We start from the raw sequence: 72089 nt of genomic DNA, 5'->3' as shown, positions 1-72089 counted from the left end.
GTTTTGATTCGTTTCGATATATGGCCATGGATATTAAAGGTTTGGTTGTAAGAGAATCTTGACTTATTGTTAGAATAGAAATGATAATGTTTATGATTGATATTTTATGAATGTAAGGGGTTGTTTTGGATAAGCTGACCGATTAGGAGTAATGTTCATTTTAGAACCTAATTTGATGGGTAGCTATGTTAAACGGTTGGATTCTTTGCAACGGATCATTTGGGATATTCTATTTAAGTTTTGATTCTTTGGCTTAACTTAATTATGTAGAATTTGATAATGCCGGGCTTAGGTGTTCACTAGGAGCCTTGGGATAAGTTAAGCTAAGCATGGGTTAGACCTAGAGCCTAAGTGTAATGCTTAGCTTTGAGGACGATGTATAAGCTTTAGTAAACGAATGTATATTCAATATGTGATTATAACCTAATTTAATAAGAGTTATTAAATTAATATGTTGAACAAGATTAATGCTCTATAATCTAAACTACTTAGATGATTAACATAGATAGTGAGAAGCAACAATAATAAGTAAGCTAAATAAAATAGTAAATACATCATTGTATTAATAAACAAAGATTATATGAACCTAGACATAAATGTTAACCTAATAATAGTTTAGGCACTTAACTAGTTTTAGAAGTGGATAAAGCGACGTGTGAGAGCGCGGGTAGTTTAGGCGTCATAAAGTAAGGAGTTCATAGTGTAGCCTAACGATACCAATGTTTACAGGATAAGGTTCAGATTGGAGACTTCAAGGGGTTCTCCAATGTTGAGTTCGAGTCAAGAGTCCAATGCAGTCAAGGTGGGTATTCCACTCACTGAGAAAATATATATTTTTATATGTATTGGATTGATAAAAATATATATATTGTTTATGAAACCGAACCGACCATATGATGAAATGTATATGCTTTGAGATGATTTGATTAGTTTCGATTATGTTTAAACTATAGCAATGATGTTTAAGAGGTAGTGCAAGAGTGAAAAGTATTGAATAGATTTAAAGTGTTAAGTTCTGCAGTTGAGATATAAATTATGCAAATTGTTTGAGAACATGACATGTTGAAACTGTTTAAATTTTATAAAGAAACTAAGTTTTGAACGATTTCAAAGTGTTGGATAAAATGCTGGATTTGTTTAGTTTTGAGAGGACGTGATTTAACAACTGCATGATACTGGTCAAGCACGGAACATTGAGCATGTAGTATAGAGCATACATACCAGCAGTATCAGTATATCAGCAGCATAACAGTATTAGCAGCATATCAGTATCAGCAACATAACAGTATCAGCAGCATAACAGTATCAGCAGCATATCAGTATCAGCAGCATATCAGTATCAATAGCATTATTAGCCCCAGTTCATGCATAGCATATATAGCATTGTTTTGTGAGAGATGTTTTTATGCTATGAGTAGTTTTACTAGACGTATTGGTATGCATAAGAGTCTTCATGAAAAAGATCTTATGTATATTTCTATCGAATAGTCATGTGTTAAGATCATACATTAAACTTGAAAGTACATGGATACATGATTGCCCGGGTGCGAGTAATGGCATGTCTATGAGTAGAAAGGTTGACTGTTCTTGTTCTTCAGGAAAGACGTGTTAGTATGATTGAGTTTAGCTCTAGTGCTCTCATGATCTACTGACGTTCAAGGCACGAAGCTGAAATACGATCAAAGATGGTGTTGCGAGTGTTTTGTTGACGGATGTTGTCCTAGTATGGAAGAGTAAGATGCCATGTTCCTTGCTTATGACCTATGTGTATGCGTGATATCTGTGATGGAGTGATCGTATGCACATATGTCTTAGCGACCGATGAAAAGTATTATTATAGAGGGGTCTGTATATGGAAACTTCCAAGGAGGGATGACTGGAACTTCTATATATTTTCCCAGCTATTTAGTATGTTTTAAATGTCTTCTAAATAGTCGGTGTTTGCTGCATTAGCTATAGGTAAATTGTGGCTAATATAGTGCTCGCACGACTAAAAATAAAATAAAGGTTGGTTCTTTGTGAAAACTCAGTTAGTCTTATACCACTGAGGTCTTAGTGTGTTTCATGCTAAGGCAGTGAACTCATTCTTTCACCTATGCGGATGTGGACACCACCACAACCGTGTAAATGATATTTCTTTGGCTGCAGCTACTTCGGTATAGTTGATGGGTTGGTAGCAGTGTACTTGGGATATTATGACTGAAGCTCGCCGCGATAGTTGTAATTGTCAGACCACGGGTTGTCCACTATTTTATAGGTTTGGTATGACTTGTGACGTTTGTGTCACTTATTCTTTGTTAAGCCATTATTGTTATGTAAATATTGTGTTAATAAGACTTAAACAGATAGATGTTAAATGGCTCAATGTTGTAATTAATTTGTGATAGATGTATAAGTTGTAATTTCCGCTATTCAGATTTATGTTTTCCGCTGCATAGATAGATATATGTTATACTCTGATTATCAGGTACATGTTATGGGGCATGTGCCATATGTTGGCTGAGCGACACATAGTCGTGCCACTGCGATGACTCGTTTTACGTTTTGTATAAAAAAAAAAAATAAATAAATAAATAAAAAATAAAAAAATAAATAATAAAAAAAAAACGGGTCGTCACACTCAGCCTCCACCAGTTCCCCTACCAGCAGCTGCATCATCATCACAGGATGTGCCTCCTTCATTTGATATAGAAGCTGCATTTACTCAACTTATGTCATCCATGGGAGCTCTCCAACGTGAAGTTAATCTTATTAGAGAGCGTGTTGAACAGTGTCAGATTGACATTAGGGAGTGCCTGCAGTATCATCACCCCAAGCCTGATGATAAGGACTAATTTTTTTTTTTTTCTATTACTTATTATTATTTTTAGAACAATTTTAATTTGTGATGACATTTTGTGTATTTCTTAAACACTTATGTTTTTATTAATACTCTGTTTACCCTTTGTCATTGTGTGACAAAAAGGGGGAGTATTTTTTGGTTTTAGACCAGAAATGTATTTCCAAACCGGTCAAGTGTTTTTGTCCCAGAATGGCCAAAGGGGGAGTTTATTAGTATTTTATGTTGCCTACATTCTGGAGAACAAAAAAACACTTTATGTAATAGTTGCAAATTAACAAGATGGTCGGTTTTTATTCAGAATCTTCATTTATTCGAACAGTGCTCACGTGACTGATCACAAGCTTCTAGAAGATGTCCATGAAGAGTCCTTGCATATTCTAAGCCAAATCAATCATTTCTTGTGCAACCGTCCCGAAGAGCCTTTGAACGCGTCCGGACACCCCGCAGTGTCTAGCAGATTACGTTGAAGACGTCCGGACGACAGAGCAACACCGTCCGGATGACGTAGCAACACGTCCGGACGCTGCCTGCATTTCAGAATATTCCAGTGTTCCGTTTGAACGCAGAAATGAGTTATAGCGAAGACCGTCCGAACGCTCGGCCAAGCCGTCCGGACGTGGACCTGATAAGGATAGAATTGCACTATTTCTGAAAGGCAATCACAGAAGACCGTTCGGACGTGGGTAACTTCCATCCGGACGCTCAACAGCCAGAATCCGAATCTCACAGATTTAGGTTTTCTGTAAGCCTATAAATAGAAGGCCCTAGGCTTGTCAATTGTATAGAATTCGGTATTGAATTCTCTTAGCTTTGAGAGGGTGTTTAGGGAGAATCGAAGATCCGCTAGCTCTCAAGCCATTGCCAGTGTGTGCTCAACAGTTCGTGTGAAGTCTATCTTAGGGGTTGGCCCTAAGGTAAAGGAATCCATCAAAAACCCCTTTAGGTAGGAGATCTGGTTGTGAAGCATTCACGATAGGCTTCGTGTCAAAGTTAAAGGTATGACTACTGCATAAAGGTATGTGAGTACGAGTGTCTTGTAACTAGCTTTGTTTTTGGATAGTGGAGTTCCTGGGTTTGGCTGCCCCGGAGTGATTTTTCTCTTCACAGAGTTTCCAATTTGTAACAAATATCTTATCTTATTTAAATTTCGCATTTAAAATATTTTGTTGCACACAAACACACACACTTGGTTAAATTAGAAGTCAATATTTATTTTCATATGGGTTAATCTAGGATGATTGCAGAAGACCCATTTTCAACTGCCCTCTTAAGTTTTATTGGCTAGGGGCCATTGTAAGTACTAGGAGCCAAAACAATCCAAACCTGTTGAAACTACCTTAGTAGAAAAATATAAAATTACAAACCAGGGGGCCATGGCCATGCTTGGCCCCCTTGCATCCGTCCCTGATTGTCTGAATTCTCAGTAGATGATGTTTGGTAAGAAAACTAAAAAAGTCGTGGAGTCGTTTCCTGAATTGTCAGTAGGTTCACTCTAAATAATCGTATTTTTTGTTGTCGTTTCCATTGCCTATAATTTGCAATCTCTATTCGCAAGGTCAAGAAAAAGAGGGTTTTAATGCCCCTTTACTCAGATTACCCCATGGTGGATCTGTATTTATCCATCCCCATATGTGTGTCAGCATCATTTTATAGATGACATTTCATTTTTCTTAAAACTTCATGGTTTCTGTCGAGGATGTGATGCTTGGTTCAATTTTCTTATATACTGCACATACGGTACAATTTATGAAGTACGTGTCTAGAATTACTGAGAAAAAAATAACAAAAATTTGCTTGTAAAACAGTAAAAAGTACATCCAAGATGCAACCAACTGGTGGTGGTTTAGGGAAGCTTTTTTTTTTCAGCTAGAATTGTTAGATTTGGTTGTCTAATAGAATGAGTTTCTTTGCACAAAACCATTGTTAAAAACATTTAGATCCTTGTTTAATGTAAATAGAGCATGTCAAAAAATCTTGTAAAAGTTCATGGTTATTAATAATTTGATTCCAGGTTGAAGTTTCTTAATTAGCTTGGTTATTTCTTTTTCTTCTTTTTTGCTGAGTGCACTTGTGAGGTGTTCCGCATTGCTAAGATGTAAGAAGAGTGAGTAGTTTATAATATTTGTTAGGCCCAAACCCATAAATTTAAGCTTTTAGGTTGTGTGGTGTCTCAACATACTATATAATGAGCTCACTAAAAAGACTCCCTAACGTGCCTATCTCCCAACATTCCCTTCCCCAACTAAAACTAGTTGATTCTTTTAATGGAAAGATTGGATTGATAGTATAAACTGGCTTCCTTTCCTCTGGAGTCATGCTTCATATCAAACTCCGATCCTTTCCTTGCATGTTGTCTGGATATGCCAACTAAACTCTTTAATGTAGGGTTAACATAATAAATATTTTTTCTCCTTTTTTTCACCCAGAATTGAATTGTAAACCTAAGACAAACCAATCTCGCAGCTTAATTATGGTGTAAGGTCAGTTCTCAAATGATCTAACTACCGTATTGGAAACCTCATATCAATGTGGGAAGTTTCTGGGCTGCTAGCTTAGTGGTGTCAATGTCATGCAGCTCGAGTTTCCATTTTGGTACTGTTACTATTTGGAACCTTATTTTTCTTCAACGTAATCCTCAATGGATGAGCTGAGCATGATGTTTTTCTTTTCCAACATTTACCAGTTGCGATTTTTTGAACATATATGTTCAAGCTGGAAAGAGTAGAATGACAGGAACTGAAATGTCTTGCTAAACTCTTTATTAGTATGTTAAGACGAACTAGTTTGAGGGAATTTTCTCCAACTCAGACAAAAAAACTGCCTTGTGTTTTCACATGCTAATTAAAGAACATTAAGGGCCTTGTTTTTGTTTTCTTTTTTCTATGCTAATTAAAAGTGTGGTTCAATACTGTACCATAATATTGTCACTGTTCACTGCAGCACGGACAGTACTTTCTGCGTGCTCGACTGACGAACCGTAAGGTATGAAGCTTGTTCAATCTTTACCTCTTCTGCAGTTTCCTATATTCATGCTGTAACATATTTTAGGAAATTGTCCTACATTTGTTCTAAACCCTTTCTTAAATAGATGTCATTTTTCACAACCCCACGAAAGTCCCCAAGAAAACACCCATCACCAACCCCGTCCTCTTTTGGGGTAAATTCTAACCCCCCCAAAGCGGTATGGACCCCCGACACAGAGTTGGCTTTGGTGTACTCTCTCGTGGAACTAACCCAAAAAGGGATTTGGCCGTCTTAACCAAAGCATTTGGCCACCATCACTGAGCATTTTAACAACGCTATTCAAATGGAAGGGTTCCATTACACAGAGAAGCAAGTTGGCAAGAAGATAGATAAATTCAAGGTCGACTGGAAGGACTTCAGTGAACTCCTCAACGGTAGTATAGTCACTGAAGGGGGTTGGGACGATGTGAAGAATACGGTGTCATTAGAGGAACATCAATGGGAACAACTGAAATCGGTAAATCTCTCAATTTCCTATATATAATTACCATTAATTGAGATATTGAAATCTGAAAATATATCAATTTCGTATATATACTTACCATCATTTGAGAAACTGAAATCTGAATATTACTTATCAATTTCGCGATTATACTTACCATTATTTGACAACCTCAGTTACCATGTTTTGCAGCAATACAGGGTACACAAATATTTAAGATTCAAGAAGGGTGGACCCCTGAACTACGCCAAATTGAATCTCCTCTTCACGGGGACACGAGCTATGGGGCAGTTTAGTCATGCTAGCACTATGGACCCGCCGGACGATGGCAATGTCGTTGTGTTTGACGTCAATAATATCTCACCAACAGTAATTGACCTCAATAATATCTCACCAACAGTAATTGACCTCATAGAGCTGCAACGTCCTCCACTGCGCATTCACAGGAACAAAGGTAAGAAGGTAGCGTCCTCGACAAGCAATTCGCCAAGGTCGAGCAAGCGGGGGTCCAAAGGTGAAGAGATAATGGTGGGTCTAACCAATACTTTCTATGAGATCAAGGACCAACTGTAGAGTATGATGGTCAAAAGCTCGACATCCAGTTCTGTGGGGAACGTTTGTCCCAACACCGGCCGTCCTCGAGATTGGGTCATCGAGGCAATGAACATAATAAACACACTGGATGTTCAGATGGCTTTGCCTACACATGCACAACGTAATGCGTGTACAACCTTGAAGGGGATTCATGAGGCGAATGTGTTCGTCCACATGACCGATGCAATTCAAAGAGACTGGCTGATGGGTTTCCTTTCTCCTGACAATAATTGATATAGTTGACTGTGTTTATGTGGGGAAGGCACCAGACTTCGGATATTTAAGTTTATATTTATGCACGGACTTATGAATGTTTGCGTAAAGGATATTTAAATTATGAATTTGCAGTGTAATGATGAATAGGTTCATCATAATCAGTTTTTAGAACTCTAATGCAGATGATATAATTCAACATAATTGTACTCAATATGGATGGCGGTGGAACGTCTGGCATGAACTCAAACTATGAAAACTGGGGTGATACACCTGACGACCCCCAATATTGTGCGAGTGAGGTACCCGACAATGAGGATGATGAGGAAACGAACACAGACCCGGACTATGCTGAGATCTTGAATCTTCTCGATAGCCTGTTCAAAGTGATTGAAGAACTTCACTTTAACATACAACAAGCTTATCGAGTTATGTGTATTCCGCAACGCACATCAATTTTGACGGGCCATATGTGGGTCCATTGGGTCCTAACGAACCCCAACCCTAATACATGCTACGAGCGCTTCCGAATGTTTCCCTGCACCTTCATAAAACTATGTAGCACATTAAAAAATAATAGCTATCTAGGGGATAGTCGATATGTTAAGATCACAGAGAAAGTAGCAGCCTTTCTCTTAGTTGTTTGCCAGGCGCACTCACAGAGGAGTGTGGCCGACAGGCTGCAAAGATCGACTCACACCATAAGCACATACATTGGGCAAGTATGCAAAGCCCTATGTAGATTGGGCAATACGCTCATACAACTGTGTGCCACAGAGATGCCTCACCCATACGTCCCCCGTGACAGGCGATATTACCCCTGGTTTAAGGTGCGCAACCTTCTTAATACTCTTGTTAAGTATATATATACATTTTATTTGCTCCAATTGATGGCACACAAATAATGGCATGCGTAACCAATCACAATGCGATGCCATTTATCAGTCGCAAAAAAAAACCCAACACAGAATGTTGTGTGTGACAGACTTTGACCTTTGCTTCACGTTCATTTGTAGTGGGTGGGAGGGCAGTGCGCACGATTCATGAATTCTCACATCCACTATAAACGATCATGTGATGCGCTTCCCAACACCGGCCGAAGGTACAATTAAATCATCCTAAGTTGTTCGTCCAAATTCAATTCTAGTGTACTCTTTATAGAACGGAATACTTAGATACAACGCCTAACTTTGCAGGCTTTTATTATTTGGTAGATTCTGGATATGCTTGCTCCAAGGGGTTCTTGCCCTCATACCGCAACGAACGATACCACCTGCAAAACTTTCATGGCAGTGGAGCCCAACTTCGGAGGAAGAAAGAGTTGTTTAACCATAGACACTCTTCACTGCGATTGGTGGTGGAACGAACTTTCGGGATTTGGAAGAATCAGTTTCCAATTTTAGAAAATATGCCACCATACGAAATCTCGGCACAACGTTTAATTGTGATTGCATGTTGCACAGTCCACAACTTTATCCGCAAGGATTATGCAGACATTGATCCATTATTTAGATCCACTTTGCAGGAGATGTACAATGAATCTTGGATCGATGTATCGCAACAGGCTCTTATGCCAGGAGTATCATATGTACCACCTGGACAACGACTTGATCAATCAGAGGCTAGCACAAGGTTCATGGGGATGTACCGGAATTCAATGTGTTATGACCTATGGCGCGTAGTTAATGGCGAGTAAACCTTAGAAAGTTTTTGTTCGTATTGGACAATGTGAGCTACTACTTTTTATATTTGTAAGGGACTGGTTTAATGGAAATGATGGCTATTGAGACTTTCAGAGTTGGTAATTTTCAGTGGTATGTTTGGTGTGTGCTTGTGTATGACCTTTTGTTAAATGTTCGTTAAATATATGATTGTGTATCACATTAATGTAATTACAATTCCCAAATAAGATATTATTAATTACGATTCACATATATTAGAATAGGTAGGAGTTGAGTGTCTAGGAACAAAAATGATGGGTTTGCTTTTTGACCAAGAAATTGGCCTCACTTCCTTGGAGATGTATGAGCGGATGTTAATTATAGTGTGTTTGATAGCTTTTTTAATTAGGTATTTCGGTTGAAAGCAATTTTGGAATTTTTTTCGTTCTTTTTTTTTTTTTTTTGAAATGAATGAGAAAAAAAGAGAGAAATTGTTGTAAGATGCACACACCCGTAAATTGTAGTATGATGGGAACAAGACAGCTCAACCCACTTTGTATGTTTATATGTTTGTTTAACATTTTGGAAGTTACTTGCACAGGAAAAACAAAAAAAAAAAGTATAAGAAATTTAGAAGGAAATCGATTTGACCAAGAAAAATCTCCAAGGATAACTAAAAGAGCCAATTTACATATTCTGAAACCAATTCTAATTAAGAATTTTCATTTTGGCAGCAATATCAAGTACTTACTCAAGTCCAATTTATTTAAAATTATAATTTTATAAAATGTAAGTCATAGAATAAAAGACTATATATACATTTTATTGCAATTATATTGCAATTAAGTCATTGTTATGCAATTTTTCCAAAAATACTCATATTTTTTTAAAAAAAACTAAAATAAAAAATCAAGATTTTCATGTAAAGAATATAATGGTGCTCCCTTTTTCCTTTTATACCATTAATACAGCAAAGAGAGCATCATGCATTCCTCTTATGTCACAAACTTACAATTCTCATGCCCATAATCACAATCAAGGTGAAACAAAGTCCAATATCTACATCCAAAGTAGACAAGCACATAAAAGAAACCACCACATGCCAAAAAAGTCCCAAGTACACGGTACAATAATCTGTTCCCATAAGCTCATTCTAACATCAAGGATGAGGGACCTCTAGATCCACTATAACCAATACAGTAGAAGACTAACAACAAAATGAGTAGTAGTGCTGTAGCCCGGAAAGGAGTAATGTTTTTTCGACCCAACCCTAACTCCCGCCGTATGACGTCATAATGGGACTTGCATTTTCTTTCAACTAGTTCATCAACTCCATTATTAAAAACATTCATTCTCTTCTCCAGTTCCTCGAGACGTTCCATTAAGATCTTTTCGGTAGCGGACATATTATCAGCCCACGCAAAATAATCACATTCACCGAATTTCTGCATGCAAGCATAATATGTAAAGGGGTCCTACAACACTTACAACGAATTATATACTACAATGTCATAGGAAATTACCTTGTAATGTATACATCCATACCACTTTCTACCGAGGTTTTTCGACGTCTTGGAGTTCCTCAGTTGTGCTGGAACTCCACAATGACACAGGGGCGGACCACTTGACATGTCACTAGCCGTAGACATTTACTATAGATACATTGTATATGACATGAACAATTTAGGAATACGAATATGTAACATTTATATATTTGGGTGGACTGACAATAGGAATATCAATCTCTAATGTAATTTACTCCTCACAATACGCTTTTTACATTTTATTTTAAAATCATGCTTTATCCCCAACAAAATGACTCTCCCAAACAAACTTTAAAATACGTCATGCAATTTGGAAATAGCAAGTAGGAATCATCAATAGGAATACACAAAGGCCCCTGAAAATTAAATGGACTTCTAATTTTAACAAGTGTGTGTGAACAGTGTGCAACAAAATATTAACTGCGGAAATTAAAGGAGACAAATATTTTATTGACGAAGTGGAAACTCAATTAAGAAAAAAACCACTCTAGGGCAGCCAAACCCAGGATATCCACTATTCAGAGGACAAAGCTAGTTACAAAGTAGTAGCACTCACATACCCCTGATGCAATGGTCGTACTTTGAACTCTAACGTGTAACCCAACACGAACGCCTCATAACCAGGTCTCCTACCTGAAGGGTTCTTCAATAGAATCATTTACCTTAGGGCCAACCCTAAGATAGACTTCAGTTTAAGCGCAGTAACAGCACACACAGCAACGGCTTCAGAGAGATCAACTCAGCTCAATAGACACACAATATAGCTCTTTAAGCACTAGTGGAATTCAATACCGAATTCTTGTTGTTCTCAAGCCTAGGGGCCTCTATTTATAGGCTGACAGTTCAAATGAGCGTTTGGCTTGATAAAACTGGGAGCCGTCCGGATGGTAGTCATAGGCCGTTCGAACGGACAACTATGCGACTGAAATTCTGAAAATTTTGCTGAAAATCTTTCCTGTTTGAGAGTCGCGTTCGGACGATGATGCCCTGTCGTCCGAACGGTCGCACGTTCGCTGCAAGTAATTTTCATATAGAGGCTTCGCGCGTCCGGACTGAGAGGATGGTCGTCCGAACAGCTGATCTGATCCACGCAATTTCCATATCTGATGCTCGCACGTCCGGACCATGCTGATTGGCGTCTGGACGTCTGGATTTGAATTGCGATACTTGCCTTATGGATGAGCGCGTCCGGAGGGAAATCCACGTCTTCCGGATGGTTGCAGCAATCTTCCCATATCTGTGTTTTGGAAAGAAATCTTGAGGCTTGATCGAACACTGAGGATCGTCCGGACGGGTTGCTGAATTGTCTGGACGGATGCAAGCTGGAGCAGTTCAAAGCTTCTCGACACAGATGAAGGTCCGAACGGGAATCCACGTCGTCCAGACGGATGATGCTTTAGTCTGATGTGCGTCCGAAAGGTTTGACACGTCATCTGGATGGTTGATGCATTGGACAGCTGGGCGTCTAGACGGTATGACACGTCGTCTAAACGGCTGGCAGAGAACCGAATTTTCTGATTTGCAAACTGTGCAGAATCTTCTGGAAACACTTCTGAATAGCAGAATCCTTGTTAAAAAGCATCATTACAATGAAGTGATTTTGTCCAACAGAATGCAGCCAATTACAAACTAACAAACTCCCATTTTGGCCATTCTGAGACAAAAATCACTTGACCAGTTAAAAATACAATCCCGGTCCAAAAATAAAAATACTCCCCCTTTTTTGTCACAAAGGGACAAAGGGTAAAACGGAGTAATAAAAATCAACCACAACAAAAATTACTCTCCCTAAAGGTCTCAGAAGGACCAGGGTAAACAGAATAATAAAGTCCACAAGTTTAAAACAAAAAGGACCGAATAAGAAAACATCAAGCTGAACTGTGGAAAGAAGAGCAGCATGGTTAGGTCCTTCAAAAAAGTATAATAGCACACGCATGTATCCCAATTTGAGAAATTAGTCAAAGAGCACGTCAAAATTATGCAAACATATAGTCGATAGACAAGGATAAGATAGGCAAAGATTCCCCTGCAATGAAATAGCTTTCTCAACTCATGCAATGTGTGGGTGTGTGAAGGCTTTTTCAAAGGTATGACTTTGATTGAGATGATACACAGCATCCATATTTTCTAGACAAGAGAGAAAATCATTGAGAGATTAGTCAAAAGTCAAACCTGATAAATTACTAAGGCCTAGCCACCCTTATCTGATACACTCCCCCTAAGATGCAAAACCCAATTGTTTTACTTGTACCATGAAGGACAAGGAAAATTTTACTTGCACCATGAAGGGCAAGGCATATAGCAAACATAAGCAGTGAATATACAATTTAAAGTGCAGAACTCACATGATTTACTGCTTGATTCTTTTGATGCTGCAACCTAGAGAGTGCCAAAGTTTTTAGGTTCAAGGTTCAACTAGCATCTTGGTCAATTTGACCATCTTGTCAAAAACCTCTCTCTTGTATAGAGTACCCAGAATCAAAAAGTTAGAGAGAAAAATACACACCTTTGAGGAGCCTTGGATAGTGCATGAAGTCATCTCATGAGAGAAGCAGCTATCAACCATAACAAGTGAGCAGGAAAACTTTTCATATGTCAGACTTATGTTCTCAACCATATGGAAGAATAATTCACCAATGCACAATGAACTAATAACCAAAAAAAAAAAAAAATACATGAGATAGCTGACATACCTTTGAAGGAACCATCCTACTACAAAACTCCCAATTTTTTTTTCTTTTTTTCTTTTTTTTTTTAAAAAAAATGCAATATGGAAATAACATCATATGCAAGGCAAGATCAAAACCTGTGTAAGCTCGATGATGCCAATACAGAAAAAACAGTCGCTCGACCTGTTTTTTTTGTCTTCCCTAACAAGTACCTGCAATGTTCTCTCAAGAGAAAATAGGGGCAAAAACCAAACTGGTTCCTAGATTGCATACAAAATATAACAAGTCAAAGTCAAGCAATCAAAACTGATGCCTTAGGATTAGGAACCAAATCCTAGGCATGAACACCTTCTCCTGCTAGGTGCGTCCATTCCCCCTCATTGGGTGAATGTTATTCTTCTTCTTGACCCAAGCCTGCCTTTCAGTGGGTGGTTGCTAGCAGGACTTCATCTGTTGGCCCATCCACTCCATCATGCTTTGCATCCAAATAGGTGGCTCTTTGTAGTATTGATCATCTTCCACCTTCTGAGACCTTTTCAAGTGCTTGGATTTGATCTTGGATTTGCCACTGTGACTGGCAGGTACAAATCGTTGCTGAGATGCCTGGTGCCAAGGTGCATGAGACCAAGGAGCTTGATATTGAGGAGCTTGATGCGTTGGTGCTTGCCTCTATGGAGCTTGGTAAGGTGCCTGATACCATGGAGTTTGATGCTGAGTCAGAGGTCTAGTGCCATGATTAGCTTGTCTAGGCACTTCTTTCTTGGCCTTTGTCTTTTGTGCTTTAAGGAGGGAGCACTGGGGTCGAACATGCCCACTCAGACCGCAGTGATGGCATATAGGAGATCTTTTGATGGAATGAGACTTCTGAGTGCCTGGAACATCATCATTAATCATGTCCTTCCCTTTATCTTCAGCAATGGGGGGAGGCTCTGGGACTGCAGGTTTGACAAATACAGTCTTGGAAGTAGAGAGAGTGTCAGTGGTAGGAGCTACATACCCGAGACCAGTCTTGTCGGTTGGGCTCTTCTGAATGGACAGCATGCGAGTCAGTTTTTCATCAGTGACTCTTTCTAATTGGAGTTGCATCTCTAGTAGCTTTTCCTCGAGCTCTTGTATTTTGAGCAGCAATGAACTCTTCTTAGTCTGCAAACTGTTCAGATCATGAGGTGCTGCTTACGTTCTTCCCTCAGCTTTTCGTACTCTACATAGAGAGTTTTGTACGCCTCCTTGAGTTCATCCCCATTATCACTATGCTCTGAGTAATAAGAGTCCTCTTCTTCAACAAGTGGAGCCACAAAGGGTAGAAATTTTTCAGGCTCAGAAGCTTCTTCTTTTGACTCATCACTGAGAGTCACATTGTAAACCTTCCTCTTGCCCTTCTTGAGGCTCCCACAATCAACCCGTATGTGCCCAAATCCTGAGCATTCAACACATCTTGGACCTCTGGGATCCTTCTTTTCTTCTTCCTTGGGTTCAGCTTCTCTGGGAGCTTTCTTCATATTTTTCAGAAAACTTCTTCTTGAATCAGTCATCTCTCATTAGTCTTCTGAAATTTTTGACCAGCATAGCCACAGCTTTTTCTTCCTCCTCAGAGTCATCTCCAGATGAGGCTTCTACCCTTTTCTTGGAAGCCTTCAGGGCAATGGTCTTCAGCTTCTTGACCGAGGGCAAGGACAGCTCATAAGTTTGAAGAGATCCCACCAACTCTTCAATCTTCATTTCTTCAAGATCTTTGCTATCTTCAATAGTAGTCACCTTGATCCTGAAATGCTCAGGCAAAGATCTTAGAATCTTTCGGATGAGTTTTACATCCGAGACAGGCTTCCCAAGATTTACCATGGAGTTTCTCAGGTCACTCATCTTGGAGTAAAACTCTCCAATTGTCTCTTCTTCCAACATCTTAATTTCTTCAAATCTGGAAATCAACATTTGACGTTTGGCAGATTTTACAAGTTTAGTGCCTTCATATGTTGTTTCCAAGATTTGTCACGCTTCTTGAGCAGATTCATAGTTTGAAATTTTTGCAAATTCAGTCGGTGAAAGTGCTTGACATAGAGCATGGAGGGCTTTATCATTTGAAAGTCGTGCGTTCTTCTTAGGGACTAGTTCGAGTGCTGTATCCGCTAGTTTAGTCCAACCAGTTTCAACAATACTCCAACAGTCAATAGATTTTAAAAAGAACCGCATACGTGCCTTCCAATAGCCGTAGTTCGTACCGTCAGAGGCAGGAACAGTATTAAGAGTTTGAGACATGTTAACAGATAGAAGTAAAAAAATAACACTCAAGAATTGAATCTTAACAGAGTGTACCAAGCTCTGATACCAATTGAAAAATGAAAATTGACTTCTAATATAAAGCAAGTGTGTGTGAACAGTGTGCAACAAAATATTAAATACAAAAATTAAAGGAGACAAATATTTTGTTGATGAAGTGGAAACTCAATTAAGAGAAAAACCACTCCGAGACAGCCAAACCCAGGATATCCACTATTCAGAAGACAAAGTTAGTTACAAAGTAGTAGTACTCACATACCCCTAATGTAGTGGTCGTACCTTGAACTCTAACGTGTAGCCTAACACGAATTCCTCCCAACCAGGTCTCCTACCTGAAGGGGTCTTCAATGGAATCCTTTACCTTAGGGCCAACCCCTAAGATAGATTTCAGTTTAAGCGCAGTAACATCACACACAGCTACGGCTCAGAGAGATCAACTCAGCTCAATAGACAGACAATATAGCTCTCTAAGCACTAGTGGAATTCAATACCGAATTCTTGTTGTTTTTAAGCCTAGGGGCCTCTATTTATAGGTTGATAGTTCAAATGAGAGTCTAGCTTGATAAAACTGGGCGCCGTCCGAACGGTGGTCATAGGCTGTCCGTCCGGACAACTGTGCGATCGAAATTCTGAAAATTTCACTGAAAATCTTTCCTGTTTGAGAGCTGCGTCTAGACGGTGATGCTCTGTCGTCCGAATGGTCGCATGTTTGCTGCAAGTAATTTCCATATAGAGGCTTCGTGCGTCCGGACCGGGAGGATGGTTGTTCAAACGGCTGATATGATGCACGCAATTTCCATATCTGATGCTCGCGCTCCGAACCATGCTGACTTGCGTCCGGACGTCTGGATTTGAATTGAGATACTTGTCTTATGGATGAGCGCATCCGGACTGGAATCCACGTCATCCGGACGAATGCAGCAATCTTCCTATATCTGTGTTTTGGAAAGAAATCTTGAGGCTTGATCGAACACTGAGGATCGTCCAGACAGGCTGCTGAATCATCCGGATGGATGCAAGCTGGAGCAGTTCGAAGCTTTTCGACAAAGAGGTCCGAACGGGAATCCACGTCGTCCGGACGGATGATGCTTTAGTCTGATGTGCGTCCGGACGGTTTGACACGTCGTCCGGATGGCTGATGCATTGGACAGCTGGGCGTCCGGATGGTATGACACGTCGTCTGGACGGCTGGCAGGGAACCGAATTTTTTGATTCGCAAATGTGCAGAATCTTCTGGAAACACTTCTGAATAGCGGAATCCCTGTTAAAAAGCATCATTACAATGAAGTGATTTTGTCCAACAAAATGCGGCCAATTACAAACTAACCGCCCCAACTAAACCAATGTGCATTTTAATCATGAAATCAACTCATAACAAGTTATGACCATTCTCGAATACAACGATATCAAATGAACCAAAAAATAAATGAGAATTCATTCTATGACAAAAAAAAAAAAAAAAAAAAATCCATAAATAATGTTTGAAAGTGGAAGCTTTTACCTTATGAGAAATCCCACAAGAAAGCTCATTCAGAAGTTTAAAATTGCACCTTTAGACCTTACGTTCCACCCCAACCTAAAAAAACACCTACAAAGCACAAGCTAATAGAAGCATCAAACACAACTTATCAATACGAGCGAATTTTTTTATTTTTAAAAAAAAAAATCATAAAACAGAGATAAGGAAATGAAATAGATCAAACACAACTATTGGAACATACCAAAAATGTAGCCCTATAAATTATGCAAAGAAAGTAGAGAACATCGGCAAAGTCAACCCCAGAAATAAGATGAAGGACACGAGAACATCGTCCTGGAGTTCCTCATCGGCAAACATCCCCATTATCAGACTCCATCGGTGACGATAAGACTGCCATGTTGTAGAATGGTTCGAATGCCGTCTGATTCGGGGACATGAGATAATCAGAGGACGATGATTAATGGTTGTGGGTCATATCATGGCTCGGAATGATCTCTTCCTTGTGCTTGTACTTGTGCTTGATTGGTTGGAAGGATGAGAGAAAGGGGTGGTTCTGTTTGTTTGTGAATGAATTGTCGAAACTTAGAACAAAGGGAGAGTCACCGGTAGGGTGGTTCTGCTAGTGTGATGGCCCATATATTAGCTCAGTTTTATAGATGAGCTTAAGGAGGAAAAAAGAGAGGAGATTGACACGAAGGAAAACGAAAATGGAAAAGGGAAGCGTAGTTTCTAAGTGAAGCTTAGTTTCAGAAAGCTTGAAAATGGAAGAGGAAAGACGAAGGAGATCCATACGAATTTTAGGGATATTGTAGGGATACAGGGGGACACACGATATATACATGTATACATGTGTATATATGTGTATATATATATATATATGGAAGGGGGAAGCTTAGCAATCTCTGGCCGTTGCAGAGGAAAGCTTGAACATTGAAAATGAAAATGGAAGAGGAAAGACGAAGGACACCAGGGAATGGAAGAGGAAAGCATTTGGAGTGAGGACAATATAGTCTTTTAACAATTTCTGGTCGTTGTAGCTATTCTCAAAAAGTGATGGCGTGGTCACGTGGCATTTTCAAGAAGCCTGCCGTTTCATGATTTGAAGGAACAGACGTGAGGGCAAAAATGAGAAAAAAAAATGGAAAAGCTTGCTGAGTGGGCCCCTCGGGTGGGAGGAAAATTGGGGGAGGGGGGAAATTGATTTTCAAACAGAGCCTATGCCAAATTTCTACTTTAGTTGGTCCACCCTCGTCTTTTTCATTGATAATGGAAACACCATTGAAAAATGGGCTGAAATACCAAATTGAAAAGTAGAAATCAGCCATGTCAAATTGAATCGTAGAATTTAGAAATTGAACGAAATACCAAAATGCCCAAAAAAGAAAAAAGAAAAGGATACTGAACATGAAGACCCATTAAGTTGATGAAATGGGCCTAGGGTGGTGAGGTTGGGCCCGAGAACCGACGGATTTTGGGATGTATATATAAAAGCGAAGAAGTGGCAGTTGATAAAGTGGTATTAGGGTTTGGTGGAGGCGTCACAGCAAGAGGAAGAAGTGCGAGAGAATGAAGACATCCCGGCGACGATCTTCGGCGACGATGGACATCCCGGAACGGGTGAAGATAAAGGTGAACGCCCTGAGCCATGTGGCGAACCTCATCACCGGCGTCACCAAGGGCTAGCGCTACAAGATGCGCTTCGTCTACGCCCCACTTCCCCATCAACGCCTCCATCACCAACTCCAACCGTTCCATTGAGTTTCGTAACTTTCTCGGCGAGAAGAGGGTATCTTTCGCTTTCGCTTTCTCTCTCTCTCTCTCTCTCTCTCTCTCTCTCTCTCTCTCTCTTAAAAAAAAAACTTTTTATTAATCCTGTAGGATAGCATCAAATCAGAGTTCTTTCTATTCGCTCTCATTTATGTGGTTTTGGGTAAAGTTGGATGGTTTTTTATTCATTAAGCTTTAATTTCAAGAACCCACATTTAAGATCTTTAGAATCTTATGTCTTTTCTCTAAAAGACTTTGGGGAAGTTTGTATGAGACGTATATTTCTCAATTTTGTTGTGGTGTTAGTTTTGACTTTTGAGTGTTAAGTCTGGAGACTCGCCGGGCTGTAGATGTTTGCTTGGTATAGTGAAACTGATTTTGACTTGTGCTGATATCAGGTCAGGAAACTGGATGTGCTCGACGGTGTGTCAATTCTGAGATCTGAGAAGGTCAAGGATGAACTCGTTTTGGATGGCAATCTGCGATCTGATAGCTTTTGGAAAAGGTATCAGAAACTTCGGGTCGACGCCCGCCACCCGGTATCAAGCATGGTACATGTTAGTTAAATGGGCTGTAGTTTTGGAGATGGAGCATGTTGGGCATTTGATGTGAAAAATGAAACAAAAAAAGCTCATCACCCCCAACGTATTAATTTCACGGGTCGTTGAGTGCCAATCCATTTGCAATCTTCCTACTATAAATACATACACACCAACCAGCGCCCCATCCCTCTGGCTGGCGGAGCTGGAGATGAGGGAGGGGGAGATGACGACTAGATGCAATCGACCACGCCGGAGGTCAACCACCCCCATCCGCTGGACAGACCTTCTGGTTCGACAGCCCTTCTGTCGAGTTCAAGGGGTAGCTCTGTTAGGCAGATCTATGCCTTCGTTGCCGGGGAAGACTTCTGGAGGTGAAGTCTCTTTTTTTTTTTCAATATTATTTTGTTTTTTTTTTCTTCTGGGTTGTCTTTGTTTGAGTGCTGAGAGACTGAAAGATTTGCCCAAAACTGAAATTTTTTTGGTAATTTTTTTGCTAAAAGAAATAAGGAAAAAGGCAGCTCCTCTGCTTAGAGATAGGGTGGTTTTTGAACTAACCGAACATATGTGGATCTGTGATTTTACTTGTGCTTGTGGTTGCTGAGATGTCAGGAGGACTCAGAATTTTCATGAAATTTTATTGCTTAGGATAGAGGGTGGTTTACTTTATAATTTGTTGAGTTGAAGCAGTGTGTTTATTTGGATTCATAGCTTACTTTTAGGAACAATTAGAGCATTCTGGATTGTTGAGTTGAGTTTGTTATTTGGTAGAGAAATTTGGGTGGGTTTTCTAGGGATAGTTGGATAGTGCATGGAAAACCCTGATTTTACTTATTATGCCTTCACAGTTCCTTGAGAATCTGTCATCGTTAGTGTCTGATTAGGTGGCATCGGAGTGGTCAATAATTGCAATGGGTTCCATTGCGATATTTAAAGCCAAACTTTAGCAAAGGTCCCAGAAATTTTCTGGATTAAAATTTGTGTTTGATGGTAAAAGATTTGGGATGGCTTGATGAATATCAGAATTTAGTGTATCATAAACGAGGAAATATCTAGCAACTCCACACAGCTACCAAACATACAAGGGGGTTCTGTATGAAGGGCATATGGTAACAAGGTGTTATAGATTATTCTGATTTTGGACTTTTATGAAATGTAATGGAAATTGAATGTAATAGATACAGGTTGTTTGGTATGTGATTAGGGTACAATATTGGTTTCATAATCTTTTCATAGTGTTCATTGTAATTTGTATGGTGTCATTTTTATGTTAGTTGCCATTTTACGTTATAGTTGGTTGGACTTCAGTTTTTGGTCCCCGAAATTTTTTCTTTCATTCCCCAACAATTTAAAGGGGAGTAATATCATCCCTTTTTGTCCATAGTTGTTCGTGATGGTGCATGTCATCTCAAATCCTAATAGTTCCACATTTACCTTCTATTTTTCACCCGTGCAGTTCAATAAACAAGTGATGGTTGTAAGGATGATATTGCTTTTTTTTTCTTCTTCATATTTTTAATCTGATACACAATTGGAATTCAAACCCATGCCAAACTTTAGGGAGCACAAGTGTATTTCAACTTTTATAGTTTAGATAATTTACTAAATAATTATGAGATTTGCTTTTGAAAATGTGGTTTTTTTTGGGTCTTTTTTTTATTATTATTTTTTTATGGTTATTTGCAATGCCAATTGGATGATTGGAACAAGAGGAGGGGGAGCTTCAATAGATCCTTGAGACGCTGTAATGGTATTATCAACCCAGATATCTCAGATGAAGGATTGTTAGTTTTAGGAATCCAAACAGCATTTTGGTGATGGTCATATGGGGGCAAATTGCTTGCATGCCTTGGGAAGGATTTCTGTTTATCCTAGCTCCCTTTTTTTTTTTTTTTTTTTCTTTCTTTCTCTATTCCTATTACAAAATTTGTATATATTATAGTTCTAGGTTTATGAACTTGATCACTGTTTAAAAGAATTGTATATTCAAAAGAACCAGCGTGTGGATGTCCACATACAACTGATTTTGGTCAAAAGAACTGTATATTTATGCTATGTCATGTTTGCAGGAACCTGGCTCATATGAAAACAAAATTTCATCTAACATCTTACAAACAGCACTAGAATGTATGTTTAATGTTTCATCATACCTTCTGAGTCTTTTCTCCCTCAAATGTTTTTGTCTGATGTTAGAATTTATTGTGTTACTTTTCTGCTGAAAAATCTTTTGTCGTGCTCAACACCTGAAAATTGGCATTGTTTAATTCTTGCAGTTTCTCATTTTGGGTGCAAGTGAAGCCATGGTATTTAAGAAGTTCTCAGTCAAACACTCCTCGAAACGACTAGAAGCCACTTGTGGTATGCGATCATAAGGGCCAATTCTATGACCAGTGTGTCTGATGATGGAAAGAAGCTAGATTTGGAGTACGTAAAAGAAAAATCCTCTATGCCAAGGTCTCGCAAGCGTGAGGCTCCGAAGTTGATGGAGTACCAAAGGGTGAAGAGGCAAAGGATTGATCATAGTTTGTCTTCGCAGTCACTCCACCATTTTGAAACTACCGACGACTTATCCAGCTAGTTGGGTTTACAACCAACTTATGTTAGTATCCCAAATGAACAATTCAGATCCAGATTATGATGGTGAGTGACTATTTCTATTTTACCATAAATATGTCATATTTTCTAGTATCTCTCCATGATCTAATTATTGGCTTGCTGTTGGTGATGATGTGTAGGGGCTGCAAGTAGTTTGGACAATGAAAACTCATGCCTTAGTTTGTGCACCTCTCTGCATAGAGGAGCACAACATTAGATACAAGTTTAACTCAATGTAAAAAATTATATTTGATATGCTAAAAATGTGAACAAATATTAGATAGAAGAAGTAACCTTTCGAACTGTAGCTCGAAAGGCTTCTCTTTCTATTTCTCGTCGTTGCTTCAATTTAGCTTTTACCTCATCAACTTCAGCCTCTTTCATTTGGGCTTTAATCTTAGTTATTTCTACATGTAAACATTCAATTCTGTCAATGAAATAGAACTGGTAGATAGATGTCAACAATATTGACAGGATTGAATGTTTACATGTAGAGATGACTAAGATTAAAGCTCAAATGAAAGAGGTTGAAGTTGATGAGGTAAAAGCTAAATTGAAGCAACGACGAGGAACAGAAAGAGAAGCCTTTCGAGCTACAGTTTGAAATGTTACCTTCTTCTATCTAATATTTGTTCACATTTTTAGCATATCAAATATAATTTTTTACATTGGGTTGAACTTGTATTTGATATTGTGCAGCTCTCTGCAGATGACAAAAACAGTTGATTTTGAAGACAATATGTGGGCTCAAAAAGAATTCGACATGTTAACGGGGTCTTCTTGTTCTTATTATTGGTCTCATACTGCACATTAAACATACATTCTAGTGATGATTGTAAGATGTTAGATGAAATTTTGTTCTCAAATGTAAAATTTATTTGCAAATAGTACTATTGTTGTAAATAGTGAAGTTAGCTATTTGTAAACAGAGAGAAATCAATAATTTTATCTTAATTGTTGAGCCAGGTTCTTGGAAACATGACATTGCATAAATATACAGTTCTTGGAGCAAGGATAAATGGAAATCCTTCTCAAGGAATGCAAGCATTATAGCGTCTCGAGGATCTATTGAAGCTACCCCCTCTTGTTCTAATCATCCAATTGGCATTACAAATAAATAAATAAACCAGAAAATCATATTTTCAAAAGCAAATCTCATAATTATTTAGTAAATTATCTATACTATAGAAGTTGAAATGCATCTGTGCTCCCTAAAGTTTGGATTAAAAATATGAAGGATTAAATAAAATAAAATAAAAATATCCCCTTACATCCATCACTTGTTTATTGAATTGCACCGATGAAAAATAGAAGGTAAATGTGGAACAATTAGGATTTGAGATATGCTCCACCACGAACAACTATGGATAAAAAAAGATGATATTACTCCCCTTTAAATTGTTGGGGGATGAAAGAAAGAAATTGAGGGACCAAAAATTGAAGCCCAACCATTTTTTAAAGTATGATAGCAATTAACATAAAAATGGCACAATACAAATTACAATGAACGCTATGAAAAGATTATGAAACCAATATTGTACCCTAATCATATATATTTATTACATTCAATTTCCATTTACATTTCATAAAAGTTCAAAATCAGAAAAATCTATTAGACCTTGTTACCATATGTCCTCCATACAAAACCCCGTTGTATGTTTGGTAGCTGTGTGAACTTGTATCTGATGTTGTGCACCTCTCTGCCGATGACAATGTTATATTGTATGCAAGTCCAAACCCATATGGGAATTCTCAAATTTGTTTTCTTCATCTAGAATAGATATTTGAAAGACAAGAAAATGCAATATGGGCTTCTTTACGGGCTCTTTGTTTAGGAAGTGAACTGATAATGCCCAGTTAAGATTTGGTAGGCCAGTGGAGCTAGACGATAAATTGATTGGACCCCAGTAAGTAGCCCATAATAAGCCCACATAAGACCAATTATAGGCACATACCGTCTAAAATCCATATGTGGATAAACTTGCCAATAAGATTATGAATTCACAGCAACCTCAACAAATTTACTTGTCAAAATAATTTTTTTTAAAAAAAATTATATTTCACTATTTTAGATATCTATTTTTTTCAAAGCCTATACTTTAGGCTTAGGATTTTAGTTTATGCAGTTTTACTATTTGAGTTAAAAAGATGTGATACATTGACACCTCAAGACACAACTTTTGATCACCCCTGTCACGCGTCAAAATATATATATTTATGGACCTTGTGGCTATTTTATTTCAACTCTGTATGTGAACTCGTGTCTCACTGCACTACTATGTCCTTTTAATTTATTTTCCAAATTTTGTAACTTTGCTACTTCAAGTATATTTTGATGCATAACTTGGGCAAATTTGACCACTTGTTGCAAAATTTAAATGATATATGCATGCCTTATCCCTTCAATTTTGGGTAATCATGACGTTCATTTTTGCAGATATACTGTCATGCAAAGCATACTATTGCGAGGAAAAACTATTATTGTCATGCAATGGTGTTTTTTAGCCTAGAGATTTTAGGTTCAAATCCCTATGTAATTTATGTCCAATGTGAACTTCAGTTTCTAGGCTTGTATTCATATTTGTAATTGAATGTAAATTATATTTTATTCAAATACAGTGTGAAAACACTTGTATGATGTAGGAGCTTAATGGCAAGTTTGGCATATATATTTTTTTAAAAAACTGAATGGTATTAGTTGCGACATATTAGTCGCCGCTATTGGTTAAGCAATAGCAGTTACTAATATGTCGCCACTATTGACCAACTAATTAGTGGCGACATATTGGTCACTGCTATTGCTTGACCAATAGCGACGGCTCAATAAATTGCTACTATTGACCGACTAAATAGCGACGACATATTGGTTGCCGCTATTGATAAGCCAATAGCGACAACAAATGAGATTGGTTAAAACTCAATTAGTGGTGACAAAGAAAGCTTTTAGTGGCGACAACTAATACTCATTTTTGTAGTTCGAAGAGGATGAATCTTTTTCAATACAATGAGAAAAAGAATTAGATAAAGGAGAAATGATGAGAATACAGCCATAAAACATTTTGATTGTGGCCCAAATTGCCACATGATAGAAATAAAAGTTTGTACTTTGGTTAACCTTACGAGCTGTCTAGCTAGTAGAGGATGGAATAATGGAGTGAATAACAGAAATAGTGGAAACAATTCTCCAGTCTTGAGTAATAGAGGGCAATTAAAGAATTAGAGTAATTATAAGCGAATCACCTTCCAAAATAAAGTTGAATAAGCCCAAAGAGATTGCCGGCCCACATATACTTACAACCGATTTGAGATTGTATTAATAAGTTTAAAAAATACTTTTAATACATAAAAAATTGTGCAAAGTAAAAATAAGTCAGATTGGTAAAAAAAAAAAAAAAAAAATTACTTTTTTGACTTTACAATTTTAGTAAAGAACTTGAAAATAAAGCTTTTTCTCAATTTTTTTTTTTTTAAACTTTAAAAACTTTATTTTTTAACACAATACCAAACATGCTCTTAGTAAAATTTTCTCACTTCATCAAGAACCACGTGGTCTATTTATGATCACCATCTTTGTGCATGGCCGTGTCATTTTCAGTGTCTTAAATACTCTGCAAGTTTGCATTGTTGGCAGCTGAGGCCCAAATTATTCTTTGCTCATCTTGTTCATGCTGGCCATGCTTCTTTAATTAGCTCTGTTTTACTTTTTCTCTTTTTTTTTTTTTTTTTCTTTTTTTCCCTGGGATTCATTTCAGCCTTTCAGGCCTACTAAATTATGGATTATGCAACAAAATATAATTCTCCTCTATTTCTTAAATCTTTATCTCTTTTTGAAAGGAGAATTTGATCTCCAATCTCTAATATGACACTAACAATCTTTATAAGTTGATTTCTTTTGTTGTGCAAGTCCCTTTTCCTTTTGTTTTTTTTTTTAAGTAATGTTATATATCATACAAACATCTCACAAAGTTGATATAGTAAGGTTTAGTAGTCAGTGAATTTTCTTTTAACAAAATCGTTGATCTAATGACTATTAGTGGGATATTAGTGGGATATTTGTGTAATATATAACATTACTACTTTTTTTTAAGAAAAAATAAAAAAGCTATGTGCAATTGGATTCGGATTTCTTGTTCAAATAAGAATAATAATAAGGGGTTGTGAGCAGGGAGCCTGTCCAATTAGGGCTCGCCTGCCCAATGAGTTCCTTCTTAAGAAAGGTTCTCATACTCGAGCAAGAGAGTCTCTGCCCAAAAAAAAAAAAAAAAAACATGAATAATAATAAAAATCCTTGATTGCATGAAACCCCTGTCCAGAGCAATTTGAATCTATCATTTATTAGAGCATTCACAACAACCTAGCTAAAATAGCTTTTTAGATATTTTGGCCTGCTAAAATGCAAAAAAGACTCTAAATGCCTCTTCATCAACCTCATTAAATTACTGAAAAAACTACTCATTGTGAGTAGTGCACTAGTGCTCAACACATTTTGTGAACACTCTTCACTCACCAAATAAAAAAGAAATAAAGAAAGAAGGAAAAAAAGCATTAAAATATTCTCTCTCCTCTATTTTTTTTTATTTATTTATTTCGTTTCCCACTCTCCTCTTGGTATACCAACCTGAATATCTGAGCCGTTCATTTTTTTTTTTTTATTTCATTTTGTTTTTCTCTTCACACTCGTCATTTTTTTTTCTTTTTTTATTTATTTATTTTTTCATTTGGATACCAACCTGAATATTTGGGGCTGGAGTAAGACAATGAATTTGAAAAATTAAAAAAAAAAATGATCGTTAATAAAATATAAATTTTATGAAACATGACCAGTAAGAAAAATATCATATTTTTAAAAATATGGCGGTTAGGAAAAAAACAAATCTTTAAAGATATGATTGTTGGATGGAAAAACAATAATGAAATCTTTAAAAAATCATATTTAACTCGAATAGTAAAACTGCATAAACTAAAATGCTGAGCCTAATGTATAGGCTTTGAAAAAAATAGATATCTAAAATAATGAAATATATATATATATATAAACTATTTCGACAACTAATTTTGTTGAGGCCGTTGTGAATTCATAATCTTATTAGCAAGATTATCCACGTATGGGTTTTAGACATTATGTGCCTATAGACTATAGTTGGTCTTATGTGGGCTTATTATGAGTTACTTAATGCGGCCCAATCAATTCATCGTCTAGCTCCAATGGCCTACCAAATCTTACTAGGTATATCAATTCACTTCCCAAACGAAGGGCCCATAAAGAAGCCTATATTGCCTTCTCTCGTCTTTCAAATATCTATTCTAGGTGAAGAAACAAATTTGAGAATTCCTATGTGCATGGGTGGACTTGCATACAGTATAACATTGACATGAGATTCATCCCAAGAAAATTTTGCCATACAACTATTCAAGCATCCATCCAAAACCCCAAGTTTAAGTATTTGTATGGTTTAACGATTTTAAAACATGTAGTTTAAAAAGGTAATTACAAAACAAAATTAATGACAACAGAATTTTTAAATTAAAAAATTGTAGTTAGAGATTTGATAAAATTGTGCATCGATATTTAAAATCATAGTTTGACCTTTAAAATCGTACACTTTAAAAAAATACAATCCTTATCAATATTGTTGATATGATATAATATCAACTTGAAACTTGAGGTGTAATAGATTTCCTCTTTGCCATGACATTGTTATATATTTTTTACCCACCTTCAGCACTCTTCATGTAACTATTATGAGCCACTTTATTACTTTAACAGATACTTCAAAATAAAACATTTCTATCAATTTTACTACAGTATCACGTAGCACATTTTAGTCTCTCACTTTTTTTAAAAAAAGTTATTATTTTCTCTTCCCCGCTCTTCCTTCTCTCTCCCTCTCCCTCGACTTTTGGACTAAAAAAATACGATGAAAAATAATATTTAAAGAAAATAGAGAATGTGAGATAAATAATGTATTGAAATATATATTAAAAAACTAATAACTAAAAAGAAAAATGTGTATTTTGCGTAGTGATGAAATGCTACAAAGTTGAATTTCGAGCATTGTGGATCTATCTACCTTTACACAGCTAGAGGATTTACTGTTGGTAATAAACCAACTAAGACCGGCCCATTCAGAAATTTTGGTAATTTTGTCCGACCCATGCGAGTCAACTCGCCCAGAGAGAACTCAGCAGCTTGTTCCCGTCCGAAACGGCGCCGTTCACGTCCCTCCACGCGTAGTTCTTGAGGTAGTCCCAGCCAATGGACCACGTGAACCCCCAGAAGCCCAGGTCGAGGCCGCGCTCGAGCTGTTGGGCGATACCAGCCAAATTATAACACCAACCACGCACCCCATAAGAAGCTTACAGCAGCGGAGATGGAGGACAGACCGACAGGATCGTGAGTTATGCTTCAACTGCGACAGCAAATTCACGTCCGGCCACTGATGGAAATTGGACCATCAATATTCCAAGCTCTCATAAATCAAGATTTTGCCAAATTTCTACTGAAGTTGGTCCGTCCTTGTCTTTTTCAATGATATTGGAAACATCTTTTGACTCGAAACTTTGGTTAAATGGGCTGTGGTTTCGGAGATGGAGCATGTATGTTGGGCATTTGATGTGAAAAATGAAACATTTTTAAATAACACAAAAAAAGCCCATCAGCCCCAACGTATTAATTCCACGGGTCGTTGGGTGCCAATTCATTTGCCAACTTCCTACTATAAATAGTTAAATACGTACACACCAACCGGCGCCCCAACCCTCTGGCTGGCGGACCTGGAGATTCGGATGAAGAAGGGGGAGACGACGACTAGATGCAATAGACCATGCTGGTGTTCAACCAGCCCCATCCGCTGGACAGACCTTCTGGTTGGTTCGGCAGCCCTTCTGTCAAGTCCAAGCAGGCAGCTTGGGGTAGCTCTGTTAGGCAGATCTGTGCCTTCGGAAGACTTCTGGAGGTGAAGTCTCTTTCTTTTTTGTTTTTTCTTGTTTGAGTGCTGAGAGACTGAAAGATTTGGTTTTGGGAGATCATCGAAGCCCGAGGATGCTCCCTTTGTTCTGGGATCTTGGCTGCATGCCGAGAGTACCCATTTAGGCCTTCTTTGGGAGATAGATCTACGAGGATCTTCGAATGTTTATTCTTTTAAGGAGCAAAACTGAAAATTTTGGTAATTTTTTTTGCTAAAAGAAATGAGGAAAAAGACAGCTCCTTTGCTTAGAGTTAGAGATAGGGTGGTTTTAATTTGAAGTAAACGAACATATGTGGATCTGTCATCTGTGATTTTACTTGTGCTTGTGGTCCCTGAGATGTCAGGAGGACTGGGAATTTTCATGAAATTTTCTGGCTTAGGATAGAGATAGAAGGTGGTTTGCTTTATACTTTGTTTGGTTGAAGGAAGCAGTGTGTTTATTTGGATTGATAGCTTTCTCTTAGCCTTAGGAACGATATGTTAGAGCATTCTGGATTCTTGAGTTTGTTATGTGGTAGAGAAATTTGGTTGGGCTTCCTGGGGATAGTTGGATAGTGCATGGAAAACCCTGATTTTACCTTGTTCATTCTGCCTTCACACTTCCTACAGAATCTGCCAACGTTGGTGTCTATTGGATGGATTAGGTGAACATCATCGTTGGTTCTGTATGGAGGACATATGGTACAAGGTGTAATAGATATTTCTGATTTTGGACTTTTATGAAATGTAAATGGAATTAATTGAATGTAATAGATCTTATAGGTTGTTTGGTATATGATTAGGGTACAATATTGGTTTCATAATCTTTTCTTTGTGTTCATTGAAATTTTTATGGTGCCATTTTTATGTTAATTGCCATTTGCCATCATACTTTATAGTTGGTTGGACTTCAGTTTTTTCTTTCATCCCCCAACAATTTAAAGGGGAGTAATATCATCTTTCTTTCTTTTTTTGTCCATAGTCACCTCAAATCCTAATAGTTTCACATTTACCTTCTATTTTTCACCGGTGCAATTCAATAAACGAGTGATGGATGTGAGGATGATATTGCTTTTTTTTTTTTTCTTCATATTTTTAATTTGATATTGCCAATTGGATGATTGGAACAAGAGGAGGGGGGGCTTCAATAGATCCTTGGGACACTGTAATGATATTATCAGCCCATATATCTTAGATGAAGGATTATTAGTTTTAAGAATCCCAACAGCATTTTGGTGATGGTCATAAGGGGGCACATTGCTTATATGCCTTGGGAAGGATTTTCGTTTATCCTTGCTCTCTTTCTTCTTTTTTTTCCTTTATGAATGAGTTCTCTACTCCTATTACAAAATTGGTATATATTATAGTACTAGGTTTATGAACTTGATCACTGTTCAAAAGAATTGTATATTCAAAAGAACCAGCATGTGGATGTCCACATACAACTGATTTTGGTCAAAAGAATTGTATATTTATGCAACGTCATGTTTACAAGAACCTGGCTCAGCAGTTAAGATTACATTATTGATTTCTCTCTGTTTACAAATAGCTAACTTCACACCATTTACTACGATACTACTATTGGCAGATAAAAAATAGATTTTACATCTGAGAACAAAATTTCATCTAACATCTTACAAACAATACTAGAATGTATGTTTAACGTGCAGCACGAGGCCAATAATAGGAACAAGAAGACCCAATTAAGATATCGAATTCTTTTTGAGCCCACATATTGTCTTCAAAATCAACCGTTTTTGTCATCTGCAGAGAGGTGCACAACATCAGATGTCAAGTTCAACCCAATGAAAAAAATTATATTTGATATATTAAAAATGTGAACAAATATTAGATAGAAGAAAGTAACCTTTTGCAGTGTAGCTCGAAATGCTTCTCTTTCTGTTTCTCGTCGATGCTTCAATTTAGCTTCGACCTCATCAACTTCAACATTTTTCATTTGCTGCTTTAGTTTAGCTTCTACCTCGTCGACTTCAGCCTCTTTCATTTGGGCTTTAATCTTAGACATTTCTGCAAGTAAACATTTAACCCTGTCAATGAAAGAGAAATGGTAGATGGATGCCAAAAACATAATACAAGACAACTAATAATGACAACTAATAATGCTGATAGGTAAATAACAACTACAATTTTTTTTTCTCTTAGCATAATAACTTTAGACATGGGCTTTAGAAAATGAGTACAAAAGCAACCAAAGAGTAACTCACAATAAACCAACTACAAGAAAACTGAAAAGAGAACTAGTTTGATAGCATATTATTGAGGTATTGATAGCATCTTCCCATTGCCAAGTTGATGATTATACCACTGTGCAGATTTGTATTCATAAGAAATAAAAAGAAAAAGGACATGATAATGAAAAGTTTTGCAAATGATATCTAGATGATGTAACTTCTCTATTCCTATATATTTATATATTGTAGTTGTTTTTGTAGTGGAAATGCTCATAGATAACTTTCAAAATACTTGCACTGCAGTTTACGGTCTATAGAATGAAAGTGCCCTCTAAAGGTACAAATGTGGTAGAAAGAAGGGGTTAAGACGGATAAGGAATACAAGTATCCTCTAATGGTCCAAATGTGGTAGAAAGAAGGAATTAAGACGGATAAGGAATAGTAAGAGTTAATAGACTACCTCACTAATCATCTTACTTATCGTATTACTACAACTAGAAAATTCTAAATTAAAAGTGCATAAATTTGCTGCTGTTGCTGATAAACTTGGACCACAAATTAGCCCAAAAGCTACTTTTTATTAGACCACACACTCTTTGCTACTTATGTGCGCCATTAACGATGACACCTTACCAATTATCATATTATTAATTTAGCTACTATCTACCTTTGCTGCTGGGATCTCTCATCTCTCTACCAAGTTAACTGCTGCCAGTGCAGAGTTTAGAGCTCTAATTTTTGGGACGATTAAGATCTGATATTATAATTAACAACTAGGCCAACCAGCTATATATATATATGTTAGAAATTATGTCAAGTAGTAGAGTACTAAACCAAAATCCTAAATCTTTTCATGCACTATTCAATTTGCAATAATTCTAGTGATATAATCGCACATAATATAAAGAGTGCATAACCTTTCCTCTAATATAATATTGACACAATGTGTATCCTAACATTAAAAAAAAAAAAAGGACTACTTGATGATGGAACACATCTCTCTACGTTAGACTTGCGTGCAAAAGTTGAGCAAATAGCACAACTTTCTCTTTTTTTTTTTTTTTTGCCAAATGTATAAAATAAAAAAAAAAATCAATTAATTTTTCTTTTTCTTTTTGAAAAGTACAGCTATGAATAATTTAGTAGAACAAAACGATCCAAACTATTTACGGGACAATCAAATCCGATTGAAAATTAAAAAAAGTTTCAAAACTACTAAACGTTGTTCTAGCACAATGAATTGAACTATCATACTAAGCATTGTCCTAGCACGTCCGCATCTGACACCAAGCCAAATAATAATAAAAAGTTTACAAATTAATTTCATAAGAAAAAATAGCAATGTTATTTAATAGTATCTTATAGGACTGCCATAGTAACTCAATCATAGTTCCTCTTTATCAATGTTATGACCATTAATGTCAAAATGTTTTAAAAAACAAAAGAAGATCGAGGATTAAAGAATTACAATATCTTAATTCATTTGAAGAATGTAGCTTTAGAATATTACAAGACAAATTGGAATTCACATTGATGAGAGAAAGCAGAGATTTGGTGTTGGCTTTAGATGAGGCCAATGAGAAGATCATGGATCAAGAACAAAATCTTCGTGCATATAGAGAAGAGATTGAAGGCCTCAAGGGATGTCTATTGGTTTCACAAAAGAAGTGTTTGGAAGCAAATAAAAGAGCTAAAGCATCTAAAGAACAGAGAGAAAGAGATGATATGTTGCTCAATTTGGAGGAGGAGAACATGAAGCTTCAAGATCAGCTATAGTGAAAAAAAGGAGCAATTTGCATTCATTTGGAATCATGCTCATGTGAATTAATTAATTAAGAGATCATCTAAATCTGAATAGACCAAATAGAACCACGACAAACTTAACATGTCTAACAAACTAAGAAATTGCTAAATTGCACATCTAATAACAGAATGATAATATAATATTAAAAATCAAGGAATATATACAATGAGCATAAAATAATATATATGTATTATTACAAAAATCATATAATCATTCGAGCTTGATAAAATACATAAAGAGCTTGTCTTGCAAAGTCGAAGTAAAGCACTTGCTCCTTGGGATCCTTACAAACCGATATATCATTGTACACTTGATTTTTCGTATGTAAAGCAAATATTAAGTTACCTTTTTTTTTTTTCTTTTTTTTTTAGTCATTCACATGAGCAAAAAGGGGTTACAAGAGAGGAGGGGAGCAAATATTAAGTTGCTTAATTCACCTTCAAGTTGTATACTTTCAAATCTTTTCTTTTCCCGCTGCATCTTCAAGGGATCTACTTTATTATCCTAAAGACAAACAAGAAGATAGCATGTATTAGCAACTAAGAAAACATAGTACAAGAGGTGTATCCAAATGTTACATCATGACAATGTATTTTCTTTCAATAATAAAAATATTATCTTACATGGTCAAAAAGTGTCTTCTTTTGCGCTTTTAAAATAGTTTCTGAAAACCTGCTCTTCATGATTGCTGCACGAAGAGCCTTCTTTCCATCATCAGACACTTTGGTTATAGAATTGTGCCACAGCCCACATGATTGCATACCACAAGTGGCTTCTAGTTGTTTCGAGAATACCATGGTTTCACTTGCACCCATAATAAGAAACTGCAAGAATTAAACAAGGCCAATTTTCAGGTGTTGAGCACAACAAAAGATTTTTCAGCAGATAAGCAAAACAGTATACTATTTGTGGAATGAGTATGAAATTGATAGTCTTGTTTAGAAGAAAAAAAAGAAAAAGAAAGAGATAAATAATTAATGAAATGCGATAGTATAATTAATACAACCAGAAAATATGAGATAATAGTGTTCAATCTATGATACCATCATCAATGAGTACCTCCTAATTATGGTAAGCAATGGCTTCACTAATCTAAATGATTTAAGTTATATTACGGTAGGGTAAGCATGCTCTGTATATTGTTTCCGAGGAATGCAGGATGAAGGAAGAAAGGAAGAAAATGTTTCTTCACTCAAATCCCGCAAATACAAACAGTCAAACACATGTTATTCAATTGTCAAAACATACAAACATTTCTCAGGAACCAAGCATAGATAATTTGTTTAAAAAAAGCAAACAAACAAAGCCCCTCCACCACCCGTAACTTGAACCCAATACCATCGGTCCTACAGTTCTTGTTGGATTGCCAATCCAAAATTTTCATCTTGATTAGGTATGCCTCTGTTTCTTCCAGCAAATTTTCCCATCACCCAGACTCCACACAACCGTAAAAGCCAAAAAAACGAAGCGCATGGTCCTAGCACCCGAAATGATGATAAAAAAAAAAGCTCCAAACGACACAGGAAACTAGGATTTAAGGAATTGGCTCTGTATTCTTTTCCCGGGACAGAGCGCGAGAGATCGTTTCTCTCAAACCCTAACCCTAACCCAAAAAGAAACGAAGCGCATGGTCCTAGCACCCGAAATGATGATAAAAAAAAGAAAAAGAAAGAAGAAGCTCCAAACGACACAGCAAACTAGGATTTAAGGATTTGGCTCTGTTTTCTTTTCCCGGGACAGAGCGCGAGAGATCGTCACTCTCAAACCCTAATCCTAACCCTAGCCCTAACCCTAATTCAAGCTCCCATTCCTTGCCGTGGATTATTATTTAAGAAATACAAAAAAAAAACCAATAAATGAAGGTTAGGGTTTGGACTTACCTCTGTATTTTGATGGCCGTGCGTCAGAGACAAAGGAACGTAAAACGGGAGTAAGAGAGATAGAGAGAGAGAGAGCGGATCGGGAGCGACGATTCTCAGTGATGCGGTGATCGGAAACAGCGATCGGTTGTGAGAGAGCGAGAGAGCGAGAGTGAGAGAGCGAAGAAGGAGAGTGAGAAAGACGTTCAGTTGTTAAGGCAAACAAATAGTCGAGGAGAAAGTCTTTTATCCACGCGTCGCGCAGTGATTGGGAAACAAGTATTGGAAGCTTCCTGTAGCTTAGATCGGAAATGCCCAGTCAAAAGACAAACGCGCGGGAGGGAGATGGGAACCAAGGGCCTTTTTAACGACGTGTAGTTTTAAGAGCATTGCATTCTAAAGTTAAACTCTTCAGGAAATCTTTATTAATTACAGAATAGTAGTCGTTTAACAATTTTTTTTTTTTTTTTTTCACATCAAATATTTTTTTACTTTTTTTTTTTTGAGAGTCACATCAAATAATTTTAATTGTCTAAATATATCCTTAATACTAAACTAGATTTTGATACTTTTAAGGGTTAAATATTTTTGCTCTTTGTGGTTAAGTGACTGTAATTTTTTTGTCTAATGTAGTTTATTATGTACGGTAGATGGTACCTTTATTTAAAAATTGACGGAAGACCACGTTATATGTTGTAAAAAATTAACATGTGTCCCTATGTATAATTAAAAAAAAAAAAAACTAAAAATAATAAAAACTTTAAAAAAATAAAATAAAGAAGTAGGAGTGGCTAAACCGCACTCAAGAGCCTTGAGCCACCCCCGTTTGGCCTGAGGGTGGGTTTGACTACCCAAATCAGCCGATCTGTGAGTGGTCGAACCACTACACGGCCGTTATGGGTGGTTTGGCACCCCCACAAGCCCAAAAAGGAAAATAAAAATAAAAATACTTGAGTTAGAGTTTGGCCCTTGTGGGTGGCCGAACTACCTCCATTTCTTTTTTTTTCTTTCTTTTTTTTTTTTTTTTCAAAAAGTTGTTTTCTTTTAGTTTTTAAACTTTTAAAGATTTTTTATTATTATTTTTAGTTTTTTTTTTTTAAAAAAAAAATTATACATAGGAACGCATGTTAATTTTTTAAAGCATTCGACATGGACTTCCGTCAATTTTTGAACTGAAGTTAGACGAATGTATTATCTTCGTCTTTAGCAACAAACAAGCTATCATCTGCGATATGAAATAAACCACAATAGGCGAAAAAAATAAAGTTGTTAAACCATATATAGGAGGTCAAACATATTTAACCGTACTTTTAATTAAAACACATAAATAGGTCAACAATTTTAAAAGATTATAGAGTAGGTATTGATGCAAGTAAGATCAAAATATGGAGCATATTATGTATTTCCGCCTTCATTTTATTTTATTTTATTTTTTTAAAAAAATTGTCTACTTGTCCCCCTAAGGGGGAAAAAAAACACTAATGAGAGAAAAAACACTTCTTCTTTTTTTCGATAATGAGAAAAAATAATGTGGGGAGCGATTTACAATATGGAAAAAAAAAAAAAAAAAAACCAAGACCCCATTTTTTTTAATAATGAGAAAAAATAATGTGAAGGAATTTGCACCATTTTGCATACCATGGGGATTTTTTTTTTTTTTTTTTTTTTTTTTTTTTTAATTTTTTTATTTTATAACAATGGATCGGTTTTTGTAGTTTGAGTGCCCGATTTGCTAGCAATCAATCTCTCAAGTGTAGGGGATCCTCATTCTTCTACAATTTTTACCCAAAAAGCTAGGACCAGAAAAGTTATGGAGCAGAGAGTCTTCCTACCCGAACAAAGAACTCCTTATCCGAGTAACTTGTTTGGACAATAGTCCATGCTCGGCCAATGAGCCCCTATTCGGATAAAGAATCCCCACAAGTTCTCCTCACATTTCCCTATCCAAATTAATGAATAGAAATAATTTGTTAAGATTCCCAAATATAATGATGAGAGATCCCGATTCCATTGCATAAAGTAATGCCATTTGTACATCAATCGGGTGTACATCTAGTGCATTTTGATGTACATCTCATGCATATACATATGATATGGGTTTCATACTATTCGAGTGCACTGGGTGTACACTTGATGTACACCCTATTGATTTACAAATAACATTAATTTACTGTATGATATAATAAATGATAAAATTATAATCTCAAGACAAATTGGGTAAGATTCACAATGCATGGATCACACCTGATATGTATTGGTTGTGGGACAGTGGTGCAATAGAGGTTGCGTAAATTACTTCCGGTATGACGTACTTGATGCCAAACATGCCGTATCTGGGACCCACAATTTTACGGGCAAAAACTTTCCCGCCATGTCAATTCTTTTGGGGGAGTGATTGTTGTACACCAAGTGTACAACAATCATACAACACCCCTTCACAAGGGGTGGACCCCATACACTGTGGGACCCATTCCTTGTGAAGGGATGTTGTATGATTGTTGTACACTTGGTGTACAACAATCATTATTCATTCTTTTGGGGGCACAATCACAGATTCACAGAATTACTCACATTCTTTCGCTTCATAAAACCCTCTCTCTCTCTCTCTCTCTCTCTAAATGCTCTGGTCTGTAATCGAAGATTAGGGGCAGTTTGGTAGTTGCTAAATAAAGCATTTGTTCCCCAGCTCAAACCTCGTATAGGTTGAGAAGCAACATGGGGATTCAGGGGCTGTTGCCGCTGCTGAAATCGATCATGGTGCCAATCAACATCAAGGAATTGGAGGGCTCTTGTGTTGCGGTCGACACCTATTCTTGGCTCCACAAGGGTGCCTTGTCTTGCAGCAGAGAGCTCAGCAAAGGCCTACCCACCACCAGGTGTGTACAGATATAGTTAGATTTCGTAATTTAGTTGGTGGTGTCAATGGTTTTGTCAAATTTGGGATATGAGTTTTTCTTGGTAAGCGCCCAAGTAATGAATAACGTCTCTTTTGCGTAATGTAGTCGAAGATTTCGATGATTTTATTGACTTGGGGTGATTGTCTTCTTGTCTCGGGCATTTGATGCATTTTCCAATGCTTATGCCCCCAAACCTAAAATCAACTCTCGCTCAATCTCTCTGCTCTTAATGGGTTTGGATTCTCTGCCGAGAGGACTTGGGGGGGAAGAAATGGAAAAATGGTTTTTGTTGGAAAAGATAATTTGGTTGAAGTTTTTGGGTTTCTTTGGTTGAGTTGCGGAGAGGGTTCATCATTTATTTCAGGGAAGTCAGTGTTTCACTCATATTTTCGATATCCAACGTGTATATGATCTTATGCATTTTGTATCTGATCTTTCAGGCACGTTGAATATTGCATGCATAGAGTGAACCTGCTACGAAATTGTGGTGTTAAACCTTTTTGATTGCTAAGCACTGTTCTTGGTTGCTATTAGTTCTTCATCTCTTTTTGATTGCTAAGTACTGTTCTTGATACATATTTTTGTACTGTTTTATCAATTTCTCCACTCAAATTAAAATTTGTTTGTATGTTCAAAGGTGCCTGCTTTATGATATTCTTCCTAACCTAATTAAGACAGACAGAGTTCAGATTGGTGTTTGTTGTTTAAAGACTGGGTTTTAAGATTGGTATTTGTTGGAAGGCAAATCTTGCACGTGCTATTGAGCACGAGACGGAAGGAAATTCTGCTGCTGCATATGAGTGCTACCAAAAAGCTGTTGATATTTCGCCTCTGATTGCACGTGAACTAATCCAGGTAGAAAAAGGCTTTTTTGAGGCACAAAAGACGGACTAAGATCGGATCGTGAATAGATTTATATTTCTAGATGCTGCTTGATAATGTTATCTCCTTTTCTATTGACATGGTTTCTTGTTATCTCCTTTTCTATTGACATTATTTCATATGGAAGGTGTTAAAACAGGAGGATGTGTCTTATGTTGTGGCTCCTTATGAGGCAGATGCCCAAATGACCTTCTTGGGAATCAGCAAACAAGTTGCAGCAGTTATCACTGAGGATTCAGATCTTATACCATTCGTTTTCCCAGAGTGAGTTAAATAGAAGTTGATTAGTTTAACTTCCTATCTCATTACAATTTCTGCTATGATCCGTAGAAAAATCTTATTCTCTTCCTATTGCCTTAGGCTCATTATTTTAACTATTTGGTTGGTACGCTTAAACTTCTTTCTTGAAACCAGATTATCTTTAAAATGGACAAGTTTGGGCAAGGTGTTAAGTTTCAATATTCCATGCTACAATAGAACAAGGATCTCAGTTTTGCAGGTTTCACTAAGCAGATGCTTCTTCAGATGTGTATTTTGAGTGTATGTGACTACTTGCAGTCATTGCCAAGAATGGGCCTGAAAAGGGCTCATGCATTAATTAAAAAGTTCAAAAGTTATGACAAGGTGAGTGTCATTTTCATTGCACTTGATAACCGCATATATTTAACTAGATAGACCAGGAGTGTATGCATGCAAGCACACATAAACAGAAGAGAACCAAAAAAAAAAAAAATGAAAATTTTTTTTGGAGAGATACCAGAAAATGCTTTTGGTTGTGCTGGCTTGCAGATTTTGTCAGAAGTTGTTTAAATTCAGTTGGTGAATTATTAATCTTTTTGATATATTCCAAATGTTGATTGGCTCAATATAGGTAATTAAGCACTTGAGGTACAGCATTGTTTCTGTCCCTCCATTATATGAAGAATCATTCAAGAAAGCAATATTGACTTTCCAGCATCAACAGGTTTATGATCCTATCAACGAAGAAATTGTACATTTGTCCGACATATCTGATAATGTTGGAGATGATTTGGACTTCCTAGGCCCATATCCTTTATTTACAACTCAACTTCTTAGTCTAATTCTCTGCACATTTTTGCTCTAATAGTTGAAATGCTAGAAATCCTTGACATAGGATACATTGATATCACAACATACAGCGAAAGGCATGGCAGAAGGTGATCTTGATCCATTTACCAAAATGCAGTTTCAGGTACATCCTCTCTCTCCCATTTTCAAGGGCAGTTGCTTTGGGATTCTTTGAACAATTAATTAGGTGACCTCCTTTCACTTGTGCTCCAATTAGCCTATGTTGGAAAGAGAGGAGAAGAAAAACATAGATGGAAAATTACTCAGAATAGAAAAAGGAAGATTTTAAGGGAGAGTTTCTCAAGAATCATATTAACTAATGGAGAGTTTGTTAAAATCATATTTAACTAAGTACTTGTACATGTGCATTCATAAGCACAAACTTCATGACCGGGCTTAATCTTATATCCTGGTCTATATAATCCAATACAAGTGAATCAATTAGAAAGTGCAAGTCTTGTGTCTTGTGTATGATGGTTAATCTTCTTTTCAGTCTGGTAATAGCTATGATGCCTAATTCAATAGTGTTTAAGAGGAAAATTGGAATGCACTAAGTATGAGTTTTGAGCTTTGGGCCAAAAGTTCCTTTTACCTTGCTTGGACTCACCTTTTATAGTGGTTTTGATGTAACTGTCGCTTTGTTATGTTCTAGCCTAATCATGGGGTTACCCTCACGATGGCCTAGGCTTAAGCATCTCGTATCCCATAAATTAGGAGTGTATCTTTTGAAGTGGGTTTGAGCATGGTTATTTGGCTTGGAGCGCATTTCACTGATATTGGAGCGAATCTCCTGCCACACGTGGCACAATAGAACCGGGTCTATGGATCGGTTTCGGGCCTTTGCATGTGAACTTTGTGGGCCATGTGGGTCTGTCGGCGTAATTTCCAACAGTATTAATATAGCAATGCAGAAAAGTGAGAACTTTCAACTTTCATTTTGATACCTATATTGTCTATTCTGTACTGCATTAGAGATGAAAATATTACTTTTGACTTGGGTAATTGAACTAATTAATTTTGTTACACTTTGCTTAAAGTTTGCTTCTCACTACTTGTGATTATTCTCGACTTGTCCATCATTTGACAAACAGGGAGAGAATGTGAGTGCTGACATGGTGCTTTACAAAACATCCCAACTTAAACATTTTAATCCTGATAGCGTGAGGAAAAAGCTAGATTTGCTGATTCAGAAGAATCTCTTGACTAAGTATTTCAGTATCCTTTGAAGCCTTTTTTCTTGGCTTGGATTATTTCATTCATTCTTTCTTTTTCCTTTTTGTAAGTTACATTTCACATTTTAAAAATTAAGTACTTCAGTTTCTATATGTATCCTGTCATATTTTTTCTGGTTCATGCTTTAGAACCAAAAAAATGCTAGGAGCATGTCTTGTGATGCGGGATCATCCTGTAGAGATCTGGCCTGTATCTACCATTTTTCTTGGAACCACATTAGACAAAATTTCCATTTTCCTTTGCACATAAACCGCTGATATGTCCTACTGTTGTATTTGGACAAATTATAGCTCATTTTTGGGGTCTTAAATTCATCCAACAAAGTTAACAAATGATGGTTTTAAGGACTAAACAGGTATCAGCATGTGATTTATTTCAGAAAAGGACATTATATTAGGGAGGTTAGAGTCTAAAAACTAAATAACGGTTTATAAGTTTATGGCACCACCGAGCACCAAAGGTTTCCGTTACATCTTGTTCTCGTAATTCAATTTTCCTTAACACCTAAAGGCTTTGCATCTCTTGAAGCAAAGAGAAAATTCAGGGCCCCACGAACATCACCTAATCATCCAATTCCAGAGGATAATTCTCCTCTTGTTTCCAAGGAACATATCACGCTGGAGGCTGCTGCATGTAAAACGAACTGCTTGCCGACATCCCTGCTTGACTCTGAAAACATTGGCACTGTTTCTCCTGTTGACAACCCTGTGAGTGATATGAATGGGAGTGGTGACAAATTTCAGTTGAATATCACTTGATAGTTGATATCATCATTTAGATGCTCGTCATCTGGTTCTCATGCCAGCGGTCTCCGTGCTCCTCTGAAAGATGTTCGAAATACTTGTACCAATAGGTAATATACCTTAACCTTGATGCCAAAGTTTTATTGCTCTTCTGACTTTTACTACTAGCATCTAGCATCATAATCTTTAACTTGGTGCGTTTTCATTGAAGGCCAACCGTTGGCATGGACTTAGCGAATTTGCTTATGTTCCAAAGACCCAGAAAACTGAATTAGCGTCTCCCAGAGATTGAATTTGGATTGTATTTTGCATAATGTTTTTCGGGCAGGATCCATCTCAGTTGCAACAGGTGCTCTAAAGTCTTTTTTTCTTTCCTTTATGTGGCTTTAAGTAGAACTCAAATTTATTTTTCCTTGTTTATCTACTATTGCTGTTTTCTTCTATTTTTACTTATTACTGTCTCCTTCTGTTTAGGGCTCACTTGCCACAGGGACTTGTTTTAGATTACTGGAGGCCGTTGCTTACACTGCCACCTGCCTGATCATCGATGTGTTTGTGTTTTTAAATCATATTTCTGTAATTTTAGAAGTTTCTCTTGTTCTTGTGCATTAATTTGTGCAAAATTCTTTCTGGTTGAAGCAAATACAAAATGAAGTTGATTTCTCTACAGTCTTCATTGTGTACAAATGTAAAAGATTCGTTTCAGTTCATATTGTGCTATGTTCCATATATTATATACAGAGAGGATAGTGTCATCATTGAAAGCAAAATCTGCTTTACAGCTGCTTGTTATCAACATTTTATCATTAATGTGATAATGACTATCCTAGAGGTTTTTCTCATTGAGCAATATCACCAGAAATAACATTGACAAAATTACATGCAACAATTAAATTTTTACCCCCCAAAAAGTCTTCCTTTTAGTTTCCCTGTTGGGCAACCGCCAGGAAAACATTCTCAGGTTAAAAAAAGAACAAAAAAAGAATCAGTTAGTCAGATTTGGAAGCATGTTGAAGCCTATATTCTACAAGCTCAGAGGATGAGGTTGGCAATTATAGACCAGGAAACCAGTTTGAAATTGACATTGCAGTTAAGTATAGGAATGAAGATGATTCATTCAATCAATTATCTTAGAAAATAAATAATACAGAAAAAGAAAGAAAGAAGGGAGATATGATTTCATCAATTAATTTATAGGATATGTACTGCCAAATATGGCCTCTATGAAAAATGGTTGTTTGGCCTCACTCACAGAGTCACAGACCCCCTATTGGATAATGGCTGTATTCCTATGGATAATGCCACCCGATTATTCTTGTGGAGTTGAGTTCCTTTTTGCTAGCGACATCAACTCTACTCATAATATCAAGGTTGGAAATCACATTTTTATTTTATAATTATTTCATAATGCTGATGTAATAGTCTTAATTAAATTTTTATTTTTAATAAAAATTGATTCAAAAGTTGGTTCAGACTATTACACAGTATTGTGCGATAATTGTGAGATAGAAATGTAATTTCTAACATTACTCGTTTTGATATCATGTTAAATCACCGTTTATCTAAAAAATTTAAACTGATAAAAATAAATGGTTGACATAATCATTTCAATTAAATTTCTTCCAAACTAGGTTTGAGGAATTTCTTTCGACAATCTATAAAATTATCAAGTATCTCTTGAGCATGTGACAAGCACGTGGGGGGGGGAGAAACTAGCATTTTAGGTTTTTGCGCCAAAAAAAAGGGTACCAAGGTAAAAAGTTGATTTTAAAAGGGTTTTAGGATTTTTTTTTTTTCTTTAATAAAAACAATTGGGGAACGTGAGAAATACATAATTTTTTTTAATTAGCAGCTTGGGGGGATTGAAGCCCTCCAAGTCACCGTGTAGTTTGGCCTTTGTACGAACTTGCATAGAGTGCACATATATACTTGAAGAAAGATCGGAAAACCCCCATTCCCGCCGTCCTGTTTCAGGCAAACGGGCATGCAATCTTTGGCTCATGGCGACAGCGCTTCACTCACGTTGGCACATCCCATCGTCGCAACCAGAACGGAGACGAAGAGCACGGCAATGGTTTTGATCTTTTGACTCGGTTTTGGAAAAAGGTATCAGAAACTTTAGTTAACTTTTTTTTTTTTTTGAGGGATTTAGTTAACTTAAATGGGCTGTGGTTTCGGAGATGGAGCATGTTGTGTTGGGCATTTGATGTGAAAAATGAAACATTCTTGTTTCTTAAATAAAACAAAAAAAAAAAGCCCATCAGCCCGAACGTATTAATTCCACGGCACCTTCCTACTATAAAGAGTTAAATACATACACACCAACCAGCGCCCCAACCAACCCTCTGGCTGGCGCTGGCGGAGCTGGAGATTGAGATGAGGGAGGGGAAGACGACGACTAGAATCTAGATGCAATAGACCACGCCGGTGGTCAACCGCCCCCATCCGCTGGCTGGACAGACCTTCTATCAAGTCCAAGCAGGCAGCTTGGGGTAGCTCTGTTAGGCAGATCTGTGCCTTCGGAAGACTTCTGGAGGTGAAGTCTCTATCCTTTTTGTTTTTTTTCTTCTGGGTTAGTGGTTTGTCTTTGTTTGAGTGCTGAGAGACTGAAAGATTTGGTTTTGGGAGATCATCGAAGCCCGAGGATGCTCCCTTCGTTCTGGGATCTTGGCTGCATGCCGAGAGTACCCATTTAGGCCTTCTTTGGGAGATAGATCTACGAGGATCTTCGAATGTTTATTCTTTTAAGGAGCAAAACTGAAAATTTTGGTAATTTTTTTTTTTTTTTTGCTGAAAGAAATAAGGAAAAAGACAGCTCCTTTGCTTAGAGTTAGAGATAGGGTGGTTTTAATTTGAAGTAACCGAACATATGCGGATCTGTGATTTTACTTGTGCTTGTGGTCGCTCGCTGAGATGTCAGGAGGACTCGGAATTTTCATGAAATTTTCTGGCTTAGGATAGAGATAGAGGGTGGTTTGCTTTATACTTAATTTGTTTGGTTGAAGGAAAGCAGTGTGTTTATTTGGATTCATAGCTTTCTCTTAGCCTTCGGAACGATATATTAGAGCATTCTGGATTCTTGAGTTTGTTATGTGGTAGAGAAATTTGGTTGGGCTTTCTGGGGATAGTTGGATAGTGCATGGAAAACCCTGATTTTACCTTATTCATTCTGCCTTCACACTTCCTAGAGAATCTGCCAACGTTGGTGTCTATTGGATGGATTAGGTGGCATCAACGTTGGTTCTGTGTGGAGGAATTAATATGGTACAAGGTGTAATAGATTTTTCTGATTTTGGACTTTTATGAAATGTAAATGGAATTAATTGAATGTAATAGATCTTATAGGTTGTTTGGTATATGATTGTTTGTAATAGATGTAGGTTGTTTGGAAATATCAAGTAATTGACTTGACCACTATTCAAAAGAACCAGCATGTGGATGTCCACGTACAACTGGTTTTGGTCAAAAGAAACGTATATTTATGTAACCTCATGTTTACAAGAACCTGACTCAGCAGTTAAAGATTACATTATTGATTTCTCTCTGTTTACGAATAGCTAACTTTACCATTTACAACAATACTACTATTGGCAGATAAAAAATAGATTTTACATTGGAGAACAAAATTTCATCTATATATCATCTTACAAACAATACTAGAATGTATGTTTAATGTGCAGCACGAGGCCAATAATAGGAACAAGAAGACCCAATTAAGATGTCGAATTCTTTTTGAGCCCACATATTGTCTTCAAAATCAACTGTTTTTGTCATCTGCAGAGAGGTGCACAACATCAGATACCAAATTCAACCCAATGTAAAAATTTATATTTGATATGCTAAAAATGTGAACAAGTATTAGATAGAAGAAGGTAACCTTTTGCAGTGAAGCTCGAAAGGCTTCTTTTTCTATTTCTCGTCGATGCTTCAATTTAGCTTCGACCTCATCAACTTCAGCGTTTTTCATATGATGCTTCAATTTATCTTTTACTTCGTCAATTTCAGCCTCTTTCAATTGGGCTTTAATCTTTGTCATTTCTGCAAATAAACATTCAATCATGTTAATAAAAGAGAATTGGTAGATGGATGCCAAAAATATAATACAAGACAACTAATAATGCTTATAGGTAAATAACAATTGCAATTTTTTTTTCTTAGCATAATAAGTTTATACATGAGCTATAGAAAATGAGTACAAAAGCAAGAAATGAGTAACTCACAATAAGCCAACTACTAGAAAATTGAAAAGAGAACTGGTTTGATAGCATATTATTGAGTTATTGATAGCATCTTTCCCTTGCAAAATTGATGATTATACCACTGTACAGATTTGTATTCTTAAGAAATATAAAGAAAAGAACATGATAATGAAATTTTTTGCAAATGATATCTAGATGATGTAACTTCTCTTTTCCTATATATTTATATATTGTAGTGGAAATGCTCATAAATGGCTTTCAAAACACTGGCACTCTGCAGTCTACAGAATAAAAGTATCATCTATAGTACATTAATAGTGAATAAATGGTTAAAAAAAATATAAGACACCAATGTTTCTATGTTTTGAAATGTGTGTGAGAGAATAGCTTGACTTGACTTTAAACGAGTGAGTGCCTATGTGGATTCTAAGAAAACATAGCATTAATTTAGGGATAAGAAACTAGAATGCATGCGTCCGCCAACAATTAGAGCATTGCATAAGAATAAAAAAAGACTAATATGGTAAAATTAGCTTCAAAAAACCAGACTAACATAGCATTACATTCTTCACAACATTATACTATTATAAGTTCCAAACAAAACCTAGGCCATTTTTCAAATAAAAGATAGGCATTACTTCGAAAATTCTTGACCTGCAAGACTATAGATATATCACATCTAGCTTGATTTAGACTTGGAAAAAAAAATCTCACAGGCCCATATCATCCGGTCACGTCTCTTGGTCCGAGGGGGCGCCAGAAAAGGGGGATAGAAGAAGCACCCTGAGAGGGAAGGGAAGATATGTCTGGTGGACAAGTACCTTAAGTGACAGTTCAATCAGAATCTTAATAAGTAAAGGAAATCGTTTTGTGTCCATTTGCAGAAGAAGGCTCGTCTCAAAGAAAAGTGCTTTTGATTCTAGGTCCAAATGTGGTAGAAAGAAGGGCTTAAGATGGATAAGGAATAGTAAGAGTTAATAGACTACCTCACTAATCATCTTCCTTATCGTACTACTACAACTAGAAAAGTCTAAATTAAAAGTGCATAAGTTTGTGCATAAATTTGCTGCTATTGCCGATAAACTTGGACCACAAATTAGCCCAAATTAATGCTGCCTTTTATGAGACCACACATTCCTTGCCACTTATGCGCACCATTGACGATGACACCTTACCATATTATTAATTTAGCTACTACCTACCTTTGCTGCTGGGATCTCTCATCTCTACCAAGTTAACTGCTGGCAGGACAAAGTTTAGAGCTCTAATTTCTGGGACGATTAAGATCTGATATTATAATTAACAACTAGGCCAACCATATATATATATATCTATATATAAGAAATTTGTCAGGTAGTAGAGTACTAAACCAAAATCCTAAATCTTTTCATGCATTATTCAATTTGCAATAATTCTAGTGATATAATTGCATATAATTTTGTGCATACACCCCTAATATAGTATTGACACAATGTGTACCCTAACATTAAAATAAAGGACTACTTGTTGATGGAACACCTCACTCTACTTTAGACTTGCGTGCAAAAGTTGAGCAAATAGCACAACTTTCATAAGAAGAAAGAGCAATGTTATTTAATAGTATCTTATAGGATTGCCATAATAACTTGATAATAGTTCCTCTATATCAATGTTATGACCATTAATATCAAAATGTTTTAAAAAACAAAAGGAGATCGAAGATTAAAGAATTACAATATCTTGATTCATTTTAAGAATGTAGCTTTACAAGACAAATTGGAATTCACATTGAGATAGATGATTAACTCATTTTACCTAACTGTGATTGTGATATTTCAGATGTAGCATTACTCAATTTAACTAACTCTTGTTCACAGCTTCACTATATTTGAAAATAAAAATAAATAAATAAATAAAAAGGAAAAATAAAAGAAGAAGAAGAAGATTTGAACTAGACCGCTGAGCTTGACTACTATGTAGTCTTGCACTAATTCTCATGTGAATTAATTCTTATCTTTTTAAAGATTTGCAAACAGGCATATTTCTGATTTGTGGTTGGGGAAGGAAAGAAAATGGACAACGTTTATAAAAGCTTGATGAAGCTAAAGCTAAAGCTGAGATTGAGAAGCTCAGGGTAGAATACAAAAGCAAAGCAGAATTATGCGATAACTTGAAGAAATCCCATAATGAATAGCTCATTAAAAGCCAGGAAGCACGTCTGAAAAGTGAGAAGCAATCTCAAAAACTAAATGAAAAGGCAAAAGAAATCTCTGTGGCAAAACAAATGTGTAAGGAACTTAAATGCAGTTTGAATAAAATAGAGTCTATCATTAAACAAGTGAGTGTTGCAAATGATAAGCTTATACTTTTTTTTTTTTTTTTTTTTTAGAAATATAAGCTTAGAGTTGATTGTGATGAGAAGTCCCTTAAATGGGAAAAAGAAAACAAAGATTTGGTGTTGGCTTTAGATGAGGCCAATGGGAAGATCATGGATCAAGAGCAAAATCTTCGTGCATATAGAGAAGAGATTGAAGGCCTCAAGAGGTGTCTATCGGTTTCACAAAAGACGTGTTTGGAAGCAAATAAAAGAGCTAAAGCATTTAAAGAACTGAGAGAAAGAGATGATATGTTGCTCAATTTAGAGGAGGAGAACATGAAGCTTCAAGATCAGCTAAAGTGAAAGAATGAGCAATTTGCATTCATTTGGAATCATGCTCACGTGAATTAATTGATTAAGAGATCATCTAAATCTGAATAGACCAAATAGAATCACGACAAACTTAACATGTCTAACAAACTAAGAAATTGCTAAATTGCACATCTAATAATGGAATGATAATATAATATTAAAAATCAAGGAATATATACAATGAGCATAAGATAGTATATATGTATTATTATACAAATCATATAATCATTTTAACTTGATAAAATACATAAAGAGCTTGTCTTGCAAATTCGAAGTAAAGCAATTGCTCCTTGGGATCTTTACAAACCGATAAATCATATTGCACTTGATGATTTTTCGTACGTAAAGCAAATATTAAGTTACCTTTTTCTTCTTCTTTTTTTTTTTTTTAATCATTCAAAGGAGCAAAAGGGGGTTACAAGAAGGGGGGAGCAAATATTAAGTTGCTTAATTCACCTTCAAGCTGTATACTTTCAAATCTTTTCTTTTCCCGCTGCATCTTCAAGGGATTTACTTTATTATCCTAAAGACAAACAAAAAAATAGCATGTATGAGCAATTAAGAAAACATAGCACAAGAGGTATCCAAATGTTACACCATGACAAAGTCTTTTCTTTCGATAATTAAAATATTATCTTACATGGTCAAAAAGTGTCTTCTTTTGCGCTTTCAAAATAGTTTCTGAAAACCTGCTCTTCATGATTGCTGCACGGAGAGCCTTCTTTCCATCATCAGACACTTTGGTCATAGAATTGTGCCACAGCCCACATGATTGCATACCACAAGTGGCTTCTAGTTGTTTCGAAAATACCATGGTTTCACTTGCACCCATAATGAGAAACTGCAAGAATTAAACAAGGCCAATTTTCAGGTGTTGAGCACGACAAAAGATTTTTCAGCAGATAAGCAAAACAGTAAACTATTTGTGGAATGAGTATGAAATTGATAGTCTTGTTTAGAAGAAAAATAAAAATAAAGAAAGAGATAAATAATTAATGAAATACGATAGTATAATTAATACAACCAGAAAATATGAGATAATAGTGTTCAATTTATGATACCATCATCAATGAGTACCTCCTAATTATGGTAAGCAATGGCTTCACTAATCTAAATGATTTAAGTTATATTACGGTAGTTGTAAGCATGCTCTGTATATTGTTTCCGAGGAATGCAGGATGAAGGAAGAAAGGAAGAAAATGTTTCTTCACTCAAATCCCGCAAATACAAACAGTCAAACACATGTTATTCAATTGTCAAAACATACAAACATTTCTCAGGAACCAAGCATAGATAATTTTTTTAAAAAAATACAAACAAACAAACAAAGCCCCTCCACCACCCGTAACTTGAACCCAATACCATCGGTCCTACAGTTCTTGTTGGATTGCCAATCCAAAATTTTCATATTGATTAGGTATGCCTCTGTTTCTTCCAACAAATTTTCCCATCACCCAGACCCCACACAACAGTAAAAGCCAAAAAAACGAAGCGCATGGTCCTAGCACCCGAAATGATAATAAAAAAAATGATCCAAACACATAGCACACTAAGATTTAAAAATTTGGCTCTGTTTTCTTTTCCCGGGACAGAGCGCGAGAGATCGTCTCTCTCAAACCCTAACCCTAACCCAAAAAGAAACGAAGCGCATGGTCCTAGCACCCGAAATGATGATAAAAAAATAATAATAATAAAAAAAAAGCTCCAAACGACACAGCAAACTAGGATTTAACGATTTGGCTCTGTTTTCTTTTCCCGGGACAGAGTGCGAGAGATCGTCTCACTCAAACCCTAACCCTAACCCTAGCCGTAACCCTAATTCAAGCTCCCAATCGTTGCCGTGGATTATTATTTAAGAAATACAAAAAAAAACCAATAAATGAAGGTTAGGGTTTGGACTTACCTCTGTATTTTGATGGCCGTGCGGCAGAGACAAAGGAACGCAAAACGGGAGTGAGAGAGAGAGAGCGGATCGGGAGCGACGATTCTCAGTGATGCAGTGATCGGAAACGGCAATCGGTTGTGAGACAGAGAGAGTGAGAGAGCGAAGAAGGAGAGTGAGAAAGACGTTCAGTTGTTAAGCCAAACAAATAGTCGAGGAGAAGGTCTTTTATCCACGCGTCGCGCAGTGATTGGGAAACAATTATTGGAAGCTTCCTGTAGCTTAGATCCAAAATGCCCAGTCAAAAGACAAACGCGCGGGAAGGAAATGGGAACCCAAGGGCCTTCGGAACGACGTGTAGTTTTAAGAGCATTACATTCTAAACCCTTCAGGAAATCTTTATTAATTACAGAATAGTAGTCGTTTTAACATTTTTTTTTTTTTCACATCAAATATTTTTTTACTTTTTTTTTTTTTTTTTCCTTTTTTGAGAGTCATATCAAATAATTTTAATTGTCTAAATATATCCTTAATACTACTTAACTAGATTTTGTTATTTTTAAGGGTTAAATATTTTTTGCTCGTGGTTAAGCGACTGTATTTTTTGTCTCATATGGTTTATTACGTGTCGTAGATGGTATTTTTTTTTTTTTAACAAAATAATCGGAGCTACCATGCATTAATCTGAAGAGGCCGAAGGCAAATATAGTGAATAGAGGCACATCGACACCCTACACACTAAGCCAGAAAAAATCTGACTTGGGTGCTGCCTACAAATAAACAAATATTATATTACAAGGACAGATGTTTGAGCCAATAAAGCACCCTTAATAAAGAAAAGATGGCTGATCTAGCTAACAAACCATAAAAAGTCCAGTAAAATCTGCAAATTTAACAGACGGACTTTCAAAAACTACTATAAAAAAAGAAAAAAAAAAAAAAATTTAGAGAAAGCACCCAAAACAAGCCGACATCGAAAGAGAAATTGCATGTTTCTTGCAGGAACTGGCGGAAAAACATAGATCTGGCCTCAAAAGTAGATGTAGAAGAAGAAAGCTCAGCCAAACTTTCACCAGGGACACGGACGAAGAAGCCGCTTCCCTACGAGACGTTTTGTGTTAGCCTTCCTACTTAAAGAAATCAAAAACAAGAAAAAAAAACACAAAGCTCCATAGTCTTAGAAGAACTAGGAGAACAAAAGCTCCACTAGATCTAAGTCAGGGGAAAACAAAAAATCTCATTAACCCTAGAAAGACTAGGAGGGAAGCACCATTAATTGGGGGAGAGAGGCGTGGAGCCTCCCTCCTAAAGACAAAAATGATATCTATGTCCAAAAATTGACAGAAATCCACGTCACGTGCATAAAAAAATCGACTTGTGTACCTATCTATAATTGAAAATAAAAAAATATTGAAAAACTAAAAATAATAAAAACTTCAATAAAAAAACTTTGTGAAAAAAAAAATAAAAAAGAAATAGGGGTGGCTAAACCACCCCTCAAGAGCCTTGGGTGGCTTGGTCACCCCTGTTTTGCTTGGGGGTGGGTTTGGCTACCCAGATTGGCCTGTCTATGGGTGATCGAACCACCTCCTTGACCCTTAGGGGTGATTTGGCACCCCCACAAGCTCAAAAAGGGGGGGGGGGGGGGGGAATACTCGAATTAGAGTTTGGCCCTTGCAGGTGGCCAAACCACCTCCATTTTTTTTTTTTTTTCAAAAAGTTGTTTTCTTTTAGTTTTTTAATTTTTTAAAGTTTTTCTTGTTATTTTATCATTTTTATTATGTCAATTTTTTAAGATATGCGACATGTACTTTCGTCAATTTTTGGACAAAAGTTAGATGGATGTACTATCTTTTTCTTTAGCAACAAACAATCTATCATCTATGATACGAAATGAACCATATGAAATAAAAAATAAAGTTGTTAAACCATAGGAGGTCAGATGTATTTAACCGTACTTTTAATTAAAACACATAAATAGGTCAACACTTTTAAAAGATTATAGAGTAGATATTGATGCAAGTAAGATCAAAATATGGAGCATATTATGTCTTTCTCCCTTCATTTTATTTATTTATTTTTAAAAAAAAAATTGTCTACTTGTCACCCTAAATACAATATGGGGAAAAAAAATCTAATGAGAGAAAAAAACCCTAATTTTTTATTTTTTATTTTTTTTCTGATAATGAGAAAAAAGTAATGTGGGGAGCGATTTACAATATGGAAAAAAAAAAAAAAAAAAAAAAAAAAAAACCAAGACCCTATTATTTATTTATTTTTTAATAATGAGAAAAAATAATGGGAAGCAATTTGCACCATTTTGCATACGATAGAGATTTATTTATTTACAATGGATTGGGCTCCTGCACTTAGGGTGGCCGAATTGCTAGCGATCAGACTCTTAAGTGTAGAGGATCCTCATTCTTCTACAATTTTTACCCAAAAAGTTAGGACCGAAAAGTTGTGGAACCTTTGAGAGAGGGACTTCCTACCCGAACAAAGAACTCCTTATCCGAGCAACTTGTTCAGACAATAGCCCATGCTCAGCCAAGGAGCCCCTATTCAGATAAAGAAACTCCACAAGTCCTTTTCACATTTCATAATCCAAATTAGTGAGTGTAGAATTCTATAATTAATTGGTTAAAAGCAGAATTCTATTTTCTTGCTCACGCAACTACGGGATATTTGACCACAACAGTTTTGCAACTCTTTCAAATCTTCTTCATATTCTCTTTCATAGGTTTCTCAAGCCATATATATATAAGATAGGTTTCATGCACGCAAGAACAATATTTTGAAAAAAGAAAATAATATTTTGTATATATGGTTGATATTGGGGGTGTACAAATGAAGCGGTTATAATCGCTTTAAAATTGCTAATCGCTTATAACCGCTAACCGTATAACCACTAATTGCCTAGGCAGAGGCGGTTAGCAGTTATAGGGTTTGAGAAAAGCGGTTAATAACCGCTAATCGCTTATATATATATATTAGATTTGTAACGTTTTGGTCATGGCTTGGCAATTTGGGTTAGCGGGTTGGAGTACGACCCGATTAGCAACCCGGATACAACCCGATTAATAATCGGGTTGGGACGGGTCAACCAATCGAGTTGGTGTGTCAACCAGATTGTAATTACTTTTTTTTTTTAAAAAAAAAAAAAAATTAAATTTTTTTTTAAAAAAGCCATAAATAGGTCATAAATGGGTTGACGGGTCATAAATGAGTTGATGGGTCGTAAACGTGTCGTTAATGGGTTGGCGGGTCAGGGAAATTTTTTTTTAAACCGGGTCGCAATCGCGCGGGTTGACCTGCCAACACGATTCTAATCGGGTTGACCCGATTATGACCCGAACCTGACTAGCCCAAACCCAAACCCTGTATTTTCGTGTCGTGTTCAAGTCGGGTTCTTGGATTATATCAAAAATTGCCAACCCTAGTTTTGGATTTATATTTGGATTTGTAACGTTTGAGTTTTGGATTTGTTTGTATTTGGTTATTTGGATTTGTTATGTTTTAGATTTGTATTGTATTTGGATTTGGATTTGTTACTATTTTGGATTTTGGATTTAAAACATGCACTAAAATCGGCCCAAAAGCGGCCAAAACGGGTCCATAACCGGCCCAAAACAGGTCTAAAATCGATCCAAAACCCAAATTGAAAAGCAGTTATACAACCGATGGTTATCTACTCAATAATCGCTAATCGCCGGTTATAAAAATAACCGCCTCCTCCTAGGCGGTTAGTAATTAGTAAAATGCAATAATTTCCTAAGCAATTAGTGGTTAGTGGTTTTAGCTAATAACCTCCGGTTATAACCATTTGTATACTCCTAGTTGATATTCCATCTATATAAATTGAAATTTGATTGATCATAAGTGTCAAAATTTAGAGAGGATCTTCTTGCCATATTTATCTGTTTCAAAAATCAGAATTTTCGTGAGATCTCCTTACGTACCTTTCTTAATTAGCACATCTCATTTACCCATTATAATTTTATAATATATAAATAAATCAATTATAACACAATTAATTATATATAATCACAATGTATCCCTCTTGGGTATTATGGTGATGGTCGTATAGGCCTTCAAATTAAGTACTGGTATCAATCTCCTTGATTTTCTCTCTTTCTTTCTCTTCTCAAAATAAGCTTCTACTCCCTCTTATATTTTAAGAAAAGAAAATGCAGTAAAAGTTATATTTGGAAGGTAATTAATTTTCTTATTTTTATTTATCACACTTCGGAAAATAAAAATGCTTACATCGACCTTAATTTGTCATTGTTATCCCATGCATCTGGCCGGATTTTGTAGAAATTAGAATAAAACAAACAATATATAAAGTATAAACGAATCAAATAGTGGCCTGATTATTTAATTTGTACATGTCCACCTCAAATTTTAAATATTTTGCTAGCTAGAATATATAGCCGGCCATATATAAAGAATTTACTAGTCGGATCAGTTTAATTAATATCATCTGGAATTTGCGGTGCCATGTCCATGGAGGGACCTAGCGTGGCGAAGCAGCCTCTCTTGGGACAGTATTTTCGCAAACCTGCAAGAACATAATTAAGTTTCCATTAATTAGACTAATTAATTAATTACGTGATAATTAAATTGATCATATATATATATATAGCATTAATAAATATTAGTTTGATAGACGTACGTATATATATATGCGTACCTTATGAGAGCCTCTTCATTAGTCTCTTCGCCAGAAGGCTCGAAAATGCCCGTGTCCAAATTCACTCTAGAAACTGGTTTCTTGAGCAACCCTTGGCCAACTTTCACAAGATGATCCAAATTCTTCTTTGTGGCTATATCCACAGAAGAGACATTCCCCCTTAACCTATCGTCCTGCAACCGGAGGCACAGAAGAAGAAAAGATGAACAAAGTAATTAATTAAAGCTAGGGCTTTTGAATTTCATAGTACTATATATCCCTTCCATTTCCATGAATAATGATAATAAATATATAGATGTATATATATTGATTATTAATACCTGAATCCGGAGGTAGCTTTTCTCCGTACGAAGGGCTTGAAAAACTGTAGAGAGGTGGAGGTGGACCATATCTGCACTTGCTTGCATAAAAACGTCAAAAATAGGCGTGGAACCACCTTTGGTTAACCAACTCAAAACACCCCACTTAGCTGCCACACGCGCATCATATTTCTTTTCAGCTTTCGAAGACCCTGTTCCTAATGATATTACCAGAAACCTTCCAAACTCCTCTGGTTTTATGGGAAAGAAGTCTGGACTTCCTCTACTCACCTCCTTTGTTACTTCAACAATGGCAATTAAAGCCTACAATTATTGGACAAAATTATTATTAACTTAATTATCTGCTAAAAAAATAAAAATAAAATTTGCAGTTTAATTAAATTTGCTTTTTATATATATATATATATGTAAGCTCGTACCGGATTATTTGCAACAACGCCACCGTCTATGAGCGAGGTTAAAGTCTCTAACTTCTCCTGAGGGGTGTCTGGTTTGAAAGTAATGAGCTGGAAGATAAGTTGGTGCTGCTGAGGTTGCAATGCATACGTCCGAGAGTAGGGCATCTATACTTAGGTTTTTCTTGACTTGGTGCATGCATGCATGCATGCATGAAAAGCAAATCATGTTGATCAAAGTTGATTATTCCAATTCACTTTCTAACTCTTTCAAGAGATCGATTGAAGTTTATAAACCTCAAAGCTTGAGAAGACGGTTGGCTGGAGTTGCTTGATGTCAAATGTTGGAATGACGACATTAGTCAATGTCTGGTGCAATCTTGTGTTTCCAAGTTTTTCTTTGACAAGGCTATGGAGATACTTGCCGTTGTATTTTGGCCCGGAAAGGGCTTCCATTATCTTTGTAACATGGGGAAACAATGGACATCTGTACGTAATTTAAAACTATGAGATCATGTTTTACCTGGTTGGTTATCATATATATAATATATATAGGAATATAGGATAATTATTGCATAGTATATATGTTATTGAGCTTGTGATTTCATGGAATTCAATATATATATATATATATATAGTAAATTTAACCTGTTCTGTGGGAAGATTTTAGGACCCTGTTTTAAGTAGAAGTCCTCGATATCCTTGGCTGCAAACAAGGGTCTATTCTTTTCATTTGGGCTAGTCAGCATGGCAGTGACAAGACCACCTGTGCTTGTTCCTGCAATCACATCAAAATAATCTGCGATTCTTGCTTCTTCACCATCCAGCTTCTGCACCAATAGACAAACAATCGATCGAGAGAGTAAATTCTCCAATTAATGTATATATATATATATATGCTGAACCAACAGAATGACATGTGAATGAATGATCGATACATAATATTCTGATTAATTACTATATATGGTGTGCACGCAATGGCGTATCAGTATAAGTCAAACAATAATGAAAAAGTAGTGTAGTTTGGCATGCATGCATGGAAGCATGTGGCTAACTACCTGAAGCTCAGATTCTAAAAAAGTAAGAATAGTTGCTGGGATAAGCCCTCTAATTCCACCGCCATCAATGCTTAGAACGATGATTAGGATCCCATAAGTTGGAGGCTGTAGGGCTACACTACTACTACTACTACTACTACTTGTTGCTTCCATGGAGAATTAAGGTGAAGGTATGAGAGAGAAAGAGAGAATTCGAGAGCTTTTGAATGATCTTGATATGAATTTAAGAAGAATTTGGGTATTTATATATAGATTCAATCTTCATGCTGACCATGCATGTTCCAACCAGCCAAGCACGTGCAGGGATCACGCCCTTGAAAAAGTCAATATAAAACACGATTCAAAGTTGACCCAATTCTAGTAATTTCTTGGATATAATTGTTCAAACTTGATTACTACGTACTGCAAAGTCCTACTTTTTTTTTTTTTTTTTTTTTTTTTTTTTTTTTTTTAAATTTTTATGTTTTTTATTAGGGTTTCCTAGGGTGTTCATTTTTGCGGACGATACCACGGGTCAATTGGCCCACATACAATGGTAGCTTTCAGTGTGCAGAAGTCCATGAACATCCCCAGACTAATCCCCAACCTCCACCCATGGCCACTCAGAATCGGGGGCGTCGTTGAATCGCTGGCTTCGCTCGGGTAGCTGGCCTCAAGAGGGAGCTAGGTAGCACCTAGCAAGTTTTGAACTCGTGATCTCATGGGTATCACACCCTAGAAGCCCCAAGCCTTAACCACTAGGCCAACCCCTTGGGGTTATAACTGCAAAGTCCTACTTGCCTTCCTTGTAGATCATAAACAATTGTAAAATTCATATAAGTTGCAACGTTTGTCTTGTTTGTTTTATTCTTCAGGTTGGTTTTGTTTACTCTTTCTCAACCCGCGGCCTACACTAGTATTTGCAGAGAGAAGACCTATCATCCCAATTTCTAACAGTCCTGCTGAATTGGAACAAAAATGGACACTATAGCTAGTTAAGAATGGTAGGTGCGACTTGCATGAAGAATTTTAGGTAAGAATGATTAGGCGAAATTAACCAACAAAGGCCAACGTGTGGGAGGACTAGTTAGTTCGGCCTAACTGATGAAGCTAATGAGTTTGCTACCTCAATTTAACTCTATCAAATGGCTAATATAAAAACATATATATATATATATATATATATATATATATATATATATATATATATAAATCAAATTAGGCCTAGTTAACAAGTAAATCTGTTGATTTCGCAAAGGCGGGGCCTCAAGAAATCGACCATGAATGAATCAAGTCCAAGTGCTAAGTCTTTTTTTTCTTTCTTGATGAATAAACATTTAAAAGTGCTAAGTCTTCACAAGAAATCAAGAGTTCAACAAAGGTACCTTGGTACCTGAAATTGTATCTGCACTTAACTTCCAAACGTGATAAACATTTTAGTTATGGAACATCGAGTAAATATTCAAAAACACAAAATTATGAGACACTAATCAGTTGTTGGAAATTGGAAACTATACACACATTAAGAGAGAGGATGAAAAGGAAGAGAGACAATAAATAAATTGATAGAAGACTTTGTATTCTTTCACTCAACTTGATTAAAAATAACTTGCTTACATGGGTACGTATTTATAGGATATGAATTACCCTTCTAGCTTCTTCACATTAGCTCCATTCATTTATATCTTAAATAACTCCCATGTAACTCCTATTAAAATAACTCTTGAAAACTCAAAAGACACAACCTCTTCAAGTCTCTTAGTAACTTACAAGAATAACAAAGACTAAAATAAATGTTATTAAAATTAAGTTTATTATTCAACATCAGTTTCTTGGTTCCATAATCTATTTTTCACATACCCTGGGGCTTTTTCAGGGCCTCCCTGTCGCCTACAAAATGAAAATGAATGTTTCTCAAAATGGTCATGCTAGCAAGAGTATGGCAACCATCAATTAAGCATTAAGTTATAACCATGAATCAGAGAATATTACATAAAACCATTTAACAGATTAAGAGTTGCAGAGCAGAAGGATTAGTACCTCATTGAAATTTAATTTAAATATTATTCTTAAATATTGGTTATGGCATATATGTTTTTCAGCACCTGTTTTGAATCTTATAAGATAGTATCCATTTGATTATGCGTATTACCAACATAAAAAGGTTTAAGTTTTTAATCTATATTCATCAATCATTCTAGTGGGGCAGACATGCACAATATATAGTTTCATCAAACAATTGTCAGGCTTTACCATAAAGGTACATAGGAATCTAAAAGATGCATGTTGTTGTGGATAGTGAAAAAGAAGTTGAAAAACAAATTGATCTTTGCTACTGGACGTGACAACAGGACAACGAATAATTTTGGAATAGTAATGCTAGAAATCACATTTTATTCTATAATTATTTCACAATATTGATGTAGTAGTTCCAACCACTTTTCATTGTGGACAATGTCGTATTGTTTGCATGGTAGGGTCCGAATAGGTTATTGTCATGTCTGGATATGATTAAGGTTTCATGCTCAAACTGCCTTTTCATGTCCGGATACCAATGTCAGTGGTACTTTCTGACATAGTACTCATGCATAGACATCTCAGGGAAAACTTAGTTCCTGAAGCTTCTCATGCTCGAATAGCTCCATCCCTGTTCGGACACTGATCTTCCAGAATGACACTACAAAAAAAAGGACAATTATAGATGGTTTTTTTCTAGATGGTTTCTAAAACCGGCTAGAATTAAAATTTTACAGACGGTTTTTAAACAACCGTCTCTAAATAAATAAATATGGACGGTTTGAGTAAACTGTCTATAAATTTACAGACGGTTTGAAAAAAACCGTATGGAAATTTACATTTCCAGATGGTTTTGATCAAATTGTCGATAAATTTAGAGATGGTTTGGAGAAAACCGTCTGGAAATTTACATTTCCGGACCGTTTTTTTCAAACCGTCTGGAATTATTGATATTAAATAAAAAAATGGTGACAAAAATCGCTTGGATTAAAAAAAATTAATTATGGACGGGTTTAAAAAAACGGTCTAGAAATGTAAATTTTCAAACGGTTTTTTCCAAACCGTCTATAAATTTACAGACGGTTTGGAACAAACCGTCTGAAAATTCATAAGTATTCAAATGACACGGATAGGCACCTAACTTTTCAGCCGTAGATCGACACACTATCAACGGCTTAAACGCGTCTAAAGAAAATGACGCAGATTGAGAAGCATGTCAAAATGACGCATATTCCCCAAGCAAAGAAGGCGTATAGCCCCTCTGAACCCCACGTCGCAAATGTGAACCCCAGCCCCTCATGAACCTCAGCCGGCCGAACGACAACCTTGAGGGTGAAGCAAAATGCTATTCTTCGACACTTCAATCTAAAGGGCCGAGTCTTTCCTTTTTGGGTTCGTTGATTCACACGGGCAACGAGATCTTGACGGAATGGCGGGATCGGGACAATGGGAGAGAGTGCTGGAGATGGAGTGTCGGATTTGTCAAACCCACGCCGGTGTGCGTGGGTTTCCGGCCGAATCTGGCGAGGCCGTCTGGGTTTCCAGCCGGATCTGGCGAAGTTGTCTGGGTTTCTGGGCAAAACCCACGCTCAGTATCTCTCTCTGGCTACATACAGAGAGAGATCCGGCCAGAATACCACGTATTTCGGCTGGTTCTCTCTTCCTCTATCTTTCTCTGCCGCCAGCCGGTGTGCGCGGGTGACAGATCTTTCTTCCTCTCTCTCTTTCTCCGTCGCCGTTTGGATCTCTCTTCCTCTTTCCTTCTCTGTCGCCGGGCGGCGTATGAACCGATCGAATATCAAAAAACTAATTCAGATCATATTAATTAGTTTTAATATCAAAAAACTAATTAATATAAAAAATAATCGAAACAGAAGAAAAAAAAAAAAAAAAAAAAAAGTCTAGACAGTTTTGGGCAAAACCGTCCAGAATTTTTTTGGACGGTTTGGCCCAAACCGTCCAGAAATTTATTTAGCGATACAATACTAAAACCGTCCAGATTTTTTTATTTTATTTTATTTTCTGTAGTGTAACCATGTCCGCTGACATGTCCGGACACCACAAGTCTCATGTCCTATAGTGCTCCAGATCATTATTAAGGTTTAATTAGGTCTTAATTGAGAATTTGAGATCTTTTGACCTTTTGAGTTGACTGAACCAAGAACGTTCATGGTCCCCACCACAAACGATCGTTGACGTGTTGTACTGTGTGTTGGAAAGTACATTCCACACTTTCAGCATGTGTGTCAATTTGTACCACAAACAATCGCGATCGTATGCCGAACGATCGCCTAACCCTAGATTTTACATGAACGTTTGCAATTCTCTTTACAAACGTTCGCAAACAAGCCAGATCAATTTATTCTTATCCACTCCCATTTCTTTTCCTATAAATACCCCCCCCCCCCCCCCCCCACCCTCGCCCTTTTCACCTCATATTTGCCCATTTCGTCAATAAACCCTTGAGGGAGAGTGATAGACTATTTTGGAGAGAGAGAATGAACTCCATTAGTCTTTCACCTTCAAGAGATGTAACATCCTTAACCTAACTCGTTTCTTAAATGGTTATTACATTATTTAGTTAGTTTTCGTGACCTAACTTACTGTTTTCTTAATATCTCTAGTTAGTTTTACATCCTTGCTTAGTTTTGGCTTTAATATTAGTTTATCAATAGATTAGTAGTTTAAGTGAGGTTTAACGTTCCAAGTTCTACATGGAGGCATTACTGTGGCTTAAGACTCTAGCGCGGTTATGGAGATGACCTAGTGAATCCTGTCGAGATATGATAGATATCATCTTTATGCTTTATCTTCTTAAGTGTAGAATTTAACTCTTGTTGTTGGTGACTCTTAGACTATTAGCTTTGGATCTGTACTATTATTTTGATGACTGGTCTTAGACTGTATTTTGAGAGGCTTCGGCTATTAATGTTATGATGATGTTTTAGTTCTTGATGTGATTGTGGATTTTTATCTTTATTCTTTTACGTAAAAGTTTTCTGTTGCAGACTCGCTTCAAAGAGGATGAGATTGATCTCTATGATCATGTTTTTCTTAGAATAAGATTGAGAGACGAACCGTGAAGATAACTACCAATTAGTTAATTTCACTAGTACGTTACTTGTTCGGAAGACATTGTTCATGTCCGAACAGCAGTTACAATACCTGTCTTTTTTAAGAATCTTTACTATCTTCACTTGTATACCCAAGTACACAGCAATCTAATCCCCAATAAATAAGTTAAAAAAAAAAAAATTCAAGTTTTGGACAGCCAATTTAAAAACTAACAATGTGGTCTTTTTCTTAGTCATGGAATCACTACAAAAAAAAAAAAAAAAAAAAAAAAAAGGCCTTTTGGGCCGTTTTTGTTGGAGCATTTTACCAAAACGGCTCTAATTAGAGCCATTTTTAACTAAAGTAGCTCTAATTTGAGCCGTTTTAAAAAAATATTGTTTGAAATAGAGCCGTTTTAACAAAAATGGTTCGAAATGGAGCCGTTTTGATCAAAACGATTGATCACACATGATCATACCACAATCGATCACACATGATCGTACCACGATCGATCACCCTTAGATCGTACCACGATCGATCACATAGATCGTACCACGTTCCATCACATGGATTGTACCACAATCGATCACATAGATTATAACACAATCGATCACATAATCGTACCATGATTTATCACATTGATCGTACCACGATCGATTACATAGATCATACCACGATGGATCACATGATTGTACCACGATGGATCACATAGATCGTACCACGTTCCATCACATTGATAGTACCACGATCGAACCCCATGATCATACTACGATCGATCACATGATCGTACCACGTTCCATCACATAGATCGTATCACGATCGATCACATTGATCGTACCACGTTCCATCACATTGATCGTACCACGATCGATCACATTGATCGTACCATGTTCTATCACATGGATCGTACCACGATCGATCACATAGATCATACAACGTTCCATCACATAGATTGTACCACGTTCCATCACACTTAGATCCTACCACGATCGATCACATGATCCTACCACAATCGATCGCATAAATCGTACCACGATCGATCGTGGTAATACTAATTGTGTCAATGCCCCCTCTCAAACTACCAAAAAGTGTCAATATTCCTCCTAATGATAAAAATACCCTTCATAAAATTATTAAAATTAAAAAAAAAAGTATAAGATAACAAAAAATTATAGAAAATAAATAAATAAATAAAACTGGTTTTAATTTTCTTTCGTTTGTTTATTTAATTTTTTTTTTCAATAATTTTCTGTTTTTTTAAACAAAAATTTGTTTTTCCTTTTTTCTTTAATTTGTTTTTTAAAAATATTTTTTTTTAGTTTTTTTTTTAGATTATTTTCGTTGGAGCCCTTTTGGGTGAAAACGACTCCAACTAGGAGTCGTTTTCTTCCAAAACAACTCCAAGTCGTTTTGAGGGGGCATGAGGGACACGAAAATTTTTGTGTCCCGCGCGCTCCCTCATCTTTTTGTTCAAAATTTTTTAAACTTTTTTTATTTCTTTTTCTCTTATAGGTACTCACTGGCCTTGTCCCACGCAACTCCTTTCTCTCTTCTTTCTTTTTCTTTTTCTTTTTTCTTCTTTCTTGTTTATCCTCTTCTCCCCCGAACCCAGAGAGATGAAAAAGAAAGAGAAGGAGCGTCCAACAGAGAGACACACGCAATCAGAGAGAGAGAGAGAGAGAGAGAGAGAGGCTTTCTTTCATTGTCTCTCTAATTGCGCCCAAGAAACAAAGCGGCAAGCAGCAAGACCCAGCGAAGCTCGAGTTGCCGCTAGTGAGGGTGACTAGGCTAGGAGCTCGGCCAAGCGAGCGGCCAACGTGGGCTCGGCTAAGTCAGTGCCCGAGTTGCCGAAGAAGAAGACAAAGAAAGCTGCAAAGAAGGAAGAAGAGCACGAGGAAAAAAACCTCAGTCGAGATTTTTTTGTAACTGGCATTTTGGTTTTGAATGGTTCCCTTGTTTTTCCATTTGGTGTTTGGTATGACCGTCAGTGTTCTGGATTTTCAGAAGGTCGATGTTTGAATCAGAATAGTTTTGAGTTAAAAATCTTGTTGTTGCATAATGTATTCATTTTCTTTGATGATTATGGGGAATACTTTCCCAAGATGTTGTCCCTGGTTTCTGCTATATGTCCCTGATAATAGCCCATTGCTTAGAAGATAAAGCCGATTTCCGGCGATTTGGTTGTAGCCATTTAGTCCAGCTCATTGGTGTTGTTCCTGGCCAGGGGGATTCTTGTTCGGATGTATAGTGTACTGAAAAAGGGGTTTTGATATATATATATATATATATATATATATTATTTTTTTTTATTATTTAGAGTCGTTTTAGGGACCCTAAAACAGCTCTAAAAAAACTATTTTTTTTTTATTTTTTTTTTATTATTTTTTTTTTTTGTAAAAAATTTTTAAAGTCATTTTATAGTCCTTAAAATGGGCGGTTTGAGTCGGTTTTTGACAAAACGACTCTAACTAATTGGAGCCGTTTTAAAAAGCGGCTTAAATCGGTTTGAGCTGTTTTAATAAAAACGACTCAAATTAGAGTCGTTTTAGTTCAAAACGGCTCAAACGGTTCAAAACATTTTAATACGCGATATGTTGAGCCATTTTGAAAATAGCTCAAAAAAAAAAAAAACGGTTCAAAACATTTTGAGCCATTTTAAGGCCTTAAAACGGCTTTAAAAAAACGGTTCAAAACACCTGATTTTTTGTAGTGAATGTGAATTGTGATGTGTGGTGCTGATTGTGTATCACTGCTTCAGTGCTTCTCATAGGTTTTGATTTGTCAATGACCTATTTGGTAATGGCTGCCTCCCATATGCGAGGATAATTGTTATTTAGAGGTTATGATATTCTTAAGTTCTTTTGGTCCAAGCTTGTAGAAATGATTCACGTGATAGTTCATAGATGTGGTTTTTGTGGCCTGAGCGGAAGTTTGATCATCATGTGTTGGATTTGCCAATGAATTTGGACAAATGCATATAAAGGAGGAGGAATGATAGATATCCAAAAACATTTTTTTTTTTTTTTTTTTTTTTTTCATAATTTGGTTCTAACTTGATGTGTCACAATCTCATGAGATCTATCATTGTGGGAATGTGCCACAATATTATAGGATTGTGACACATCAGGTTGGAACCAAATACTGAAAAAAGTGTTGGGATGTCAAACATTTCTCTTCCAGTAATATAAAAAGGGATAAAAGAACAAACAATAATATGAATTGTGACCGACTTAATGTTTGGGTGTGAGATAATTGTAGTGTTTGAGATATTTTGTGTATTAAATCAAGGGTAATATTATTTAGTAGATTGTTATGTTATACAAGTGGGATGATGTGGCGATAGTGAAAATCAACAATTAATTTTTTTACATGTTTTCATTCAATGACTGATTTTCACTACCACATCAAGTTGTATAGAAAAAATTCAGAGCATTTTTTAAATGCCGCAAAATAGGTTTTTTTTTTTTTTTTGGTTGTTTTAGTGATTAATCAAATTAAAAGATTGGGAGACATTGCACCATGGGTGATATATTGAAGGAGCCAGGGTAGACGTGGTTTCTCGAAAATATAAATATTGAAAGAAAGAAACAAAGATAAACGATCTTGAATATGTTAATTAATTGCACATAAATAAATATTCAAACCAGAATCCTTGTTTAAACTTGCTGATTTGCTTAGAATACCAGGAATGAAGGCATAAATTTACACTTGATTAATTCAAGTGAATACTCAAGGTTGGAAAAATATGAAGATAAATTCTTTACCGTTGTTATTCAATCTCAAAATATATATATCACATGCATAACAAAGCATATGTGTAATGAATGCCACAATATGCCTTGAAATAGGCTACAATTTGTGGACCCATTCGATAAAAGTTCATTTTGATATCAGTTTAATTAAAAGAAACCACTGCTTCATTTTGATATCATGGATCATTGCGCTTTCTCATGAGAGGCTCTTCATTAGTCTCTTCGCCAGAAGTGCAGTCCAAATTTACCCAACAAACTGGTTTTTTAGGCAATTCATCGATCACCAACTTAGTTCTTCTTTTATCTCCATTTTGTGGAAATACAGAGATAATGGATGTATACTGCAAGAGTGCAAGGCATTGAAAACTAGTGTTCAACAGAGCTAAAGGTTTAAAGAATGAATACTGCCAGAGCAGATCATGGAACCTAAACGCTTTTGAAGAGTTATTCTGGCAAGGAAGCGTGTGCGGGCATAATGGTTACACAAATTAGGAAGGCAAGATGCAGAGAGAAAGGCGGAAGAGTAAGGAAGTTACCAATTGGTGGTACAAGAGGGATTGCTGATGATGGGCTCCTGACTTCTTGGCCCCGCCAATAATTTTTTCAATAGTTGATCTTATAACCTATCTCAGAAATTTAAGTAACAATTACTTAAACTTAATTTTTTTTTTTACTTATAAAAATGACTAACAATTAAAGCATAATGCTTCACAAATATTGAATCTATACCCTCAAAACAAGCTCTCTAACCATATGGCAAGTACCAAATTTTTTTTTTTTTTAAAAAAAAGACAAAAAAAAGAGAGAGAGAATTTGATGAAACCGTACCTAATCTAAATAGACCCAATGATGATTGTTGATCAGCTTCACAAAGAAACCCATGACCCCATCACCATGAGCCCAATCGTTCATCGAATCTTCATTGTGTTACCTGCGTTTTGGGCAGTCACTCAGATAAAAAGTCTGCGATTCAACACTCCGATTCTGAGTGGCCATAGGTTTGGAGCTAGGGATTAGTCTGGGGATGCTCATGGACCTCTGCACATGGAATGCTACCACTATGTGAGCCAGTTGACCCGTGGTATCATCTACAAATGGGCACCCTAGGATACCTTGATTAAAAAAAAAAATCACTACAGATTTCTTTGGTTACAAAGGAAGCGGGATAAAGTACAAAAAACAAAGCAGACAAAACCAAAATCAGATCTAGTACTACTCCAAACATAAACCCAGAAACAAAACTAACAAGTTAAATGAGAAAACATGCCCACAATCCAATCTACCAATCTCACATAGAGTTGGTCTCACTTGGAGCTTTGTCCCCCTTTGACTCAGTTTTCTTCGGGTTCTTCTCTTTGCCTTTAAAATCATCCCTCAGTTTTGCTTTTTGATTCCCGGTTTTTCTCGACTCTCTCTCTCTCAATTGTAAGCTCAAGATGGACGCATGTCCAGGTTTGTTTTATGAGGAGCTTTGATGAGCGAAAACACAAAGCTCGCAGGTGGGAGCACTTGAAATGGAGTGCAACATAGGAGACCCAGAAATGGATCGAGAGAAACCCAGAAGGTGATAATCGAGAGAGAGATGGTGCTTTGAATTTTTTTAATTTTTTTTTTTCGTTCACGGAATTCAAATCTCGTGCCTAGAATTTTTCTCTTTCTGGTTGCTACAGCTTCTTTGCAAACAAATCAGAAATGTCACGTCTGTCATTTTGTCAGTGAAAATGGCAAATGTGACTGAGCCCCGTCAGTTCCACATCAGTTTATAACACTCTTATTAGCATTTTTCTTCAAGTTTTGTTTGAATTTTTGTTTTGCTCCTTCTAGTTAAGTGCTTCCCACGTATATTTTATGTACATAGTTAAGTGCTTCCCATGTATATTTTATGTACACTTAAGGTTGTCTTTCACTTCTTTTTTTTTATAAAATTTTCGTTACTTATAAAATTAAAAAAAAAACATTATAAGCCACTTGGGCTTCCCACCAATCATGTTCTTAAATTAAAATATTCTTTTTATGATGATGAAGTATAGAAGGATTAGGATCCCAAAATTGTCTGTCCGAAATTTGGAGTAGGGCTCAGAGCATTAGCATTGAGCTCTTCAACTTAAAAGTTTCAGCAAATTTTAGAGAAAAACCCAAAAATCCTTCGTGCAGCAAACTCTCCAAAGTTTCTCTAAAATAAGTTATGGCCAAAAACCTCTCCAAATTTGACCCCAAAATTTCTTAAGCCATCTATTTTTTTTTTTTTTTATCATTTTCTTTCATTCTCCCGCTTCTTCCCTCTATTCCTTGGCGCCCCCTTTCCCTTTCCCTTTCCTTTTCCTTTTCCTTTTCCTTTTCTGTGACCCGCCAATGATGACAGTGGAGGCCTTGGAGTGGAACAACGAGTTTTATTTCTTCTATTCCCGAACCTTCGTTTCCCGTAGACCTCTCTGTCTGTCTGTCCCTTTCTCATTCCGCCATTTTCTTTATTATTGAGCTTCTTCCAAATTGGATTTTCTCAATCCTTCTTGGTGCTTCTCTGTTGTTTGTTATGAGCCTAGATGTCTAGTTACCTTGAAGTCTCAGCAAGTTAGTGTAATCGTGACTCAGCTGTTTTCATGGGACATGTGCAGCAAACTCACGTGGACAGCAAGGCAGGGGGCAGATAGCTGACGATTATCCATGTTACTGATTTTACACGTGTTAGTAGTTTTGTTGGTTGTGCTGTTAGTGGCTGACTACTTAGTAGGAGTTAGAGTATGTCGTGTGTTTTTATCTTCCTTAAAAACATGAGTAATGATTGAATACTACCAAAAGATACAACTTTTCACCACCTTGCCTATGTGGTAAGATGGTCCCCCACTACTTTTTGAATTTTTTTATTTTTTAAAAATAAATTAAGGTAGGGGACCACCTTGCCACATAGGCAAGATAGTGAAAAGTTGTATCTTTAGGTGGTATTAAATCATTACTCTAAAAACATTCCATTTCTCCTCAGAAGTAGGAACTCAGTTTCTGCATGTAGAGCAGTTTGTTAGTGGTGCGTTGTAGTAGGCATGCACGACCAGAGAGTGGTTGTTTTCAGTTCTAATTTCTTGTATTTAAACTAGTTCCATTCATGAATGAAGGTATCAGAAATTTATCCATGTTAAAACAAGAGGCCTTAACCCCTCGAAGTGTCAATTATCTAAGTTTTTCCTAAATTCTCAGTTCTATCAATTAGGCTCATAACATTGTTTGTTTTTTTACCTGCAATGAAAAGTTTTACAAAAAGTGCTTGAAATTAGGGTTTCTTGGTTTGTGGTGGAGTTGGTTGAAGATGGTGGACTCAGTTGCTGTTTGAGTGCAGCTGCTCTTTACGTTCTCGGAAGGAGTACTGGAAGGTCTGTGCTATTTCCTCTTTGTTAATTCATGGGTCTGACTGGGAAAGATGGGTTTGATCGGAAATGGGTCTAATTGGGACAGTGAAGCTTTTTAATTTTGATCGGAAATGGGTTCGATATGAAAGATGTTTTTATGTTGATTCTATGTTTAATTTTGGTTTATGTTTGTTGATTCATGTTTTTCTGTTTGGTTTCTGAGAAAGAGGGGTTTGTTCGTAATGGAGTGGATTGGGAATGAGATTAAGAGGAAGGGGTTGTTAAAGTGATTGGTCTTAAAAACCAATAAAAAATAATATCTAGTTAAAATGGATAAAATTTTAGAGAGTTTGATGTAGGAAACTTTTTAAAAGTGATAAATAAAATAAAAAAAGTAGTTTCTTAAGCCAAAAATTAGAGAAAATTTGGATAGCTTGATGTGGATGCTCTAAGAGACGGGTTAAAGAGCAAGTGCTATGAGCAAATAGGCCCTACACTCTAAGTTTCATGGATAATGATATTTGTGGCTTCCTTATTCACCATAAGGTTAAGAAGTGTGAATTTTTGCTTCTTTTGATTTAGGTGAGAATCAAAAATAACATATGCTCTAATTCCTGTTTTTTTGAAGGAACAAAAAGTTGTAATATCTTTCTAAGAATGACAATCAATGATTCTTAAAGTGACCAGTCAATATCCAAGACCAAACTGTCAACCAGGAAAGAGAAATGTTATATGAACTTTTACTTTTACATTTTAAGTGCTTTTACTCTTTAATGTAACAGCTGCCACATCAACTTTCAAATACAATATTTTTTAATCTTATATGCTTAGTTGCTTACTCTTTCTGCCATTGCCATATTAGGGAGTAGATTAAGATTTCCTACAATTTCAAATAAATTTGAGATTCTCAAATTTCTTTGAAATCAAGCCCTTTTTTAATATCGAAATGACGTGAAAAATATTGCAATTAAAGATATGATATGTTAACAATGAAACATTAAAAAAAAAAAAAAAAAAAATCCAAAATGTATTTTCTTAACTTCTGAAAAGACATTTTTTTTTTTTTATTAAATTGAAAGACATTTTTTTGCTCAAAACTTTTATACGACATAAAGTGTTAGAAAAAACCTTTTAGAATGATTTTTTTAATACAATTTAACAAGGCACCAAATATTCCTTTCCACTACCAATCAATCTGTTGTACCACACAAATCCATATACTACATAGCACATATTAGAGCATTAGTAGCAGTTACCCTATATTGGTTCCCTTCCCTATATTTAGGGAAAATTTCTTGAAAAACATCAAAAAACCTTCCACAGCAGATACCCTATATTTAGATGAGGGGGTTGGGAATGAATAGTAATTCCCTATGTATACATGTCTACTATTCATTCCCTATGTATTATTTTAATATAAAATAAGTATAATTAATTGATATAGGGAAGAGAAAAAGTAGGAAAGAGAGAAAAAGAATAAAATAAGAGTAAAAAAATAATATTTAATTGATATAAGGAAGTAAAAAGTAGTTTTGTTCCCTAAATATAGAGAAAATGGTTGGAAATCTGCTGCTAGTGCTCTTAAATAAACCAGCAAAGTAAGCACATGATTATTCACCACCAAAAGAAAGGCATACATTTTTTTGATTGGATTATTTTCCTTTTTGGGTTTTTCAGCATCAACCTTTTACTGCAACAAAATCTAGCTTGTTTGACATAATGAACAATATATCACAATTGAACTGTTAGTGCCAAACGTTCATTCAGTGCTATCCTATTCATAAAAAAAGTACATTGGTGAAAAAGGGGAACTGAGTTGCTGATAAGTGGATTTATGACTGAATATGTTGAAGAATATCAAATATCAAATACGCCAATCATTTTTTCAGTCAACATATGATTTAGATCCTTGAATTATACATTAGATTCTAATTTCATCTATGGATTATATATATATATATAATGAACAATAACAATTTTATTGAAAGAAAGTGGCGAAGCCCTCGTACGCGAAAAAGTATACAAGAGAGCCGAAAACTTCAATTAGTTCTTAAAATTTTGAAAAGGACCCCAACGTTACTCTCACCTTGCCTTATCATCACTATGCGAAAGAAAGTTATTGATATTCTAAATGTTTCTTGTACAAGTACTATCATAATACTATCATAATACTGATTATGTCACATGCCAGTCTCACAAAATAAAAATTTATGGACGCATGAATTTAACATTTAAAAATAGTAAAATAGATTAAAAAGACATTGTGATCCCTAACATGCATGTCACATGTCTCTATATGCTCTGAATTTGTAAAACGAGCATGTAGCCTAACTCTCCATTCCAATATTAAAAAGACATTTATTAAAAAACAACTATCTTATCAGCAATTCGCATAGTGACATTGAGGCATTTTTAAAACTGCAAAAAACTGAATTGAAACAAATGATAGTTCAAAAGTGAATTTGGAATTTGACACATGCTTCAGAAACCAAAATCGTATTTTGACAATCTTTTCATTATCAAGTAGAAAGATGCCGGCAAACTAGTCTAGTAAAGCCTAGATTTAATGTCTACAGAACTAATTATTGGGCTCAAAATCTATCTTCACATTGCCTGGCACTCGAGTGAAATAGAAATCATAAAACTAAAAATAATAATAAAAAAACTATAACCATACCTGAGGTACAAAAAAGAGGCACCTGATTCTTCTAACAACTTCACCAGCAAAGCGCAATCAAGTACACAAGGAGTATACAAGAAAAGCGGCTAAGAAGGAGAAGAAAAAATAACAAGAAAATCACTAAAGCTAATCACTAAAGGAGCTAGGAATGTCGCAGTCCAAGAGTACAAACAGAAGAAGAAAAAAGTAATAAGCTCCTCAGTCATCCTTTCTTTGTTCTCGAATTGTCTATCATTACGTTCCCTTCTCAAGAACCATAAAAGACAAAAAGGAACCATCTTTCATACAACAGTATTCTGAGCAAGCGAATAAATCTACCACCCGAAGAGGCATAACCCAAGACAGACTAAAGCAATTAAAGATAGCATTCCATAGAGCGCGTGCAACCTCACAATGGAGAAAAAGATGATCCACAGACTCCCCATTCGTTTTGCACATACAACATCTATCAATCACAATAGCAGAAAGAAATCACAAGAACAATGAGACCAAAGAGGGAAAACAAGAAGAAATAGATTGCAAATAAACTTTCATTCAACCATTTACCTGTGAAGTATGGTCTGCCAATCAATTCTCCTATACTTGTTTGGTTTTCCTTGGATTATCTCCCTCTGATTTCGACAAACCTTATTCTCAACCCTACCTTTTGAAGCCATTTCCATCATCCTCTCTGCAAGTTCATCAGCCTCATGCTTGTTTCCCCTTTTACCCAAGCCATCAATCACTGGCATGAACGATGCAGGATCAAATCCATATCCTATA

The 72089-nt window shown here is 36.3% G+C and overlaps 3 protein-coding genes, 3 long non-coding RNA genes and 1 pseudogene across 10 annotated transcripts in view; 4 read left to right on the top strand and 3 right to left on the bottom strand.

Annotated features, from left to right (window-relative positions):
• The window catches only part of LOC133881869 (uncharacterized), a 9981-nt gene extending 1084 nt beyond the window's left edge, over positions 1-8897 (top strand). The window contains exons 2-6 of one of the 5 annotated variants that reach the window (XM_062320920.1): positions 5783-5824; positions 5931-6323; positions 6501-7945; positions 8132-8217; positions 8330-8897. In XM_062320920.1, the coding sequence (XP_062176904.1) occupies positions 7331-7945; positions 8132-8217; positions 8330-8444 (816 nt within the window). In that variant the 5' untranslated portion in view covers positions 5783-5824; positions 5931-6323; positions 6501-7330 and the 3' untranslated portion in view covers positions 8445-8897. Of the gene's footprint in view, positions 1-729; positions 803-1598; positions 2412-5782; positions 5825-5930; positions 6324-6500; positions 7946-8131; positions 8218-8311 lie in introns of those variants that run through there. The other 4 variants (XM_062320919.1, XM_062320923.1, XR_009902602.1 and 1 more) reach the window with 4 other exon arrangements.
• Positions 8898-18194: 9297 nt separating this feature from the next.
• Positions 18195-22547, top strand: LOC133882823 (uncharacterized). The gene is made up of 4 exons (XR_009902733.1): positions 18195-18529; positions 18909-19423; positions 21323-21689; positions 21785-22547. It is a non-coding gene; the product is annotated as an uncharacterized LOC133882823 (long non-coding RNA).
• A 10265-nt stretch (positions 22548-32812) lies between these two features.
• On the bottom strand, positions 32813-34622 carry LOC133881425 (uncharacterized). Its single transcript, XM_062320359.1, has 3 exons — positions 34468-34622; positions 33211-33411; positions 32813-33091 (listed from the first exon to the last, which is right to left on the bottom strand). Exons 2-3 carry the CDS (start codon positions 33400-33402, stop codon positions 32963-32965), a joined length of 321 nt encoding a protein of 106 aa, XP_062176343.1. The 5' UTR covers positions 33403-33411; positions 34468-34622; the 3' UTR covers positions 32813-32962.
• Positions 34623-40402: 5780 nt separating this feature from the next.
• LOC133882715 (uncharacterized) lies at positions 40403-41959 on the top strand. Its single transcript, XR_009902711.1, has 4 exons — positions 40403-40529; positions 41058-41400; positions 41502-41639; positions 41765-41959. It is a non-coding gene; the product is annotated as an uncharacterized LOC133882715 (long non-coding RNA).
• A 1538-nt stretch (positions 41960-43497) lies between these two features.
• Positions 43498-45241, top strand: LOC133880990 (uncharacterized). The gene is made up of 2 exons (XR_009902477.1): positions 43498-43826; positions 44971-45241. It is a non-coding gene; the product is annotated as an uncharacterized LOC133880990 (long non-coding RNA).
• Positions 45242-54518: 9277 nt separating this feature from the next.
• LOC133881097 (patatin-like protein 2) lies at positions 54519-55615 on the bottom strand. The gene is made up of 4 exons (XM_062320059.1): positions 55472-55615; positions 55053-55355; positions 54733-54905; positions 54519-54600 (listed from the first exon to the last, which is right to left on the bottom strand). Exons 1-4 carry the CDS (start codon positions 55613-55615, stop codon positions 54519-54521), a joined length of 702 nt encoding a protein of 233 aa, XP_062176043.1.
• A 15609-nt stretch (positions 55616-71224) lies between these two features.
• LOC133882585 (pentatricopeptide repeat-containing protein At2g17140-like) overlaps positions 71225-72089 on the bottom strand; it is a 3568-nt pseudogene continuing 2703 nt past the window's right edge.

This window comes from Alnus glutinosa, chromosome 11 (genome assembly GCF_958979055.1).
Source record: "Alnus glutinosa chromosome 11, dhAlnGlut1.1, whole genome shotgun sequence".
Lineage (NCBI taxonomy): Eukaryota > Viridiplantae > Streptophyta > Magnoliopsida > Fagales > Betulaceae > Alnus > Alnus glutinosa.
This window is presented reverse-complemented; position numbering and strand designations above follow the sequence as displayed.

What these genes read in the sequence shown, in the direction of transcription:
- LOC133881097 (XM_062320059.1), bottom strand. Translation starts at nt 55,615, where the DNA reads ATGCCCTACTCTCGGACGTATGCATTGCAACCTCAGCAGCACCAACTT. An exon ending in AAAGCTACCTCCGGATTCAG is followed by an intron (nt 54,906 to 55,052) that starts GTATTAATAATC and finishes CTCCGGTTGCAG; the next exon opens with GACGATAGGTTAAGGGGGAA. An exon ending in AATGAAGAGGCTCTCATAAG is followed by an intron (nt 54,601 to 54,732) that starts GTACGCATATAT and finishes ATGTTCTTGCAG; the next exon opens with GTTTGCGAAAATACTGTCCC.
- LOC133881425 (XM_062320359.1), bottom strand. Translation starts at nt 33,402, where the DNA reads ATGGGTGCAAGTGAAACCATGGTATTCTCGAAACAACTAGAAGCCACT. An exon ending in AGAAGACACTTTTTGACCAT is followed by an intron (nt 33,092 to 33,210) that starts GTAAGATAATAT and finishes GTTTGTCTTTAG; the next exon opens with GATAATAAAGTAGATCCCTT.